Genomic DNA, 51,361 nt, shown 5'->3' with positions numbered 1-51,361 from the left:
CAGTGTCTTAATTGTCTTCACTGACTTTCGGGTCTCTCCAGCCTCTAAATGTCTGGGTCCACCCTATTATCAGTCTATAAATCACTTCCCCTGACGGAGCTTTCAACCGAAATGATCTTTTTACAATGTATAAGGTGAATCCAGGTTGATCTCTCAGCTATTTTATTGCCCTTGCAGTGGTTAATAATACCTAATATGGATCCTCCCACTTAGGTGAATAACAATGTTTCTTCTTTACACTCCTTATTAACACCCAGTCTCCTGGTTTGGCTAGTTAGTTTTCCTGCTGGGAAATAGAACATTCCTCATTAGTTTAAATTTATTTCTGTTGCTTTCTAACATACTCCTCATATAATCAACTAGGTTAGCTTCTTAATCTAACTCCCACTTATTTTTGAACTGTGGTAATCTGTATGGTCTTCCAAACAACATTTCATAGGGTGTTAACCCTGAGGTGCTTGTAATGTTTAGTTGGAAATAGTTCTATCCGTTTAGAAAATGCATCTATAATGACTAAACAAAACATTTTCCCTTCACTATGGTTTAACTCAATAAAATCCATATTGTTTGAAAAGGGTATCTTAGTTTTGCAAATTGTCCCCTTCGTTGTCTTAAATTCCCTTGTGGATAATGTTTTACACATGCTAAACATGTTTTACAAACATTTTTAATAAGAATGTTTTAGAATTTAATCAATATGTTATATAATATTAATATATCTGTCCTACTATTCCTCCCTGTTGAGACATTATGAAACACGATGGCTCAAATATTGCTTCCATTTATAGGTTCTTTGGTAGGACAGGTTTATTATCTGGTCAAATATAGTTTTCATCTTTTAATTCAGCTCCATGTTTTTTCCACATTTCTATCTCCTGTAGTGAGCTTTGTAGTTGCATCTTTTCTAACACTATATCCATTGTCACCAATACATATCCTGTTTGTGTCTTCTCCCTCTCATCTTTTTAGAGAAATCATTCACATAAACTATTTCGTGATCCTGCAAATCACTTCTAATTTTTTTCTTCTTTTTTTTTTTTTCCTAATTCTGCAGTATTAATGCTGGAACTGCATGGGAAACTCTTAAGGTTAAAAGGTGAAACAACACTATTGTATCACTGCAACTGTCATTTTAGGCTGCAATTACAGCTCTCACACAATATAGTTGCACACACGCAACACTATCTAGTTTTGAAGAGAAATAGGCTATTGTTTTCATTTTATCTCCATGTTGTTGAACCAGAACTGAAGTCATAAAATGTACCTTGCAATCTACCATCTGAACAAACGGTTTACTATAGTCTGGTAATGCTAAAGCAGTACTGGAAACTAGAACTTGTTTTATGTTGGTAAATGCTTCTTCAGCTTCTACACTCCATTTCAATTTAGACGTCATTTTCAGCTCTTCCTCATACATTAATTTGTTTAATGGAGCTGCTATTTCTGCATAATTTGGCACCCAGTTTCTACAATAATTAGTTAGTCCAAGGAAGGACATCATTTGCTTTTTTTGTTACTGGTTTTAGAACTTGTAATATTGCAGTCTTTCTTTCTTCTACAATTGTGCGTCACCCTGCGCTAAGATTATGACCTAAGTATTTAACCTCATTTTTGCACAATTGAAGTTTCTTTTTACTGACTTTGTGTCCTTCTTCTGCTAAATGTTTTAATAATGCTATTGTGTCATTTTTACAGGTCTCCTCATCAGGAGAGGCTAATAGCACATCATCAACATATAGTAAAACCTGACTACCTCCTGGAGGGTCAAACTTGGCCATACTTGCACTCATTTCCTGAAAGTATATAGTTGGACTTTCACAGTAACCTTGAGGTAGTCTGGTATAAGTATATCTTTGTCCCTCAAAGGTAAATGCAAACCAGAACTGCCTATCTTTCCTGTTGATGGAGCTTGTTTTTTAACTGGAAAAATGGGAGTGTTACATGGTGAATCCTTACATTTTATTATCACCCCTGCAGTTATTAAATCCTTTATTACTGGTTTTATTCCTTCACGAGCATCATATTTCAAAGGGTATTGTTTTACTCTGGGCCTGTATTCTGTTTTTGCTCTAATTTGAACAGGTAATGCTCCTTTACTAAACCCACATCAGTTGGGTCTGTTGACCATAATTTATCAGGGACTTCATTCAAAAACTGTTCCTCCTGTTCAGTAAGGAATATTTCTCATTGTTGTTTTGTATGCAAATGTATCCCTTCCTGCACTGTCACTGTCCAGAATAATAATTTTCTAATTAATCCTGTGGATGCACTAGGTTCTGTATTCATTATTGTTACAAACCAGTCTGTGACATCTTTTCCCCTCTGCACTATTCTCCCCATATCATGCCACTTGAGTTCTTTATCCTTGATATTTGTGGAGGTGACCACATTTTGCAGAGCTTCCTAGTGTCTTCCTCTAACACTACTTCAGCAACTGAGGTACTCTTCCTTTCTGTATAAATATACGTTATCATGACTTTTATAGGGGTTACTTTATTTAATACTTCTTCATAAATTTTATCTTGTCCAAGAGTATTTTTATACCACATGGTAATATGTAGATCATCTGGTGTCATCGGATCTTGTAGTTGAGTAATGACATTTCTTCCTTCTGTTAATAAAGCTGTCCCTACGTCTAGGGGTGGCTTATTTGGAACATCCAGTTAATAGTGGTAATAAGGTGGTCCTACTCCTTTTTTAACATCAACACCCTGATGTGTATTGTCTGTAATCTCCTCTGCTCACTCCTCTCTGACCCCTGCGGTTTTTGTCCTCTGCCTCTAAATTTTTCTCTTCCTCTGTTGTTTTGATAATAAATCTGCTCTTCTTCTTCTTCTTGCTGAAAAAAGGTGTTGCCTATGTAATTATTTATTTATTTCCTTTTTTTTTTATCCTTCATTACTTTTTCTGCATGGAGGGCATGATTTATAGTCTTCTAGATTTGCTGTTGGGAACCCTATAAAATGTCTCCTTACCCAAGTATTAATTGCATCCCTGGAACCAGCATGTAGTGCATTTTTTTAACTGCTGTTAATAAACTCCTTGCTTATTGTAGACCACTATGTATTTTAAATACTTTTGTCAGTCTAATCCTATATTCTTCAAAAGGTTATTCCTCTTTTTGTTTCACTCTGGCTATTAAAAAGAGTAAAATATTTTCTAAGGTTACTCAGAGAAAAAAAAAAAAACCATGTCATGCCATGAACCTCCGTATCAACAGCCTTCAGCATCTTAAAACAATAATAATAAAAAATAAACACAAATAAAACATACATGAGGTACAGCCATGGTGGGGATGGATTTATTCACCAAAGGGACTCATTTTAGCCCATCCAATCCTGTCAAACCTCATCAGATCTTTGGTACAAAACAAAAACTTTCCACCTACTCTTTTACTCCCCTTCTTCTGTCCTGCTATTCCACTTTGCAAGTCTATCAAAAATTACTTCTTAGCCCTCTGACCTTTTCTGCTTTCCACAAAAACGTCCATTCTTGTCTCCTGCATCACATTTCTCTCTTTTTAGTTATTTTTAAGCAATTATCTACATCCTCATAACCTTCTTTGTCCATTTTTCTTAAATCACGTTTACTTTTAATGTACTTTTAATTATTGCATCCTATAGATCACCTAATTTTTTTTAGAGTTTAAACGACCATCATAATGATATGTGGTTATCCATTTATCTAAATATTTTAATTTAAATATTTTAATTTTAATATTTTAATTTGATCCTGTGCTTCCATAAATTTCCAATCTTTACATTATTATTCATTTTAGTGTATTTAAATCACCCTTTTCCCATTTCTTTTATTTAAATTTGGTCCAGCATATAAATACCTAGGGTATTCTAAATACTGGATTATTCTGCTCAGTAGGGTGACAGAAAAATCTCCTTTTGTGGTAATTCTCACTTCAACTCTTTCGAGTGGAGAATTCTTGCCTTTGCATCCACAAAAGTTAGTCACTTACAATCCTACTGTTTTTGGTATGAGGTAAAACCTAGTGGTTTAAATCCTCCATTTATTTCTCACATACACACATTTAAACGCGGATTTTACTTAGTATTTTTTGTTGTTTGAAATACTTAAACGCAGATTTTACTTAGTTTTTTTGTTTTTGTTTAAAATACTTAAACGCAGATTCCGCCGTTCTGGAAACACGGAATTTTAGTATTACTTTCTTAATACTTAAGAGGACTCTGTCGTCCCCTATAACCTCGGAATTTTCAGTATTTTTCACTAATACTTTAAGCAGGACTCCGGCGCACTGCTGTTACCTGTTAGTGCCTAGGTTTACAGGGTTTGTTTCTTATTTCACGCAATGACCCCCAGTCATTCGTCACACTTTTGTTTTAAATCCAGATTCACTCACCACTTTGTCCTCTCCTCTCTCTCAGAGTTCCGTCAGCCGTCAGACTCCAGCGGGCGGGCCGAAATCCAGTCCCGGAAATGGTCTGTGTGTCTTCCTGTTGAAAACAGCCGTGCGCACGGTCTTTTCCTTGAGTCTACCGATCCGGCTCTCGAAGGACCAAATTAATGTCAGGTTTAACCAACCTAACAATATTATAACAACACAAAAAGAAAAAAGAGACAAAGTATTAGTTCCTTTTACTCGCTTTGCGAGGAGAAACGGTCAAGATATGCTCAGTTACAGATCTCGCACCGCTCTGAACAGCATCTGTCCGCCTCCTCTTTTTATTGTCTTTCGGGGGTCCCTAGTTTACAAAAACATTGTTCTCTAAAGGATGGGGGGAAAACAACAACTGCATCGTAAACAGGTCATAAACAGCTTTATCCATTAACAACACATTTCCCATAGTCTCCTCCAACTTGTAGGGTCAGTTGTGCCTTTTGTGGAGTGTAATCGGCCTTCATCTTTATGACCTCCTCAACTGGACTGCTTCCTTGTCTGCTAGTTCAGCTCCTATTTATGATCTTTGCCTGCAGACAAACTCACACATCCTTTACTCACACAAACATCATGAAAGGTTATGAGATCAAATAGTCAAGTTAAAGAATAGGAGAAACAATAAGACAAGTCTTTATTCAATTATTCCAACAGTGTTGATATACCCTTTGAAGATTGTGTCAATGCTGTTTTCAAAATGCCACACCTCTGTGATTTTAGCAAGGCAATAACCACACTGCAACGCTTTACAAAACTCTACACCCACACACCCGTCAGAGCTCTGTCCTCATCACCATGCATGCAGGGACCTGACTGGTTATTTATTTCAGCGCATGTGCCGCAGAGAGTGAACACAAGTTTACCTCGGGAAGTTCTGTAAGGTAAAACGGGGAAAAAGAGGCCTCGTGGTGGGTGGACCACGGCTTTGATTATACCGAAGTAGCTGCTGGGGTTATCAAAATCTTTGCATATGATGGTGGGGTGACCAAGGGGAAAAATGCAGTTGGCGTTTACATAAGTGTACAGAGATGTGTAATCCACATAGTGTACAGTTTCACCCGGCCCCGCTGTGTACCTCAATCTCATAGCGCAGGTGCGTCCACCATACAGAGCATCCCGGGGTGATAACGGTTCGGGTGCGTTAACTTTCTCAAGAAAGCTGATCACCCCAGGGTGGTTTTTTTTCATTTCAGTCCACTCATGCTCCCAGATGACCTCGAGACGAAGGCAGTACACAGTTTGGAGCACCTTGCTTCTCTCAACAGCGGCGTAAAACTGTTCAAATGCGACCCCTCTCAACGGACACTTGTCATGAGGCATGTAACACTTTTTACAGCTGTGGCAAAAACTGCCGTAAAATTCAAACGCAACTTTGACACCGTTAATCTCTGCATACCCATCCACAGAATATGGACCAATTTTCTTTTCACCCCTATTTAATGCATGCTCGATAAATATGGCTCTGCTGTCTGCAATCCAGCCGAGCCATTGAATGGACACGCTGGAGAACGTTTTACTGCTACGTCTGTAGTCCAGAGGTGAGGGAATGGCTAAGGTTTTAGGAGGAAGGAAATTGGTTACAAAAACCTTCATGCAGGCTGATGCTATCGTGATGCATTTAAACGGATCCACACTTGTCTCCTTAAAGAACTCGTCTCTGAATTTTAAGCAGCCTTCAGAAAGAATTTCAACGTCATTTTTACAATAACAAATAGCTTCTTTCTTGATGTCAAAGACCTCTTTGCTCGCTTCTCTGTACCAGCTGTTAAACACCTGTTGTTCTTGAAGACTCATGCATTCTACAGCGTAGCAAGATAATGCAGGATATGACCCCACGTACCGGAGGCGCTTTTCGGATGAGAATAGGTGGGGGAAAAAACCCTTGCTTTGATCGGTAAAGCCTAACGCTTTCGGCATGGCGCTCAGCTTCATACACATGAAGGACAGGCTATCAATGTATTTTAACCTGTAATCTGTGTCGGTTAAACAAAGAACTTTACTTCCTAGCATGATGAGATGAGGTTTCATACCTAACTGCAGCATAGCTGTGAGACTCAGGTAGCTGTCATACCCACGCGTGTTGTGCGCTATTAAGGTGAAACCTCTGTACAAAGGTCTCCTGAAATGGAGAAGAAATTTTTGGGTGCAGTCTAACCCATAAGCATGCCATTTATCACCTTTCAACGTTTTAGCACAGACCAGAAAGGGGGTGTGCACACCGCTCTCATTGATGAAGCATTCAAAATCATAAAAAATCAGTTTATCATCAAGCTGATTAATTGCACTGCAAGGTTGAATGTAACACTTATGATCATCGCATGTAATGTCTAGGCTGGGGGGTACATTTTCACTGCAAATACAGCATTTTACATGACACACGTGTGGTTTATTCGGTTTACTGATTGGAATAACATATATCCTTTTATATATTTTACAAAGTTTTACCAACTCACAGTCACTCATAGGTCTGTCAGCATTATTTCTGTTGCGCGGTTCCCTGTGTCTGCTGAAACATGAGGAATTACGACAGATTCTTTGACAGCCTGCACGGGTTACAGGATTGCTAATTTCTTGCATATATTTATATGTTTGATACACTGGACAATAACCTTCACAATGGTGTGTGTTTGTATTCTACACACACACCAGTACCCACAGACATATCTGGAACCTGTAAAACCTTTGAGATTTTTTTATCCCATAGTAATGATCTTGAAATAACAGCATAAACAGAGGGTTTGAACGATCAGGGAAACTGGTCTCAAATTTACACACAGCCGTAGAGCCCGTGGTTCTGTGAAACACTATAATTTTTCTCTTCCGAATGTTTTCAAATTTACCAATATCACTAAAAGTAACTGCTGTCTGCTCATCGAGGCCAGCCTGGTCCTGCCATCTCCTCCCTAGTTCTACAGCACGGTCATCAGTAAGCTCAGGGTCAGAGACGTGTGCGAGGCAGATTGCAAAGCATAACTGATTACCGGTATTATCTACAACATACAGGTGACGCATTTTTTATTAATCAGTTCACAGTCTAACGTTCCTGTAGCCTTACGTTTAGACCCTCCTGCAGTATCATATTTCCATCATCGGTAACAGTAAATGTGACGTGACGATTGAGATTTTCACCCACTAACTCCAGCTGCACAACGTCGTTACGTCTGGTTAAAGATCTTGCGGCATTGGCTAATTCAATGAGAATACGCATGATGTTTGTATAGAATGCAGCTAGATCCGGAACGTTCCCCGGACAGGGCGGCGGGATGGTAAAAGGTCTCCTTATTTCATGGTTATTAAAACGTTCACGTTCAACAACCGCTGAAGGATCTCGCCCTATTTGATCAGAACTGACTGCTACCTCCTGATTGAAATTACCCCCATGCTGATCAGCATTGTGTGATGTTGAAGGATTTTGATGACTGTCAGGTGGAGACGGTGTATTTAAATTTTCATGAATCTGGTCTAATAAGTTAAATTTTGGTCAGGTGGAGACGGTGTATTAAAATTTTCAATAGCCTGATCGATTAAGTTTAAAAAGTCACCGTGCTGATCTTCATTGAGGTTGTTAACAAGAGATGATTCATCCTCTAAAACATGTGCAGCTATAGGGATTTCGTTAAGTTCAGCTACAAAAGTTTTTATTTCATCCAGGGCAAGTCTGATTCAGTTATCCATTTATATGAGCATAAGAAAAATCAGACAAACCAACAACAAAAAAATCAAACAAACCAACAAAAAAAAAAAAAAAACAGTGATCAGTTCAGTTTAAAATCACCTTGATGTCACCAAATTGCTTCTGTAACAGAATCTGACATGCTGCCAGAAGCGTTAATGATGAAGCCTTATTCTGACGGTCCCGTGCAGCTTGAGAGGCCTTCTTGCTGCGACGTTCCTGTCCGGGTCTGGATCGCATCTGTCCTACCATTAACGTTACTTCTGTAAAAGAGAATGAACAACAAAACAAATATATATTGAAATAAACAAATTAAAGCTGGAAAAAAAAAGGGGGAATTGAAATTAATTCAACAGGTATGAATTAAACGTACCGCTCATTAAGGCTCTCACAAGCGTTGCTCTGGTATGCAGTGCAGAGAGTCGCTGTCTTTTGGATGGGGTTAAATATTCTGTAAAAACAAAATAAAAAACAAAGTTACCTTACGCATCGCAGCACAGCGCTCATAAATAAACGATAATAATAGTTTTAAAATAAACGAGTTTTTTAAGGGGGGAAGTGAACTCCTATAACTTTATTACTTGTAGGTTTATAAACGAATTTTGAAATACTATAACTTACTCCGGGTCTGTGCGATAAAACCTCCAGATTTCACTTGTTGTTGTAATGGACTGATGCGCTTGTGTGAAACGCTGCCTTGATCTTTGAAAAGCGACCTTCTGGTGGGCGGCTTCAGTGTCGCATCTTTGGGTGCATCTGTAAACAGATTTAAATGATATTTTATTGAACTATGCTTATAATACATATATATATATAATGTTGTTTTTATTTATTTTCACCCACCTTGCTGCTCGACAGCTGATGGCAGTATTACAAGTTCGGCTTTAGTCTGCCTGATCAAATCAGCTGGTGCTGCTGCTTCTTTCAGAGATACGTTCTCTGTCAAATCTGTAAACAGTTTTATCTGAGGATTAAAACAAGTCTCTAATAATACACATTCACTCTCAAAGAAAACAAAGTTTTTTAGGGTTTACTTTCTGGCCCGGGAGCAGCTGGTAACTTATCTGGTGTGTTTTCAGGAGAAATGATGATAATTTGCGGAGGCATATTTAACGATTCAGATTTTAATTCTTTGTTAGAAGAAAGTTCAGATGTTGTCGGGTTTTCTTTTTTGGAGATAATCCGCCTTCTCAACTTTGATTGTCGGGGGGGGAAGATCGATTCTAGCCGCTGATCCCTCCGACTTGATCATTTGGGTTTACCTCTCTCATCAAATCTATAAATTTGTTCAATGTTAGCTGATTTATTCGTTAACTATAAAATATTGTTGCATTTAGCATTACTTACCATATTCAGTTTGTGTCAAGATGAAATCCTCAAGGTCATCAGTGGTGGGTTCTAAGACAAAGAAACGATATATATATATATATATATATATATATATATATATATATATATATATATATATATATATATATATATATATATATATATATATATATATATATATATATATATATATATATATATATATATATATATATATATATATATATAAACAATATTAGAGAACATTCACATGCATTTAATGATTTCTTAAAGATGAATACTTACTTCTAAAGATGGCATTGTACTTCTGAGAATCATTACATTAGAAGCAGATGCTGCAATTTCTTCGTTTCCTGAAATATGTACCGACATATTTTTCTTGTCAGTACTGGTATTTTCAATGTAAAAAGTTTAAACTAGAGTTCTACTAGTATTTTTCAGTGTAACAAGTTTAAACCTTTTTTAGCAGTACCAGACTTGATGCTGATGACGATGTAGACAACTCTGAGGTCTCTGCTCTGGCACTACTGTGAAACTAAACCTGTTTTTATTGCAAGCAACCTGAAATGCAAAAAAAGAGGTCCAATTACCATATTAGCTATTCATTGCACTGTTTCTTGTGGACATAAGTCAGTGAACTCTGACATGGGAAAGCTGTCTCTATAAACTTTACCAAAATCAAAAAACAAGAATTTCCTTTTAGAAGCACGTATTAGCAATGAGAAACCAGCGAACTTTGATATACATCAGGCCCTGGGGGTCTCACCTGTTCATGAACCTATGTATTGACTCTTTTGGAGCGGGGGGTTGAGAGAGTTCTAATTACTTTATTGCCCTGTGTCACACACTTGGTCAGGAAATTGAATCAGAAGGCCGGTGGTGATGTTGACTGGGATTTCAGTTACAGAATAACTGTTTCAGTAAGTCCCTCAATAACATTTGCTCTAAGATGAAAAAAAAAATGTTTTAGAAAAGCTACAGGTAACTAAAATTATTCCTTTTCCTAAAATGAAGTCTCTCATGATTCAAAACAAACACATCATCGCTAGAGTCAAATTATAACTTGGAAACAGTATACTGAGGGTTTGTAAAGTTTTTCTGTTAATTTCATTTTTTTGTCTTACCTCTTTTCTCCTGGTTTCCAGTCTGTTGACGCAGAAGTGGAAGGTTTGCTCGTTCTACCAATGTAGGGAAGCACAATCTTTATTTACCTTTAGGTCTTTTCTATTTTGAACTGATTTAGACTGGCTCATATATTCAGCAAATAGGTCTTGCTGTAAAGCAAAATGAACTTACAATTCTGTCAGGTTACACAGTTCATTTATTAGGATTTCATGTGAGAGGTCAACATTAAGTTGAGTATACCTTTAAAATATAAACGGATGCATGTCTTTTTTAGATGTATTAACGCCTGAGAAACATACAGATTATTAATAACACCCTTAAACACACCCCTGTATTATAATTGGTTCATTTAAGGTATTGCCCCTAATGACGACAACCAATCAGCATCCACGGTTACCCCCCTTGGTCACACCCCTCACACCACTTGTTCTCAGTCCCCCATGAACCCCCTTAAGGTCAAAGGTCACCTGTCAAAAAAGTTTGATTAAAGGGTGTATTTTAGTCTCTACAAACCAACAAAAGGAGCTTTCTGAACTTTTGTCCCTCACAAACCTACAGCTCAAACCAACTTCATGGTCCACATCATCTAACGTGTGTATGATTCAACCAAATCCCAGCTGACCGCCTCCTGACATTTGGACTCCCAGTAATAGCCTCCCACCTGTAGGATGTCGATAAGGGACTAACTGATGCACAATTTAACAAGTCAATTCTGTACATCAACAGTAAAAATACTCAAACACTTATGGGCAGTTTTTATTAGGTCCAAAACTTACTTTAGGACAAATGTATGAAGTAGTTTTAAAAAGACAGTTTTGAAATTCTTGGGGATGTTAATAAAAGTTCATTATTCATGACTTGGTATTTTGATGACCAACTGCAACCTGTAACATTAAAGGTACATTTCATCCTGTTTTACACCCAGAAAACCTAAAAATCTTCAAAGAATGGCATGAATCCCAGTTGCCTTTTCTTTCTTTTATAAAGCGTATAGATATATCTAAGCTATACTTATCAGATGCAAAAAGACCCTTTTGAGCATGACAAAATATGAACAAAGTAACAGCCCTGCAGAATTTCCAACTGTTTTACTGGACATATAAATATTCTCCGTTTCAACTCACATTGGCGCTGTCAACTTTGCTATCACAGCTTTCTTCCTAGTGAGTGCACCCATGCCCAAGTTTGGACTAATGTCATCACTCTTTTGGGAGTTCAGTTTTCCTGTAATTGGTTTCTTTCTTTGGTGCTTTTTTTGCATATTCCTCAATTTTAAACATGAAAATGAAAAGAACTGAGCACAGTTAAAACAGAAAAGTTATTAAAGTGATATATGCCCTTTAAACATATTCAATCAATGCGCAAACATTCTGACCTTACTCCTTAATGTAATCTTTCTATCTGATAATCAGTTTTCCATATTAGAACATTACTTTCCAACATGCCCTATTTTACTTTTGCAGTTGGAATATTAGGCACCACAAAGAAAATACTACTTTTGAACGTCATACAGGAAGCTTACAGCACAAGCCTGAAAACTATCATGACTGCAGGTTTGAAATATATCACAATTTAGCACTGTATGGTCTAGAGCAAAAATGCAGATCAGCAAGTAACATTTACAAAATAATTGTTTTAGCATATAGTGTTTGGACAGCTTATTTATCAGATGGCATTTATAGAGTTTGCTGGGTAAGGCTTTTCTTATTCACATTATTCTCAAAAAGAACCGCCAGTCTGTTTCTGCTCCATTTTTGTCTTTTTAACATGGGACACAAGACTTCTCACATGCAAGCATCTATACTGGATATAACGTACAAACTGCTAGAATGTGCATGTAACCACTCTAAGAGAACATTTTTACATTCACCTCCGACTTGCCTAAACATTATAAATATTAACGCACACTATCAGCCAGAGGATGTTCCCCAGCTGCCTGTAGCTTGACCTTTATGTGCACCGTCGGTATGCAAGTAGGTCAGAGAGAGTGCGCTGCTGATGTGTGCAGCTAATGTATCATACTCTGCAGCAGCTCAGAGGCAGGGAATAGAAGGCAGAGTTAATAGCTGAATGAGACATGAGGATAAACATTATCAGATTCTTCTCTACTTTGGTTCTGACTCAAGTTCTGCTGGCGTTAAACCTGACATGTCTTGCTGGGGCATCCTGAATGTATTAAAGAAAGTGGTAGTCTGTAGCTTGTAGTGTCATCCAGGTGGCTGTTTTTGAGTGTATTGTGTTGTTATTTGGCTGTCAGAATTAAAATTCAAAGGTAAAAAAAAAACAATATTTTCTATCCACCTTATTCCTAGAGGTGCTGCTGTAGGACCGATTGTGTTTGCAATTTCTTGTATGATCGTGGCAGCTAAAGCAAACGGTTTGTTTTGGTATGTTGTGAGTTGTATTTTTGAAGTCGCCGGTTTCCAGTTTAGCTAAATTTCTTCATTATTGTCTGTTACAATAATCTCAGAACATTTGAAGTTCTGAGGTGTCCAGACATGTCTCCTTCTCTGCTGTTTGCAGCTGCAGACAATGCTTTTCTTATGGCTTCAGCAGCTAAAACAGTGTTATCTGGATTATTCCTGCAACCATTGGGAATATTTTTCATTAGTTAACAACACATGTGGAATCAAGGTAAATGCATCTGAAAAATATACATTTAAAGGGACCACTGAAAGCTTTGCAAGGGTTCTCTATTCACCTTGTAAAATAAGGCTTACACAGCCTGGTTTGTAACCAATGACCACTTCTCCTAGCCTTGAGAAATGAAGCGACTGGTATGTATGTTACTCATTTTAAGACGTAAAAGTTTCCCAAGGGTTTTTTAACCATATTTGCTTTGCTACAGATAATTAGTTTACATGTAAAAATGCTGGACTGGAAGTTACCAACAGAATTCATGCAAAGCATTGTTAGGATTATGAATCTGAGAATATTATTTAATATTTAATAATAATATTTTAATATTTTATCAGATAATATTTCGGTCTGTTAAGGGTTATCCTGTGAATACCAGCCCAGTAAGGCGATGGTATTAGGACAAAATAGAAAGGTGTGAGACGAGCTCTGACATTATTGAACAGCAAAAACTCTGCACATATATGGAATGAATTCACACAATTTCTTAAAATGCAAGAATTTATTAACAAAAATAAGTCCACTCAAAGTCAAACATATTTCAACCAACAAACTCTTTACTATGTTAAAACAATCCAACTAAACTACCAAGCAGAATTAAAGAATAAGGAAGACTAATGGGCTATGTACAATATAAATAAGTTGATTTAAGATGATTGAAAATTGTGACCTAAAGAGTGATGCAACATTACCATGCAATGTTTATATTTGAGAACCAAGGATTATCTTGAAGAATCTGGAAATGAAGTTAAGTTAGTCTTGGAACTAACTTAGACAATAATTGGTATACCTTTAAACAACCATTCACAATGCAAGATCAGATAAAATATTATTTTAATAAAATAATGTTTTAAATAATGATCTGCTGAATAAAACCAACCTTCTGGATGACAAATTCTCAACAGTGTCTAATTAGCTGCCTTTATTTATTAAAATAATATTCAAAGAAATATTATTAAGGGAGTATTTTGGAAAAGAGCCAAATCTTTCTGGAGAAATAGGGCTTAATGGTGTTTACTTAGTTTTCAAATTTAGTAAAATGATGTTTAAGGACTATTATTCACTAACTTGAAAACTAACAACCTTTTCTGTTAAATACTCTTTAGTAGCAAGCACGTGTTCTTACCGGTTAGCAGTTGAGCTAACAAAATAAGCTGATAGCTTTGCACCAGAATCAAACACATACCTTTAAAATACCAGGGTTATCATACTGCACGCTAACGTGGAGGTTGTGAAGAAACAAAGTATTAAAAGTGTGGTGTTCTTCAAGACCTGGAGCATAACATCCCTGAAAATAAGCTGTCTTTAAACGGTGGAAATATTCTCTGGGAGGTTCTTCCTGTTTTTGCAAAACTGTCAAAGCATTAATAGTGGCAGCGGCTTCATCTCTGTAAAAATAGTACTCTTCTCTAAGAGCCTGGCAGAGAGCTGGATAACTGTCACTAATTTTGGGTATAATAGTTTTTATGAACACATGAACACTCTTAGCTGTTGTTTTCCAAATGAGCCTCAGCTTCTCACAATCAGAAGGAAAACGCAAGTCAAGAAGACAATGTTCAACCTTAAACAAGTAAGCATCAATATGGCTACATGGATCAAAAACTTCTATGTCCTTAGCAAGGGATTCAGGCTGCTTAAAATGGACCCCATGCTCCCAAGGTGGACCACGTCCATCTGAGAAGTCATGCTGGTTAGGTTCATGAAATGATGGAAGAAAACAAGTTTTCTTATGATTTAAATGAGAGCTTTCTAATGAATGGACTCGTGCAAGTGGTGCTGGGTCAGGTTGGATTGAGTCACCTGAGAACCATGTGCGTCTCTCCTTGCCCCTAGGAGTCGACACAGAGTCAGAAGGGAGAGGGGTGAGAATCAGGCTGGAAGGGTGCTCTTCCCACCGAATTGGACCACTTGTGCACGTTGAGTCTGGCACTCGGTCATCTTGGTGGTTGTTCACTGCAATGGGATTCGGCAGGACACCACTGGAGACCATCTGACTTCCAACATTTCTGTTAAGATGTACACCAACAGCTGCACCTCCAGTCACCAGTCTGTCAAGCTTCTGAAGTTTGCGGACGACACCACCCTGATCGGACTCATCTCTGATGGTGATGAGTCTGCGTACAGATGGGAGGTGGACCATCTGTTGGACTGGTGCAGCCAGAACAACCTTGAGCTCAACGCTCTAAAGACAGTAGAGATGGTTGTGGACTTCAGGCAGAACCCAGCCCCACCTGCCCCCATCACCCTCTGTGACTCCACAATTGACACTGTGGAATCTTTCCGCTTCCTGGGAACCATCATCTCCCAGGATCTCAAGTGGGAGCCAAACATCAGCTCCCTCATCAAGAAAGCCCAGCAGAGGATGTTCTTCCTGCGGCAGCTGAAGAAATTCAACCTGCCAAAGACTATGATGGTGCACTTCTACACAGCCATCATTGAGTCCATCCTCACCTCCTCCATCACCATCTGGTACGCCGCTGCTACAGCCAAGGATAAGGGCAGGCTGCAGCGTGTCATTCGGTCTGCTGAGAAGGTGATTGGCTGCAGTCTACTGTCGCTCCAGGAACTGTACACCTCCAGGACCCTGAAGCGGGCAGGGAAGATTCTGGCTGATCCCTCCCACCCCGGTCACAGACTTTTTGAGACTCTCCCCTCTGGCAGGAGGCTGCGGTCCATCCGGACCAAAACCTCACGCCACAAGAACAGTTTTTTCCCATCTGCCACCAGCCTGGTTAACAAAGCCCGGAAACCACCCTGACACTGTCCCTTTCCCCCACACCCCCCCTTTTTTTGCTGACAGGACACTTGTAACTTGTAACTCTATGCGTTACATTAACGCTCAGCTTGGACTCCTGCTTTACTTGCACAATGATCACCTGCACTGTTGTATTGCTCTTGCATCTTATACTGCTCTATATTTACTCTCACTCACTTAAAACTGTGCACATATATTTATATTATATTGTAGATATGTTTATACTGTTTAATTTGTATTGTATTGCACCAACTACGCCAAAACAAATTCCTTGTATGTCCAAAAACGTACTTGGCAATAAAGCTTTTCTGATTCTGATTCTGATTCTGATTCTGAAGATCTGTGGAAGTAAGTTGAACACTTGGACTAAATTTAGGAAGGGGAGACTGTGACCTAGGTGCTGAATGCCTCTTGTCTGGGTCTGCCCCCTGCTGTGGCTGTGAGTGAAAATGCAAATTCGGTACCTGAGAGGTGGGGGTCTGTTCCCACCTTTGGGATTAAGCTTTCTTGAGCTCATCTGCCTTCAGGTCCACTAACTTTGCTTCAGCTTTCTCCATCCTCTCCTCAGCTTTTGAGAGCTCAAGCTTTGCAGCATTCTCCCTTTGAAGAGCCATCTGGTGGTCAGTATTTAACTGAAAATATCTTTTAGCTTCCAGTTGTGATTTCTGCTGATACTACAAGGTAGGCTGACAAAGAACATCTGAAATCAGAGCCTCTCTAGTCGGATACTTAATGAAGTTTACCAACTCCTGAATCCTCTCATCACATGTGGCAAGGTCAAACTGATTTAATACATCCCGCTCATCTGGAGACAAACGGATGAGATCAGCAATAACATCTTTCTGCATCTCCATGTCTGCTGAAGTCATAATGGAGTTTGATTCCATTGGTTCAATTTTAGTGTGTAGCAAGTTTCAGGCTTTTTCACTTTCACACCTTTGTTCCCCATAGACATAATCATATTAAATGTGCTAAAAAATGCAATTAGTTTATGTAATTGTATCCCAGCAGCAAAATCTGCAGTTTGTTCCCTTAACATCCACCCTTTCATTGATTTTTCGAATTGAATATGCTTTGAGATGCTGTGCAGAGAAAATATGTTCTGGTGCAGCACTTCAAATCCAACTTCTTCGTGTGTCAGATAATAAAGCTGTTATTACACTGTAGGTAAAATGAGAATCTGCATATAAAGACAAGCGGAAAGAGAAAATTCGCCACTGGTAGCCTCTCATGCCTTGCTTTTTCACAGATCATTACTACTTTGCAAACTGGTTCTACATTTTCACACTGGACCAGCAAAAACACAAAGAAACAACGGCTAAAAATCTAGAGGCAATGGTTTAATTTATCTCTCTAACCATTTCCTCACCTTTTCCATTAGTGTATCCCTGATATTTCTGGTCTCCTTCCCTGTCACACTTAAATAATTAAGTAATTACAGGTATTTTAGTTAAATGTGATGAATAAATAACACTGTTTTGACCTATTATATGAAATAGCTAGAAATAAATGAAATATGACATTTGTATGTTACTAATAGATCACAGTCCATTCAATAAATTTTTAAAGCACTAGTTCAGAAATGTCATCTTAAGGCAACCTGGTCCAATTCAGTCTCCAATTTCAGTTGTATAAACTTAGAACACAATGCAGATAAATTAATCTCAGTTATTTCCAAATGGTAACAACTTATCAACGAAGGTCCAGAAGTTTTCATCAAGTTTTTGACTGTGGAGCAATTCCTCCTTCTCGGCAAACATATTGTGGTCAAGTTAAACTACATTTAACTATCTTGGTGTTCACAAATGAATCATTAGAAATCTGAAGAACTCATTCATTTTGTTCTATGGAGCAAAGAAAAAAGGTTTGTGTACAATTCTCGGAATTCATATTTTTTTCAAAGTCAGTGTAAACATTAAGACTTTAAATAAAATATACGGACTGACAAAAGCTGATTACTGTAAATCAAGACTGTAATTTATTGTTAATAAAACAAGAAAATGACAAAAATATCAAAATTCAAAATGCCATTATCCAAACATATTAGGACGCAAAAAATATTAGGGATAATCTAGGCCTGAAGGAAATGTTTTCAGGCCTAATTCAGATTTTAAAATACTTTAGTGTAGGAGGGGAAATTTAAAAAATAGTGTGTGTTCAGTCCACTAAAATGTATCAACTTCACAAACACCAGAACAGTTTCAGCTGGATTTACTGATTCTCAATTGTTCTATTATCAAGGATCCTGACTGGTCTCTATGAACGTCCAATCCCTCTTTCTCCGACCCCATCTGTCTCTGTTTTCTGCAAAAAGTTGCAGAAGTTGAATTTCAACTGCTCAGACTTCAAATTAAATATGTCGTGTTGGAAAGAATGTTCATCACATTGAAACTGAATTTAATGGTTTGAAACTGAATTCATTTGCTTCGGAACTGTAATTCATTGTATTGAACAAACAGTTTGACTACTTTCACTTTCAATTATATACACAGATTGATATTCTGGTGAAAAACTGAATTTTCAATGCAACAAAATACAGCTTCAAAGCAAATTAATTTAGTTTCAATATAGTGAAATTCATTTTCAAACCAGTACATTTAATTTTTAAATTACACGGATACAGATTCAGTCTGAGCAATTCAAATTCAGTTTCAGATGGCAGAACTTTCTGCCCATACTTGTTACAATTTACAGTGCATTAATATATCATAATGTAACTACATTTTTTGTGTAATTACGCAGCCACATCCAGGCTGTATTACTGAACCTATAATAACAAGGAACAGAATAAAACATCTCTATAAGCCAAACACCTAGCCAAATCTAAAGATATCCAACAGATGAGAAACAAAACCATTGCCATCTATGAGTCTGAAAAGAGTTACAAGCCATTTCTAAGGCTTTAGAACTCCATCAAACTATGGGAGAGCCGTTATTTACAAATTGAGAAAACATGGGATAGTGGGAAGCCTTTCAAAGCGTATGCAGTCATGTTTTACACAGTCCTGCTAATGACTTAATTATTTGAATCAAGTCTGTTGAAGCAGAGACACTTTTAAATGTTGCACAGCAAAGTTTGACAGGTGAGACCTAGAACATCTAAAGCTCTGCAGACAGCACTTGCTTCACTTAAGGTCAGTGTTAATGATTAAACACTAAGAAAGACACAAAACTAACACAGAATTTCAGGAACAGATCATCATACTGACAGTCAAACGTGGTGGTGGTAGTGTGATGATTTGGGACTGCTTTGCATCTTCAGGTCCTGGATGACTTGCCTTGTGAATATTTTTTACATAACTGTACACAGTTATTTCACTTAATTATTTATGTTTGTGCAACTTGCGGATGTGATCAATTTGTTTCACATCTGTGGTCAATAGAAAAGCTAACAGTCAAAAACAAGACTGGGAAGAAATATGTTTTATTCGGTGTCTAAAGGAAGTGAATGTGTTTAGTTTTTTCGTGTCTATAGTTTTGCACATTTGAGACTGTGTTTTGGCTTTTCTCATCTACTTTAGTGCGTAAGCAATCCTAAATAACATTATAATCTACTGGATCTGACTTCTTAGTTTAAATATTTAGTTTTTTTCTGTGTTTAATTGGATTTTGGAACTTGACTGCATATTATTGGAACTTATTGTAATGAAATGGACTGTGTTGTACAATGTCCATTTCTGATTTGAATTGGGCCTGCTTGTTTTTACTATTATCTAGAATTCAAATTTATTTTGAAACGGTGCCTAATAACTAATGTTAGTTAAAATTAATTGGGTAGACAGGCATATTCTAGACCTTTGACATAATGGCATGAATTTTATAAACATAAAACAACATAAACATTGTGGCAGAACCACGGCCTCAATATAAACTCCTCCATCACAACTTCACCACTGTTTTACTGCTTTTCCCAGTATTTCATGCGTTTTGCCAAATTAGATACAATGTCAAGGAATGGCAGATGAATGCAGGAAAGTTCAATTTCTGCACCAAACAACAAAACCATTTCCATCTACAAAATAAACTGTGGAAACCAACCTGTAGGGTTATAAGACAAAATGTTTCAGTCATTCTCAGATGTCCTGTATTTTCAGCTTTATGGATCAGCACCATGTATAAGGAAGCCACCTAATATTTGACTTTACTAATTGATCTGATTAGAGTAAAGATGTCAGCTTTATAACCAAGCTTGAAGTTATAAAACTATAAAGTTATTCTGTTCTGACATTTTTCGAGATTATTTTCAACCTTGAAGCAGAGCTGAACATAAAACTGCAAGAAAAGCAGGAAAACGTCATCCATTCACTCATTAAAATCTTAAATACTCCATTTGCAAGGTTTCCAGGTAACTTAGCAGTGCATTGTGAATAATTTCAGGGGCTAAACAAGACAGATGAAATACTGTTTTTCTATTTTGATACTGGGTATGAACACACTTTGTTGTTTGCACCACCTTGAGCTCTAATGCTGCAGTTCCATAAACACAGTGCACACATTAAACATTATGTAAAAAGCCTACTTAAAGGGGTTCTTGCAAAACTATTTATGTAACCATTATCAGCAGTTTCTGTTTCATCTCTTTTGAAGGAATGAGGACTTATCAAACATAACCATTAACCAGCTGTTCACAGAATGGAAACATAGGTTTCATTCAAACCAACAATATCCACATGCTTATCACAGCACTGAAGAGCTGAAACGTTTGATGATTCACAGATAATTTTCAACTTTATCATGTAAATCATCAACAGAATGTTGTGTAAAATTCATGTCATGCATGACTTAAAAGAAATGCACATTGCTTTTTAAAGCGAAGGCATCAGTGTCAGGAATGCATGTGTTACAAGGGACTGACACATTTACTGTTCCTTTTTGTGCAGATTAGTTAGTTCACTTTCACTTCTGAAATGCACAGTTAATTGAACTGACAACAAATAATGTCAGCAGTTTGTACTTTTTGCAGGACATATTGTAAGTGGCTAATGTGTATCCCACAGTTAGATTAGGCAGCATTCTTCAACATCTGATCAGTGGTCTGCATATAATGGACTTTTTTTCCGGTGCATTTAATAAATACAATTCTGATCGAGAACTCTGCAGCTAACGAGAATCTTCCAGCATGTCATTAGTAAAGGAAAATAGCTCCTTAGGGGAGTAGAAGATTTTCATTTACTGGAAGTTAAGTTAGGTTTTTGCACTCAATGTGATGATTGCTTTCTCATTCTGTTAACTGTTCCCCATTGGCTGCTGTGGTCCCTTGTGTTTGCGTCTCCCTTATATCTATTTGATCACTTGATTGCTGGGGTCTGCCAGTGAATCTTAATGGGTTCCTGCTAATGTTAAATTTTCCCTTTTCTATTTTTCAAAGTTAGAGATGGAAAAGTGGAAATCTAAGCCAGTACACATAAAACAGAACTAAGACATCAGCTGAAACTCTTGCAGTGCAGTGTAAAAATGTTTGCCTCCCTACAGATTTCTTCTGTTTTTGCTTTTCTTGTGCCATGTAAATATTTCAAATCATCAACCAAAGTTTAATATTGGATGAAGATAACCTTAGTAAATACAGAAAGCTAATTTCAAATGCTATCTACACCGACACGGCACTCTGGAGAGAGCTATTTGTCCCCCTTGTTAAAATATGAATTAACTGTGATCAAACTACAATTTTTTTTTGAAAGTGTGTTTTCAGTGTATGCAGATATCTGGTTTCAACTGTATAAATTAAACGCAACTAACCAGGAGGTAAGTTTTCTCCACTCCTTAGAAAAAACTATCAGGGAACATCATCCACAATACAGTTGACTGTATGGGTAGTTATTGCAGAGACAGGAGGATCTCATACTGTAGCGTCATGTTGAAGACCAGGCCCCTTGGCGGTCCTGAATGATGGGTCGGGCCAATCCTCACTGATTATCCAACCTCATGCCAGTCACCATAGTAGAGGAACAACAAATAATCATGGTTGACACATGGAGGACTGGCCCCACGGGGAATAAGATGTACTTGTGGAAACCCTCTGGGACTTAAAACTCCAGGTGCTTCCATGTATGCCAGTTACTTCCATTCTACCCTCAATAACTTATTCCTCATCATCTGCCATCTAGCTATCTTTGTGCTTCCACCTCTGCAAGAGACTCATAGTTTTGGGAAAACTGGGTTGAGAGCAGTGACAAAGCAGCGGTAAAACAGGGTGTCTGCTGGGCAGTTGCAGAACATAAAGATTAATGGCTTTGTGTCACTAATGAAGGGAAGTTAAGAATAAAAGTAAGGACAAAACTAAAGTTCCTTGAACCTTTAAATGCAAGTCAGTTTAAAAGTTAGACTATTAGAAACATTATTTGGCAGAAAAACCACCGTCTGTCACCGACCACAGACCAATTTTTTTTTTTCTAACAGGTTTTAACAAGTTTACTGTTGCATAGCCAAGCATGTACAGTACCGGTCACAATTATTGGCACACCTGCTATAAGATATCTGGTTCCCACATTTCAAGGAGAAAATTACAGCTACAAGGACTAACTCCATTCTTATTGGGGCTATAACATGCCAAGAGACACACCAGCAGGCCTGTAGCATAACTAAAATACATCCATCCATTGTCTATACCCACTTCTTCCATACAGGGTCGCAGGGGAACTGGTGGTCTCCAGCGGTCTATGGGTAAGAGACTGGGGTTCACCCTGGACAGGCCGCAAGTCCATCAGAGAGACACAGAAAAAACAGTCATGCAGGTACTCATATCTAAAGGCAACTTACATTGACCAATAAACCTAACAGTCATGTTTTTGGTCTGTGGGAGGAAGTTGGAATACCCGGAGAGAACTCCCACATGCATGGGGAGAACATGCAAACTCCATGCAGAAAGACCCCCGGCCAGGAATCGAACCCAGGACCTTCCTGCTGCAAGGCAACAATGTTACCAACTGCGCCACCCTGCAGCATAAAACTAAAGTTATTGTTGCAAATTATTAGGATTCATACCTATTATTTGAGTTAATTTATCACCAATAACCAATAATGATTTGTAAACACATTACAAATCATTAATAAGTGTTTATTATGCATTAATTAGGGGGAGAGAAAGTGTTTACTGATGAATTAAAATATCTGTAAACTATTTATTAGCAATCTATAAGTGGATCCTATTGTAAAGGGGTACCTAAACATTGTTTCTATCATCAGACTGGTGTCGCTCAGGTTTTCCCGTATTGTAATTTAGTAAATGTTAAGAAGAAGTATGGTCGAGTGGCGACGTGTAGAATCCATTCTAGGCTCACTGCGTTGGGAGACTTCTTCAGTCAAGGAATGTCTTCAAAAGACAGGCACACCTGAGCAAGCTTGCTGCTGAGTTTATTTGTTAATGTTCAGAAAAGACAAAATAATCAGAATATGCAAGATCATGATTCTGACAAGCTGTCCATATTATGAGACACCGGCCTTTCCATTTACACTGTATCTTAAAAAATGTGTATATTTACAACAGCAAACTGTAATGTATTTTACTTTAAATTATTTATGTGAAAAAAACACAAAGTAGTGCAGAATTCTGAAGTGGAAGGAACGTGTTCATTCGCCCGAACGCAGGTCGCCGGGGCCCCACTCTGGAGCCAGGCCTGGAGGTGAGGCACACTGGCGAGCGCCTGGTGACCGGGCTTTCAACCATGGAGCCCGGCCGAGCACAGTCTGAAGAGAAAACATGGGTCCCCCTTCCGATGGGCTCACCACCCGCGGGAGGGGCCAAAGGGGTCGGGTGCATTGTGGTATGGGTGGCACCCGAAGGCGGAGACCTTGATGGTCTGATCCTCGGCTGCAGAAGCTGGCTCTTGGGATGTGCAATGTCACCTCTCTGGTGCGGAAGGAGCCTAAGTTGGTGTGCGAGGTAGAGAGATTCCGGCTAGAAATGGTTGGGCTCACCTCGACGCACGTCTCTGCTTCTGGAACCAGCCTCCTTGAGAGGGGTTGGACACTCTTCTACTCTGGAGTTGCCCTAGGTGAGAGGCGCCGAGCTGGGGTGGGCATACTTGTTGCCCCACCATCTCGGCACCTGTACATTGGGGTTCACCCTGGTGAATGAGAGGGTAGCCTCCCTCTGCGTACGGGTGAAGGGACGGGTTCTGTTGTTTCTGTTTATGCACCAAGCAGCAGTTCAGACTACCCGGCCTTTTTGGAGTCCTTGGAGGGGTTGTTGGAGAGCGCCCCTCAGGGGGACTCCCTTGTTCTGCTGGGGGAATTCAATGCTCACGTTGGTAATGACAGTGAGACCTGGAGGGTTGTGGTTGGGAATAATGGCCCTCCTGTTCTGAACGAGTGGTGTTGTGTTATTGGACTTCTGTGCTCGTCATGGATTGTCCATAACTAACAGCATGTTCAAGCATAACGGTGTCCATATGTGTTCTTGGCACCAGGACACCCTAGGCCGCAGTTTGATAATCGACTTTGTTGTTGTGTCATCTGAGCTGGCTCCGATGGTGGGGGAGGATGCCGGTCAGACGTGGCAGACCCAAACGATTCTTGAGCGTCTGCTGGGAACGCCTGGCGGAGTCTCCCATGAGGCGGATCTTCAACTCCTACTTCTGACAGAGCTTCAAACACGTTCCGGGGGAGGTGGGGGACATTGAGTCCGAGTGGGCCATGTTCCGCGCCTCGATTGCCGAGACAGCTTACCGGAGCTGTGGTCGCAAGGTTGTTGGTGCCTGTTGCGGCGGCAATCCTCAAACCCACTGGTTGACACCGTCAGTGAGGGATGCTGTCAGGCTGAAGAAGGAGTCCTACTGGGTCTTTTTGGCCTGTGGGACTCCGGAAGCAACTGATGGGTATCGGCAGTCCAAGCAGCATGCGGCTTGGGTGGTTGCTGAGGCAAAAACTCGGGCATGGGAGGAGTTCGGAGAAGCCATGTAAAACGAGTTCTGTACGGCTTCGAGGTGATTCTGGTCCACCATTTGGTGTCTCAGTGGGGAAAGAGGTACACCACCAGCACTGTTTACAGTAGGGAGGGTGTGCTGCTGACCTCAACTCGGGACGTTGTGGGTCGGTGGGCAGAGTACTACGAAGACCTTCTCAATCCCACCAGCATGTCTTTCACTGAGGAAGCATGGAGCCTGGGGACCTTGGGGGGGGGCCCTCCAATTTCTGGCACTGAGGTCACCAAGGTGATTAAAAAGCTTCTCGGTGGTAATGCCCCGGGGTTGGATGAGATTCGCCCGGAGTTCCTTAAGGCTCTGGATGTTGTAGGGTTGTGTTGGTTAATGCGACTCTGCATTAACCTGATGTCCCCAGCGTGTGGACATCAGGGGCAGTTCCACTGGATTGGCAGACCAGGGTGCTGGTCCCCCTAATCAAAAAGGGGGACTGCAGAGTGTGTTCCAACTATAGGGGAGTCACACTCTTAAGCCTCCCTGGTAAGGTCTATTAGGGGGTTCTGGAGAGGAGGGTCTGTCGGATAATCAAACCTCTGATTCAGGAAGAGCAGTGTGGTTTTCGTCCTGGCCGTGGAACACTGAACCAGCTCTACACCCTCAGCAGGGTCCTGGAGGGTGCATGGGAGTTCGCCCAACCAGTCTACATGTGCTTTGTGGACTTGGAGAAGGCGTTCGACCGTGTCCCTTTGGGAATTCTGTGGGGGGTACTCCGGGAGTATGGGGTACAAGGTCCTTTGATACGGGCTGTTAAATCCCTGTATGACCGGTGTCAGAGCTTGGTCCACATTGCCTGCAGTAAGTCAGACTCGTTTCCGGTGAGGGTTGGACTCCGCCAAGGTTGCCCTTTGTCACCGATTCTGTTCATAACTTTTATGGACAGAATTTCTAGTCGCAGCCAAGATGTTTAGGGGATCCGTTTTGGTGGCCTTTGCTTCTCTGCTTTTTGCGGGTGATGTGGTCCTATTGGCTTCATCAGCTCGTGATCTACAGCTATCACTGGAGCAGTTCATAGCCGAGTGTAAAGCAGATGGGATGAGAATCAGTGCCTCAAAGTCCGAGGTCATGGTCTTGAGCCAGAAAAGGGTAGGGGGGGAGGTCCTGCCTCAAGTATGCACCTCTGAATTTGTTGCGTACTGCCAGCAGAAGAAGAAGAAGCAGCAGCACTAGTGCCAAGATGATGGACCAAGAAACTACGGTACAAAGCCAGGTAATGTTAAAAAGTTTATATATGTCTTAATGTCGTTAGTATATGCTCTTGGTCCATCTTGGCGCTAATGCTGGTGCTTCTTCTTCTTCTTCTGCTGGCGGTACGCAACAAATTTAGAGGTGCATACCGCCCCCTACTGTACATCATTGTATAACTCCACCCACTATATTCTGTGTTTTAGTTTTGTATTTCATAAAAAATAAGAACAATGCTTAATTTATAATACTCTTGATTTCCCCCCATCTCCCCTCTGTTCCTAATATTCCTTTTAGACTGAATTATCTCCCATTACCTTTTTCCGTCATCCAATCCCAGCACTATGTTTACTGGCGGTGAGGAGTGTGACAGCGCATGCTCAACGCGAATCGACTAACTCTGTGCTCCACTAACCAGCCTGAGATCACGTGACGCCAAGTCGCTGATGTAAATTCGTATTCTCATAGAAAAGAAATCGTACTCACAAACTCTTATAGTATATTGTATTCATAAAGAATAAACCACAACTGTAAACTTGAACTTTGTGTTTGTAATTTCTTGAAGATGTAACATTTTATTTTGTATTCTTATAGAGAAAATATACAATACCTCTTTTGGATTTTACTTATGGACAACTATTGACTAATATGCACACATTTCTGTCTTTACGTACACATTGTTTTTGACAACGTTCTTACCCCATAGTCTCAGAGGTTTGTCAGAGAACATTAGTTAAACAGCAGCATAGAACACAGCAAACAGGTCAGAGAGACAGGTCTCACAGAGCTCTGTTCAGTCTGTCATCTGAAAATGATGGCCATAAGAAGCCAAGAGACCCAAGTGGAGCTGCAGACTCAGGGGGCACTGCAGAGATACACAGCTCAGGTAGGAGCTTTTCAGATTTTTTTTGGAAAGCTTCACAATAGTGCAAATTGATGTTGGTCCAATAAAAAATATTTTATTTTGTGGCTGTGATGTGACAAAAAGTGAAATATTTCAAACGTTATACTTATGCAAGTCACTGCATGATTACATTTTGTAAAAGTGAACTCAGTACTCTGGGATAATGCAAATCTTTATCCCGTGTAGCTTTTAATTTAAAAATGCCCATCAGAAGGATCCCAATTCATGTGAGAACAAGCAGGAGGATTTAATGCTTGCATTTCCATTTCTACACTTATTTGTTGTATACTAAAAAGAAGTTTTCACAAGTTTACATAATTTCCTTTCATAATTTATCTCTGGTACAGAGGAGAGATAAGTTATGCTTCTACTTGTTTATTTTTCCAAGTCACTTTTTAGAAAGGGGTGAATTATAGAATGAACAGGGAGCCACAAAAAGTATGGACCATCTTTCTCCCGTTTATGTTTTTAAGTTTAAATTAGTCACCCAATGACCCTTTGACTGCAGTCCCAAACAAATAAATGTGGTCACATGACAGAGGGGGAATTAAACTAGTTGCATTCAAATATACAGAATTTAGGGTGACCAGATCTCAAAGAAATGATTGAGGGACAACAAGGATGCTTATGAGGGACAATGTGGGACACATAACCAACACTATGATGATGTTATAGATTTTAATTAAATGGAGATCTCACAGTACATGAATGAATCTCTGCTTTGCTTCTTAGTGCACAATAAATTATCTCAAGTTCATAAAAAACTGTTTAACAAAAAGGTTAAAAGTATTTTAAGTTTGTCAGAAAAAAGTCTTACAAACTTTTAAAGTTTAACATGTTATTAAAAGTTTTTAGAAAAGCATTATTAACAAACATTGTTTAAAGTTGAACATTTTTTAGAAAATAAAAAAACACAAAACCACATCCAGGTCTATACTTGCAGCCTTGGAGATGAAACATAAAGAAATGCTTAGACTAACATTTTTGCATCACAAAAACCATCTGCTTTACTTTGTACTTTCTGCTGGATCTTGCAGCTTTCAAAAGGTTCTTCTCCTTCAGTGCATGTAGAATTCCTTACAACTGTATCCAAAGTTAGTGTTGACTTGAATTTCACACTTAATAAGCTCAACAGAGCACAGGTTCCATTGGTCAGTTCCGTTGGGAAGAGTTTCGTCATGCCAGGATTGGAGGCATCTGATGCCACTGAAAAAAATGGGGCGTGTGTGCATGTTTGTCCGTGTCACACTGAACCATTGGTGTTCTTAAGTACTTTAAACAACTTTCCAAAGAGGCAGGTGCAAGCACATCAGTAAAAATAGCTGCTGCTTTAGTGCGTCTATATGATATCTTCTTTGCTATTTCAGAGTCTGGAAACATGGTCGAAGTTAGCTTACTACCGCAGTCTGCCGACCTATAGGACTGACAGTGTTGCGCTGTGTGGTAAACACTGGTAAGCTCGGCAGCTGTTACCTTGGCTGTCTGGCAGTCAAGGTAAACTTCACAAAAAGCTCTCTGAGAATCACACTTGACTGGCTTCACCCAGTTAGAAACCTTTTCCCAGTCCTTGTAGCTGCATTTTCTTTTATTTGATGTATTTTCCATTATGTTCTGTATACATCAAAATTATTTTCTTGTTCTGTTTTTGTTTTACTAGCATTGTGGCGTGCAGGTTGGTCATGATGTAAGATGCAGCTGCATATTTTGACTGACACCCAACGCCACTCTGTGATGATGACTGCAGTTGTGCTTTCTTTAAATTTCAGAAAAAACGTATGTCAAATAATTTTTTGCCTTTTCAGAATTTGACCCTCTCAAATGTGGGACTTTTTTTTCAATTTGTGGGACAGCGGGCGGTACAGGACTAAAAAATGTGGTACAGTGACGCACAAATCAAAACATCTGGTCACCTTAACTTTACATTGTTCTGTGAATTTTTATTTAATTCAAGAAAAGGTTGTATAAGAACACTTACATTTACTGTAATCTGATTCCACGTGGCACCAACCATAATAACATCTGTCATAAGCTTTTTGTATGAGATCATGTTCTTTAAAATATAATTGTACTAAAAAACAAAAGTCCAAGTTTATCATACTGTAGGTTGTTACATCCCACACCACATACGTACATCTTTCTCCATTGATACTAGTAGGTTTTGGGAGCAATAGGAGATATTTTATTGCTGCCTTGACAAAACTCCCTCAGAAATAGCTTTATTCTGCATGACATTTCTGTCATACTTTACCAAATGTTCTCCTTGTTATGGAATTAACTTTCATCTAACCAATGATTTTTCCAGAGGAATGCAAGAATTGGGGCACATCTGCTTCTCTCATGCCATGTGAGGGGAGTAAGTGTGACTGTGTGTGTATGCTGCAATTGAGACATAGTGAATTTGTTGTATGTGACAACAACAATAAAGACATTCAATCAATCTTCCCCACGTTTTATCCATGCAGGGCTGCATTCTAGCTTTCACCAGTGATTATTTTTCAGAGATCACCTTCATTTATTAGTTCTAGTTCAGTATTTATTAACTCACAAGTCACCTCAAAAATACTTCCTCTAAATGGTGTTCCTTTACAGCTGTATCTTAATAAATATGAATATTGTTGATATTATTTCAAGCATTATTTCAGTATTTTCTCCAATTCAAAAAGTGAAGCCCACATTATATAGATTCTTTACACTTAAAGTGATATACTTTAGACCTTTAATTGTTCTTATGTAATATTCAAATTTTCTGGGAAACTGAAAGGGTTTTCACCAGCTGTAAGCCATGGTCATCAAAACTAGAAGGAAAAAATGCTTAAAATATATCACTGTATCTATATCAGTTTTACTTTTTATAAATACATTACTGTACTTAATTAACTTTCTCAATCATTCAGATGCATCTGTGTATTGCTTCAAGGTTATAAATGAACATGTAGGGTGAAGCTAGCTTCATTGAAATTATTTGCCAGACAGTGTTAAAGTAGATATATATTCCACTAGCTAGACCTCCTAATTGGATGAGACGTATTGTTCAGGTGGCGCCTGTGGAAAGTGATGCGTAGATTTACAAAGACACCCTGAAAACATTGTAATTATTCCTGCAGAATATTGCTGTGCTATGATTTCCATTTCCTTGCAGGGGAGAGAGTGTAGTTCTAAAATTTGAATAACTAATTATATCTGAGCCCAATTTAGTAGAGACTTCAAGTCATTATTTTTTCCCTACCAATATCTATCACTGACATTTGGATTTATTTTTAGTCTCTTTCATCTGAATTACCCAACAGCCAACAACACAGGACCTTTTTATTCAGGCCTGTTTAATCAAGGCTCTGAATGTCCTGCCTTTGCCTTTTTTGCAGGGATAAAATATTAACACTGAAGCCTTGACTAAATGATGACATCTTATCAATATATGATGGGTTTAACAGCACAGGGGGAAATAGAAATCCCTAATCTCCTTTTTAATCATGTAGAAAAAAAGTGTGAGATACTGTGAGTAACATTAAACAGATTCATGATAAGCACAGTAGGTATTGTCTACTAGTCAATGGGTTTTGACTTCATCTTCATTCAATAAATAATGATATTTTGACATTTGTTGTGTGTCTTATGCATTTAAGATTAGTTCAGGAACTGGTCAGGAACTGATGATTTTTAATATGTCCTGCTATGTAAAAAGTGTTCATGGAAACGTAATTTTCTATTAGTGACTGTAATTGTTATTTATACAATGTGTTATGCTTATATACTCAAAGACGTCTTGCCAGCATTTAACAAGCATGATAATACATGCTATACATCGTCCATATACAGTAGTGACTACCTGTTTTAAAACTGAATTCACTTATCCACCTTAAAAAACAATGAAAAGGCGGATTGTGATTTATTTTTCTCTAATACTTTAGAATTTTTCAAGTTTTCTTTCTCTAATATATCATATTTGGCATTTAATTGATTGTGATTTCCCCAATCCTTCTCTAAAGTCATTGCTGATGTCTTTCCTTCCTGGTGCATTTAATGATGATCAGTTAAGTGCATTTGATCTGTAGCATCTGGCGTCTAATTTTCATCTTAAGTCCAATGGAAGTAACAAGAATATACTTATCTTTTGTTCTGTATTTGAAAGGTTTTACAAAATTCTATTTCCAAAGCTATAGTCATCATAATGGAGAGCTGACTGTCACGTTGTGGGGTTTGTTATGTGTTTCTAGGATTTCCTTCTTTCATCTCCATAACATTGCCAAAATGAGAAATATCCTATCCAGGAGTGACGCTGAAAAACTAGTCCATGCATTTGTTACTTCCAGGCTGGACTATTGTAATTCTTTACTATCACACAAAATGCAGTTAAAAGCCTTCAGCTGATTCAAAATGCTGCAGCAAGAGTTCTGATGAAAATTAAAAAGAGAGATCATATTTCTCCTATTTTAGCTTCCCTTCATTGGTTCCCTGTTAAATCCAGAATAGAATAAAAAATTCTCCTCCTCACATATAAAGCCCTTAATGATTTAGCTCCATCATACATCAGGGATCTGATTGTTCCATACGTTCCTAACAGAGCACTTTGTTCTCAGACTGCAGGTTTACTGGTGGTTCCTAGAGTCTGTAGAAGTAGAATGGGAGGCAGATCCTTTAGTTATCAGGCTCCTCTCCTGTGGAACCAGCTCCCAGTTTTAGTCTGGAGGACATAACGACCACTTTCACCCTCTTCGCTACATTCTCACACTACTCTCCAATTTTGCATTATTTGCTGTTATTTCAGCTTTTAACTTTGTTCTCTCTTTTCTCTTCCTAGAAGCTACACCTGGCCTGACTCTGTGTCTACCTGTGACACCTTTCTGGAGAGGGGCATCGTCTGAGCTTCTGCTGGCAACAACTTAATGCTCAACCTCTACCGATGATTCACATGGCCCTGTCTTTTAGTGTTTAACCCTTTCTCTCTCCTAGACATGGCGATTGACTGAGCTTTTACTGTAACTAATTATATATGCTCTCTTTCAGACTCTAACATTGAAAACGGGCTCAGAGTTTATCTGTTCTTTCTTTCTAGGTGAAACAACTAAAGGAGCTACATCCATTAACATTTACTTTTCCTTCCCATAGAAAGTACTCCTGGATCAGTGCTTCTTTGTTCTTTTGTGTCTCTGCTCTGTTCTCTCTAACCCCCAGTCGGTTGTGGCAGATGGCCGCTCATACTGAGCCTGGTTCTGCTGGAGGTTTCTTCCTTTTAAAAGGGAGTTTTTCCTCTCCACTGTCGCTACATGCATGCTCAGTATGAGGGATTGCTGCAAAGTCAACGCCAGTGACTGTCCACTGTCTCTACATGCTCATCCAGGAGGAGTGAATGCTGCAAGTCACTGACTGGATGCAATCTGCTGGGTTTCCTTAGACAGAAAAACTTTTATCCAGTTTGAATAAATAACTGAATCTGACTGCACTGTTCAATGGTTAGGATTAACTGGAATGTCTGAACCTGACTGTTGTGAAGTGCCTTGAGACGACATGTGTTGTGAATTGGCGCTATATAAATAAACTGAATTGAACTGAATTGAATTGAAACTGTTTTGGCTGTCTGCTCGTGGTTCTGCATGTGGGTCAGAAAGTTACCTCCCAATATGTCACTGACACTGCCCATTTATTGAATACAATATGCAACAGCATGCAGTAGCTTAGCGATTCCTTCACACTGCAACACCTTATTAATGAGTTCTATCAAGCTGCGAGCTATAACAGAGAATCTGACTGAGCTCCTTCATCTGTCATTATTTGTTGCTCCTAGAGGTAACAGAGCCATCAGTTACTTTAATATCTAATCCAGATATGCCACATTATTGCTCTTTGTGTTTGTTTTGTAGCATTTAAACTGTGGGAATCAGTTCTGGACAGTTCTCGAAAATGGGATCACTACAGAGAATTTTAATCTACATTTCCTGTACCTTTTGTTTTATTTGTTTTCCTGGTGGGGCTGAAGTCCAACTAAGCAGTGGACTGAGGCCGTGACTCCAAGTCCATCGCAGAGCCAACAGAGACATACAACCATGCATCCAAACACTCATCATACAGGTAAATGTAGAGTTGTTTAGCAGTGGAACTGTGGTAGGAAGCCAGAGTAACCAGACATGTTTACATTTAGAGAGAGAACATATGGACCTTATCACAGAAAGGCACCAGGTGAGATTAAAACAATGACTCTCTAGCACCCTTCAGGTTTTTAACCAAGAGACATAACATCAGCTATGATTAATACTGAGGGAGACCATGGCCAACAGAGAGCAAGAGACAAAACTATAACTGCAAGGAGAGAAGAAAGCAAGACAAAAAGGGCAAAATATTATCAAAGATAAAATTAAAACAAAAAAACCTGTCAGCAATGAAGACATTTCTTTAACAGAATTTATTATACCAAAATAGTTTTTATTACTATTTTATTATTATACACATAAACATACATATTTACATGATTCTAACCTGTCTTTTATTATTACTATTATTTTTGTTAAACAAAAAAATGCAGAATTTTTTGGGTTCTTTAATTCAAACATTCCTACATTGCAGCACATTAAAGCCTATCATAATGTTTTTAATTTCCCTGCAGTGTCATCTATCAATACTTTTCCGCCCTTTAATAAAGCAGAAATGAATAAAGGCGCTACATTGTAGACAACTGATTCATCTACACACCACTGATGCCTCTTTTGGCCTCCACTTGTCCAGTTCCATTTTTTTAAGACAACCTGAAGCAAATTCAGCTCTATTAAACTTTTAAATTTCACAGTGTTTTGCATCAAAGGAACTAAAGAAATTAGGAAAATATCTGCATCTCTGTGATCAGATTTTGAGAAGATACTTTAAATATGGCATCAGTCCCATGGTTCTGCCTGGGAGCCCGAGTCTCCAACATCCAGACATTAAGATTTTTTTTATTTCCCTAGTAGTGATCGATCTCCTAACAGAAAATCAAACATAAATGTAAAAAAAACTGAACAAAGAGAAATAATTTAACTATGTCTTATCATTAGAAATGGCCAAGGAACATTTAGATTAGCTTATGAACAAAAACAATCACGAATCAGTCAATAATTATGCGCAACGAATAATGAAAATTTTATTATTATGTTTTTTTCCTTCAAATAGCTAATAACTTAAAAGTGCAACAAACAACTCGTCTGTGAAGGGCATCAGAGGATTCTTTGTAACAGACGTCTTTTTGCTTTTCAATCTCATTGTTTTTTATTGTTCTACTATTTATGTTTGTTGTATTTATACAAGAACATCCAAAGGCTTCATGAGGGACCTGAGTGCAATTAGCATTGTTATAAAACATCCATCAGCTAAAACATGTTGTTTTAGTTAGCATCTGATACAGAGGAGGTTTTAGCTCCGGCAGAACCAATTTCACATCCCCTGAAATGGAAAAGGAGACACACAAAAAATATTTATGATTTATTCATTTAAACAGATGAGCTTGAAATATGTGTTTTTATTGGTTTCTAGGGAAATTTATTTTGGTTCTACTTATTTCAATATCTTTATTTTTATATACTAAAAATATATAAGATTTATTTATTCAGAGTTGTTTCATGAAACCTAATATATTTTTAAACTGTTTCAGTGTTGGGATGGTTTGCCCAGCAGTGTTAGTTTTCTGCCATGCATAGTGTTGCATTTTGGCCAAACGCAATCAATCATCGTGTCCTCTTCCCAGAGCATCTTACTTGCACATATTTGCTGTGTGTCTCAACCCTAATCAGAAATCCCAATGATATATATACTGAAGGTTAGAGTTATAACATGAAAAAAACATAAGAGTTTAAGCATTATGAATACTTTTGTAACTCACTGTATCTTCTCTTTTGGGCACTTCTTAACATCTCTTTTTGAAATAATAAAACTGTAACTAGCAAACCACATGCTAAAGAAATCTGTCAGGAGACGTTTGAATTTATTGTTGGACCCATCAGAAAGCAGCAATTAGGTTAACAAGAGCTCAATAAATACCATTATGAACATGTGCAGACATGTGTAACGAGCGTCAAAACAAATTTATCTTTTAGATGAATATGTTAGAAAAGCCAGCCTTTATTTTTAGTTGTTTTTTTCCCACATGACATATACTTCATGTGGAAAAACCCAATGTGACAAAATCACCAGTGCTTCATTTATTGATAGCCAGTAGGACAGTACTAAGTCTTCTCCTATAACATTTTACAAGGTTGGACTTTACAGATAGAGAGATCTTTGACCATTGCTCTATATACTCTCTCTAGATTGTCCCGAAGCCTGGTTCTCCACATCTTTACATTTGTGATGGTAGTACAGATCCATGTTTTAAACATCGTTTTTTAGAGCTCTGACTGAAAATATGGTCACGTTTGGAGATTTCCTTATTCTCTTTCAGACATGTGATCATAACACATACAATAATGAAAATTTTAGTGCCATGCTCAAAATCCTTGATCTATGACTGAAACTCTGCAGGACCTGATTAAAGTGTTCGAACACCTTCTGTGTTGTTCTGTTACAGGCATGATCTATGGCAAGGGTTAGGACAGATGGTTGTGTTTAGTCTCCGAGAGATGGCTTCTCAGCCTTCTCCAGAGCACTTATACGAGATAATATGTATGCCACACTGTGTAAGTTTCAATTTCCACTGTCAACATGTCTAGGAGGGAATTACAATATTCTTTTATTGTGAGAAATGTATTTATTTTTTTATTTTATTGTCTGAAATTTGTCTGTCATCACAGCACTACAGCTTAGAAACACACAGACACAGGCATCTACATAACTTAAATTGCATGTTCTCTTGTCTTTGCTATTTTGAAGAGAGCACAAGACAAAACAGCCTCTGGGTTACCCTACCCTAGTTATGGATAACAAATTTAAATGTTCCAGTTAAACATCCAGCAGCATTCAGTGACACATTTAATATTAGGATTAAAAAAGGATTTTCCTGAAATGCTTCCCGAACAGCTTCTCACGATATGTTGGACTTTGTGTTTATTCTGTTATCTAGTTGAGTTTCATGCATTAAAACTGGCAGTTTTTACCTTCACAGTTTAGTAGTCTCCTGTTAGTATTAGCTTTATTGGCGAGGTTTGTTTGTACAAACATGGAATTTGTTCCTGGTTTCACAGGCTCACAGCGTGCAGACATTCAATGTAAAGATATAAACTTTAAAGAATAAAAAAAATAAAACACAACTTTGTTTGTACACACAATAATTCTTATTAATCCTTTTAAAAAGACAGGTTAGAATCATGTAAATATGTGTGTTTATGTGTATCAGAGTAGCTAACTACTCTGGCTGTAATGTGTTCATTGTGTTCAAGAGAGAGACAGCCTGGGGGAAGAAACTGTCTCTGTGGCGGCTGGTTTTTGCAAATCGCACTCTATAGCACCGAGCTGAAGGTAAATGTTTGTGTCCAGGTTGATATGTAGGCTAGTCTGGTCCTTTATCATTTGTGTTCTCTTTCCTTCCTGTTTTCTGTTTCTCCTGCATCTGAGTTTCTCTGTTTTATTTTGTCTTTGTAATTTAGTGATCCTCATGCTGAGTTGTGTTCTGTTTTGGATTTTTCTAGTTTCTGGTTACTGTGTGATTAAGTCCTGTTCAGACATACATTAAATCAGCTGCTCCCACATAATTAGTCTTATGTATTGTTTCACAGATCATCTCCCTTCAATGTATTTCCCTTTCTGGTTCAACAAGTGTCTGCTGGTTCATTGTGCTATCATGCCCTCAAGTCGCAGCTGCTTTAGGATTTTTCTCCATTTCCTGTTCTTTATTTCATGTTTTTGAATGTTGGATTTTTGGACTTTGTTTTGTACTTTTCAGTTTCTTTGATAAACATCTTTATTTCTGCTTCCACTCTGCTTTCTCCCTGCCTGCTTTTCGGTTCTTGCAAACATTACCCTAATAAACCACCTGGAATTTAGTGTGTAATGTTTATTATGGAGCCTTGGTGAACCCCAAAGTGCCACTCTTTGCATTAGTTGTTTAGTTGGAGATCCTTTTACCTCCCTTACCATCTTGCTCACCATGCATGGTGCTAAGATATTCATATTTTTTTGCACAGCCTAATTTGTCCCAGTTCCAGCTGTTAAAACGTTTTAATCATTGCACTGACCTTAGATCAATGGTACTACTTGTGGGATACTTAATGCATTTTCTGAATTTAAATGTTGCAATTTTTTCTCAAATTTACAGGGTGTAATGTTAGGAGAAATTATTCCTGGAAAAAAAATTAGTTTTAAAGAACATTTGCAAGTATTTGATGGAAAATAAACCTGTCGTAAAATCAAAACATTGAACAGAATAGAAAAAGAATGAAATGTTGATAACTGAGCCAAAAAGGGAACTTACAGTGAATGTTTGCAAGGAACAAGGAAGTTAGCACTTAACAAATAGTATTTGAGAAAGCAGATATTTATGTAAGGTAAGCGCCATTTATACACAGGGTAATTTGAAGGGGTTTACATGAAAACAGTGATTAAATAAAGACCAAAAAATACTAACTACATCAAAACAGAAAATACAAATTCAAAACTAAGGCATTACAAAAAAGCATGTAACAGGAGACATTAAATACATAAAATTGACAATTTAAACAAATAAAATGACATGATGGAAATAAAATAACAAAGCAAGGTCTTTGACTATTATAGGTAAGCTACAGTAAACAGTAATATTTTCAGTCCTGATTAAAAGGAACCAAATTTCAGGTATTTGTGGAGCTGGATCCAGAGAGAAACATAGAAACCAAATGCTGCTTCCCCGTTCTCTTTACAGAGAATGAGTTTTTGCGCTATTTTAGCTTAATAGGAGTTGTAGTGAATGATTTAAGTAGCACTCATCTATAGCTGTCCCTCTTCGGCTTGAACTCTACAAATGAAACACTTCAAGAGCTAGTGTGCACTCACAATTTTAGCTTAAGTGGATTTTGAAGATAAGAAAACCATTGAGGTAAAAAAAGGAACAATGGGAAATGAAATTCCTGTATATTTAAATCACTCATCTGACTGACATGTAAGAAACTGCTTCCAGTGTGACTAGCTTCAATAGTACCAAAGGATGAATGATTTCCCTCATGTAGATAGAATGAGATTTTCAGAAGCGGATCTTCATTGTGAATTCAACAGGCTGAAGAAAGCTGAAAACCTGCAAAGATTTGCCAGCCTGATCAGTCAGAGATGAAAAAAGCATGATCAACGTTCCTGTAAGAATTCAGAACCGTAATTCCAGAAGGTTTACTTGCACATTCAGAGGTTAGAGATGAGGAAGGAGTACCGTATGATCCCAGGGTGGATAAGTAGAAGGGGGTTGTTTGACTTGCGCTCTGTAATAGTTAATTGATAGAGGACACAATGGCAAGTGAATAGGCTACATGGACTACAATGGTGGTTATCACGTAAACTACTGATTATTTGTGGATGGCCTTATGTTGTGAAAGATTATCAGAGGATTGCTCTGAGAGGATGACTATTCAAGTAAATTCAAAGAAAATTAGAAGTCACAAGATCTAGGTGGGTTCCTGTGGCAAGGAAACATAGACGTAAGTAATGTTTTTTTCTCCAGAATAAATAGAGATGTTTGCTTGATTACTGCATCTAGTTGGCCTTACCTTCCCTACCTTCTTCACCACAATCTTGCAAAGAGGTGAGTTTCACTGATCTTATACACAACCTGGGATTGAATGATGAGAAACAGGTGAGTAGTTGTGAGTAGTTGTGCCAATACTTTTCAAAACATCTTAATACTGTTTCAGGTTTTATCATGATGATTCATTCCGTGTGACTCATTTTGAAAAAATATTATGTCATATGTCCCTTTGTGTAGCCAAACTCTGAACCTTACCATTAGTCCTAATTCTAGCCACCACCAAGTCAAGGCTGAGGTAAATGGCACATCTTGGTTCATGTTTAATTTTAATACCTGCTGCACACTGCTTGCCTTTCTACGGGGTGTAAAAATGTATGACTTTAAATACTCAACAATTGGCATCTGATACTGTAGCAAATTTCAGTTTTATATGCTACAGTGTGTATTGTAGCATGTGGCATTTGATCTCCAGCTAAGCCAGGCTGCCATAGATTGTTCAGACATTTCAATAGATATACTCACATTTGCATGCCAAATGCTTGAAATGACTGATAATGCAGAGGAGTTTTCTGGATAATTGTTCTAGTTATTAGTTGACCATTTTGAGGCACTCATACACTGTGGTCAAGTGATCGTTGAATTTGGAAAAACAACAGTGTGAAACTACAGTATAAGTTCATAGTTTTCTCCCTTACACCCTTTATCCCAATACACATGTGCTATCACAGATGTGACATAATTTAATGTTATACAAAATGTACTTCAAGCATATTTAGACCCACAAAAAAACTATTTTAAATACACCAACCATGTTAAAGCAACTTAAAATATTTATAGGCCAAGGACATGCATTAACATTGTGAAACCGTAGCTAAACAAGTAAATAAAAAACGACTTTTTATTAAATGTAAAAAGTCTTACATGGGCTAGTACAGGCTAAAGTAGTAACTCTGGAATTTCCTCATGAATTCATTCTGTCAAGGTAGTGGTTGGCCTATTAGCTTCTAATTTCTTTTTTTTTTTCATCCTGCCACTGAAATCCACCACAAAATGTAAACATTTAAAATGGAAAATTGAAAACAGGAGTTCACACACTAATAGATTTCCTGCATGAATAAATAAACTCCTGAATAACTTGTATGTGTATGTATTTGGAAATGAAGCATAAGTCTTTATGAAGAATTAAAACTGAAAGCTCACATGTGATTCAGGGGTTTACCTTTTTGTAAGTTAACGCAATAATAAACATGTCCTTTTTTGACACACAGTTCAAAGATGAGGTAAATGATGGGATGTATTTTTCAGCACTTGGCATCTTTAATTCCTCTCTCTCAAACTTCAGGTGCTAAACCATGCTTGAGCATCCTTACACACAGTTGTGTGCAGTACACACAGAGGATGCCTATTATACAATTATTGCACCTACACCAGACATTGACACTGAATCTGTCATTTAAGAAGGCTATCTCAGTCTTTTACATTTCTGACACTTCTTATCATGGTTCATCTGCTTCCTGAATGATGTCCTCCTTGACACATGAGGTGCACTGCCGTTTACAAGATGCTGCCCGTTGTGCTGCCTAAAAGGAATCTGTGGAGCGGAGCTAAATGCAGAGGCACAAACCTGCCATGAGACCACTAACTTGCAGTATCATCAGACGTATACATGCCAAAGTCCTGTCAATCAACTAACTATCTCCTTTAGGAAGTAGAATACAATAGGAGCAAAGTGATGTAGCTACAGAATAAGAGCCTGTCCAATTTCTGTTCTGTCACTCTGCTCAGAAGGTGAATTTGAAGCAATAAGGAGAACAGTGATTTGAAATTAGCTGTAATCTGCTGCCATACAAAAAAGGCAAAGCCTTTAGTTCAGAGTGTTGGAGTGCAATTGTTCAGTGAGATCTTTGGGATTCCTGTTGAGAGCATAATGATGGTCTTCTCAGGAAGTAGTCCTTAAACTCCTTAAACATAACTATCAATCTATTGTTAAAGAGCCCTGTATTGAGTCAGACAGGGACAAATTGCCTGTGATATTTGCCTTTTCCCCAGGTTCTTAGTGATCCACAAGTTAAAACTGTCCATTTCCCTTCAAATGACCATCTTATCGAATTGAACTGATTGATTTTATTGAGTAGCTTCCAGGTTTAGCACCATCATGTCTAAACGAAAGTCTCCCTTCTGTCATGATTCTTGAGTGTTAGCTTTTTTCATTATGTTCTATATTCTTGCCATGTTAGTTACTCCTTTGTGCTTAGTTTCTTTCTGCATTCCTATATTCCTATATTCATATTATTATATGAATGTGTAGATCAGCTTATATAAAGCATTGGATTGTTTATACAAAAGTTCATATTAGGTATTAACCTACAAGAAGTAGACTACTACAAAGCAATAAGCAAATATTATAATTATTATTATTAATAAAATGTTATCACATGGTCAGATTTTTTATTTGTTTAATTCTAGTTTCCGGTCTCTGGCAGCATTTGATTTTAGGAAGTCCAGTTAAAGTTCAGTTTTTATCATTCATTATTTTCCTTTTTATCCTGAAAACATGCTACATGCCTTTATTTCTGTCTGTCACTCATACCTTATTAGGGTTTTATCACAAATTGCCTCTCACCTGGTCCTCATTATCTATGTTGCTGTTAGCACTTAATCAGCTCCTTTTCATCCTTTTTACCTTTACAAAATTATTCAGTTTGTCTCAGTCCAGCCTGCTGTTTTGTATTCAAATTATCTCCCGGTTCTATTTCTTTTTGGACCATTTCTTTCATAGATAAATCTAATTAACAGCACCTTCATTTTGTATCTTTTGAGTTTGCAATGAACACTTTTAGTTTTGAGTTCCCTAGAGAGTTCAACATGTCCTGCAGACCCAGCTCCACCTTTCCTTAACACATTTACATTTTGTACTTTGAAAATCTGAAATTGTGCATCGAACTTGAAATTCAGTCCACCATTCTAATTTGTATTATCTGTTGGAAGTTATTTTGTATATAGTGGTAAAACAACAACAACAGATATCTGGATGAATGGTGAATGTCTTTTTTCTGTACCATTTATCTTTCGGTGCTGTTGTCAATGTTTATCATGTTGCAAAGACAGAGAATTATAATATTCCATTATCCATATGAAACATCATGTTCAGATCCATTTCAAGTACGTTTAAGAAATGAAGTGACAGATAACAGTCCTATCAATACTTTTTACAGTGATTCCAATATAGTATGAAATAAGTCAAGTCAAAGCTGACTACAGTGCTGTGATAAAGTATTTCCTCCCTCACAAATTTCATATGTTTTTGCTTTTTTGTCTCACTTTCACTCATCAAACAAATTTTCAATATTGAAGATAATGCGAGTCAATGGAAAAAGCAGTTTTTAATTGATTATTTCATTGATTAAGGATCAAAATATGTCTGAACAAACCTGGTTCTATGTAGAAAAGTAATTGCCCCCTAAACCTAATAACTGGTTGTTGCTGCCAAGGGAGGAACAATCAGTTATTAGGTTTAGGGGGCAATTACTTTTCTACATATCATCGAGTGTTTGTGATAACTGAGAATGAGTCTTTTCCATTTTTGTGGAGGAAGTTTGGCCCACTGTTCTTTGCAGAATTGTTTTAACTCTAAGCCATTCACATGTGGACTTGCTGGTGTGCTTTGCATCATTGCTCTGCTGCATAACTCAAGTGAGCCTGATCTTAAGATCACAAACTAATGGTTCAACATTCTCCATTATTCTCCTTTCTGCGTGAGAGCAGAATTCATGGTTCCATCAATTACAGCAAGCCGTCCTGGTCCTGAAGCAGCAAAGCAGCCCCAGACCATCACACTGCCACCACCATGTTTGATGTTTTTGTGTCTGAAATGCTGTTAGTTTTACACCAGATGTAACAGAACGCACTCATCATCATATAGTTTGGTAAATGTGAGGTGGTTCTTTTTGTCCAATCTCTTTCGAACCGCTGAATCATGAGTTGTGGCTTTGGCTGAGACGTCTAAGATCCGCTGAGCTTTAGAAGTTGCTCTGGGTACTTTGTGACCTCCTTGATGAGTACCTGATGTGCTCTTGGAGTAATTTTGGTAGGTCATTCACTTCTGGGAATGACCTACCCCCCCACCCCCCACTCTTTCTCATCTCATCTTAATACATGAAATCATCTGAAAACTGTTTTTGGGTTTTAGTCTCAATTTGTTTGATGAAAGTGTCCCGCTGAGCTATTGCCAGATGTTATTTAAGAGATGTTTTTATGAGCCTCTTTCTACAATTGCTTCTTTGTTGATGGTTTTACCACATCAAAGGTCGACCACCGATACCGGCATGTGCATGACACCTCAAAGGGTCGGAAACTGCTAACACCACCATGACTCTCCGCTCAGAAATCAACAATATGAAGTTCACAACTCCCTGGTTTAAAGTGAATGGGTGATGTTTTCAACTCTTTTCTTGACACTTTTGGAACTGAAGGTTTAATTGGTTTACATAAACATTCTAACTTTTATACATTAACATTTAGGTCAAAATATGGCTTTGTTTGCAGGCGTAGAAACTTTTGCTATAGAATTTTACGGGATACATTAAAATAAACCCATCCTCATCTCTGCTGTTATTATATCGGAATGCAACAGTACCACGATTACTTTTTCCCCATGTGCATGATCCCAGTTACAAAACTAACACTGTTATAACTCTTACCCTGCGGCAGATAGGAAAATGTCCCAGCCACTTTATCAGACAAGACAGATGAGCTGAGGTTGCTGTCCATAGCCCTCACCTTCATTCCACCCGCTTCTTCTCACTGCATTCACACCGATGATGAACGATCCCTGTCTCTGTTTTTATTAGATGATAGTTTAAGCACTTTTAGTGATTTATAAGGTTCAAAGTTCCCTATAGGTGAATTATCATATATTTCAAAGAGATTTTTAGCAGAAAGAGAGAGGATAGTTTTTTGACCCAAACATATTTTATTTTTCATGCATGTCCCTCTTGGAAAGCCTTAAACAGTTGTTACCTCAACTGATTGAAACGAGAAACAAGTGTGAAACAAACTGTTCTGGTAAATAATCGCAGTAAGCTATTTTTGTAAAGATAGAAAAGCCTTTAATTAAATTTTTACGCAGAAAACAAAGAGACATTTAATGAGTCTGGAAATTAAGGAAAACATTCATTTTATCACTGGAAAGTTTTATATTAATATTTTGCTATGAATATACAGCGCATTGAAAGAGTATTCACATCGCTTAAACTTTTTTCACATTTTGTCTCATTACAAAGATTAAAAACCTTTATATATTTTGTTAGGATTTTACTACAGTAAGTAGTGCATATTTGTGAACCTCAAGGAAAAGGATCCATGGTTGTCATTTTTTACTATGAAAAATCTGAGAAGTGTTCAGTTCCCCTTTGTCCAACCACATTTTACTGCAATTACAGTTGGAAGTGTTTCAGATTCTGTCTCTCCCAGCTTTGCACATTTCCAGATCGAATTGTTGGCATGTTCTTTTTAAAATGCAAAATAGGTTAAGCTCAGTCAGATTGGGTAGAGTGTTTGTGAACATCAAATTAAAATTATTTTCGTAATTGGGTGTAGGTCTGAATTTTGACTAGGCCATTCTAACACTTGAATATACTTTGATCTAAACCATTTCATTGTGGCTCTGGGTGCATGTTTAGGGTTTTCTGCCCTCCTGGAAGGAGAACCACTGTCTTTTGCAGACGTTTATGGGCTTTGTTTCTGGGATTGCACTGTATTTATCTCCATCCATCTTCTCATCAATTCAGACCATCTTCCCTTTCCCTGCTGAACAAATAATAATATAAATAATAATAATTTAGTATATTTATAATGCACTTTACATTTTAAATCGCAAAGTGCTACAGGATAAAAAACACTAAAAATAACAGCAATAAAAGTACATTAAATACTGTAGAATTATTTTTTTATAAAGGGACATTTTCAGTTCTTAAAGTGTTCAACGGTTTGTGGCATCTTCAGATAGTTAGGAGGAGAGTTCCACAGACGAGGTGCCGCAGAGCAAAAGGCCTTGGGGTTGAAGACAGTATGAGTTAGTACAGAGGAGAGACCGAGGTGATGACTGAGAAGTAAGGAGTTCTTTGAGATAAGATGGCACATTACCATGTATGCATCGATGAGTAAGCTGAGAGCCCTTGTATTCAATCTGGAGCAATACAGGGAGCCAATGGAGTGACTGACAGATTGTTCCCTTTGTTTCATTAGGATCCGGGCTGCACTGTTCTGTATTTAGGAAGTTTCCCACAGCATGATGCTGCCACCCCTATGTTGCACCTTGGTGTGTACAGTGTGTTATTTTTTCTGCCACAGAAAGAGTTTTGCACTAGAGCTAAACTGCTCAATTTTGATTTCCTCTCACTAGAGCACCTTCTATCATATCTCTGTTGCCTACATGGCAAACTGCAACCAGGGCTTCTTTTGTTTTCTGTCAACAATGGCTTTCTTCTTGCCATTCATACATAAAGGGCAGACTTGTAAAGGGCACAACTAGTAGATAAATAAATAATTGATGCTCAGTTTTCAGTTCAGGTGGACTTCTATGTCTACGTAGGTTTGGAGTCTTTCTTTGAAGTTCTCCACAACTTTCTCCCTTAACCTGTCAGCTGTCGGACTTTATGCTGTTTGTTCATTTACGTTTTCTATCAAACCTCTGAGGCCTTCACAGAATAGTTGCATTTATACTGAGAATAAATTATATACACATGGTTTGTATTTACTAATTAGGTGACATCTGAAGCAATCTATTGCACAATATGTTTTCATGTGTTTTTGGGTAAAGGGGGCTTAATACAAATACACGGCACACTTTTCAGATTGTCCTGGTTCAGTTTTCCTTCCACCAAACAATTAGGGTTAAATTTGTTCAACACTATTACGTAAAACATAAAGTACTTTGAAGTTTGTGGTAGTAATGTTGCAAAATGTGAAAAAATTCAGTCAGAATGAATATTTATGCAAGGCAGTGTACACAATACATTTCTGTGGTTTCAGTTTATGCACTTCGCATCAAGTAAAGGTACCTAATTGTGATTATATTTGATTTATGGTGAAGATCGGGGATCTTAATTTGATGTTGCAACTCCTAATGTGGGTTTGAGCATTCCAGCCACGAACAGAGCAGAATGCAGTTTACACAAGCTTCAATGGTTAAAGTTTTAGTATGTTCCCTGAAGTCATCCAAAATATTTGGTGTAATTTATCCTTAAATCATCAGCTCAGAACAGCTCTCGTGTTATCTCTACTGGACTTCTCGCTCATCACATCAACTTCTTCCTTTTGGGACAAAAAGCTTGGCTGTTGTGTTTGGTGCATCGTCTTCTTTTTTCTAGTTTGTCTTTGTCTGTAGCTGACACTTTAATCTCAGCTGTCAATGTGGTTTGACAGTCTTTTAAATATTTATTATATCTTTCATGATGGATACAGAGCCACTGGTGTCATTGTTGCTTCAAAGGATGGATGGGCATTTTCTGGTGGACAGAGAAGAAAGGAAGGACCACTTGAGAACGACAGACATGCTGCTCAACAAAGAAAAGACCGAATTTCAAACAACCTCCCCCTTCAACTTTTTACCCAAACTGGCCTGTATTTCCTTCTCTTTGTTTTTTTGTTTTTGCTTAGTCATTTATTTTGCAAGATGCATTTTTAACTTTTGGGTTTGCTGGTACTAAAACTGGTTGTGATTTTTGGTGCACTGGCAGAGTTTAGGACCATGATGTAAATGCCACTACTCTGATGGTTCCTGTGGGAGACCCTATGCAATTTGTCAATGTAAACATGCATCAGTAAACATAAATGATCAAGGAAAATGACAATTAAATTTGTCAAAAAGCATAAACTCACCGAACTCCTCCCAGGACCGAGTTTTTGTCTCTGCCACAGCCCGGGCCGCGGCACGCTTGGCCTCACGGTACCCGTCAGCCGCCTCAGGAGTCCCACAAGCCGACCACAGCCGATAGGACTCCTTCTTCAGCTTGACAGCGTCCCTTACTGCCGGTGTCCACCACCGGGTTCGGGGATTGCCGCCACGACAGGGACCGCAGACCTTACGGCTGCAGCTACGGGCTGCAGCTACGGGCAGCAGCATCGACAATAGATGCGGAGAACATGGTCCACTCGGACAATATATCTCCAACATCCCCCGGAATCTGGTCAAAGCTCTCCCAGAGGTGGGAGTTGAATACATCCCGGGCTCTGCCAGACATTCCCAGCAGACCCTCACTATGCGCTTGGGCCTGCCAAGTCTGTCCGGCTTCCTTCTCCTCCAGCGGATCCAACTTAACACCAGGTGTTGATCAGTGGACAACTCAGCCCCTCTCTTCAACCCGAGTGTTCAAAACATACGACAACAAAGTCATTGACCTCCTGCCTAAGGTGTCCTGGTGCCAACTGCACTGATGGACACCCTTATGTTTGAACATGGTCTTCATTATGGACAATCCGTGACTAGCACAGAAGTCCAATAACAAAACATCACTCGGATTCAGATCGGGGAGGCCATTCCTCCTGATCGCGCCTCTCCAGGTGTCACTGTCGTTTCCCACATGGGCGTTGAAGTCCCCCAGCAGAATAATGGAGTCCCCGGGAGGGGCACTATCCAGTACCCCCGAGAGGGACGCCAAGAGGTCCAGGGACTCCGCACTACCTTTCAGACAATAGGCCGAAACGACAGTCAGAGACCTGTCCCAAACCCGAAGGCGCAGGGATGCGACCCACTCATCCACTGGGGTAAACCCCAACACGAGACGGCTGAGCTGGGGGGCAACAAGCAAAGCCACACCAGCCCGCCGCCTCTCCCATGGGCCACTCCAGAGTAGAAGAGAGTCCAGCCCCTCTCGAGGAGACGGGTTCCAGAGCCTACGCAGGGCGTGGAGGCGAGCCCGACTATTTCTAGTCTGTATCTCTCGACCTCCCGCACAAGTTCAGGCTCCTTCCCCCCCAGCGAATTGACATTCCACGTCCCTAGAACCAGCCTAAGCATCCGGGTATCGGGCCGCCGAGGTCTCCACCTTTGTCAGTCACCCAATCCTCTTTGCACCGGTCCCTCACGGTTCCCCCTGCAGGTGGTGGGCCCACTGGGGGATGGCCTCTCGTCTCTCGTTCGGGCTTGGCCCGGCCGGGTACCGCGAGGAGCAACCCGGCCACCAGGCGCTCTCCAACGAGTCCCGAACCCAGGCCTGGCTCCGGGGTGGGAACCCGGCTCCGCCGTACCGGGCAACGTCGCGTGCCTCGATTTAGTAGTCTTCATGAAGGTGTCTTGAACCGCTCTATGAACTGTGAACCACTTTAAATTCAATGTAAGACAATGATACTCTTGGCACAAAGAACATACATCAGAACAGAATCATGCCTGTTAGCACAACACAACAAACAGATGGAGAAACTTTATTCAGGATGAGTTCAATATGAGTTCAAGTCCCTCTAAAGATGTTGGAGGTGCTCCCTTCCCCTTATCCAACGGAGACTCTAAAATGTGACAGGCAGGTTTGTTTGATTTATATCCAGCCCCGTCTTCAAGGCAATATGAAAGAAAGCTTCTGTACATCTATTGTATTTCACCCTGGTGATGGGTGTGTGGGGTGAGTTCCAGTAGTGGGGAGTAGAAGAAAACAAATCAAAGTCAATTACAATGATGATTTTTCTTTCTTTTAAATGACTGCATTGTAGATTCTGCAAGTCATAGTAAGTCGGGGATAATGAACATGTTTTAGCTACAAGTCACAAATATTTTCCTGTCAAACTTTTCGTTTCTACCTAAAACTGTGGATTTTATTCAAATAAATAAGTTTTATAGAATAGGATCTTATAGGATCGTGATTTCATTATGTATCTTCTAAATATTCCCATTTATGTCCCATTTATTAACTCTAACCTTCACTGGGATATTTCCTGCTGCTTGGTTTATGCCAAAGTTCAATTCAATTCAATTCAGTTTTATTTATATAGCGCCAATTCACAACACATGTTGTCTCAAGGCACTTCACAACAGTCAGGTTCATACATTCCAATTAATCCTAACAATTGAACAGTGCAGTCGGAGTTAGCATTTTATTCAAATTGGATAAAAGGTTTTTATATCTAAGGAAACCCAGCAGATTGCATCCATTCAGTGACTTGCAGCATTCCCTCCTCCCGGATGAGCATGTAGAGACAGTGGACAGTCACTGGCATTGACTTTGCAGCAATCCCTCATACTGAGCATGCATGTAGCGACAGCGGAGAGGAAAAACTCCCTTTTAACAGGAAGAAACCTCCAGCAGAACCAGACTCAGTGTGAGCGGCCATCTGCCACTGACTGGGGGTTTGAGAGAACAGAGCAGAGACACAAAGAGAACAAAGAAGCACTGATCCAGAAGTACTTTCTGTCAGAAATCTTTGGTTACGAATCTCAAACTTTTGGTCTTTAAGCCCCTTTTTTTTGGGTCAAGTTTTGGGTGCTGAGAACATGAACACCCGGGGCGGGGCCTAAGGAGGAACAATGTAAGACGTCTTCCAATTGGCTGGTGCCAACTGACAGACTACAGGTAGGGGCTTCATTGAGCGGACATTACCAGGAAAGAGCAGACTATAAAGACAATGAGTAGTAAGAAATGTTCACAAAATCACACCATTCAACAGCCAAAGTGTCTGTTTTTAAAGAAGAATATCTTTACACAACTCATGAGGACAGACTATTTGCTTCTCTGAAGCTGCCAATATAATTATATATATTATAACATATTATGTTGTATACCGCAGTCCCGCCAGTAAGGATAGCATGCTGGCTAAAGTTAGCAGCAGGTATAGTATGTAAACTAGACTTGTGTGTAATGTTCGTCTGACTTTGTATTTAAAAATTTGCGCACTTTAATCGAGCTGCATTGAGCATGATAGAATGCTGAATTTAGCTGGAGGCAACAAGTAATAAGTTGTTCTGTGATGCATCCATGTCTGCTAACTAGCTAGCAGCGATCCTAAAGCTGGAAAACACTAATGCTGTGGCACAGTGTGTCGTTGGGACCACACTAATTTACACCTCTGATGCTGAAGTGACTGTAATAACTGCTATTTTTTCTTTCACAACCACATAATCAATGCAGTGAAATATGCGAGTTTTCAATATACATTTTTTTTTCTCAATGCAGAATGGGAAACCTAAGTGGCAGATCACAGACTGAGGTAGGATTTCTACACAATTTTCCTCATTTTTATCAGTATGTATGTGTAGTTAGTTTCGTCATTTGAATGCCTTTTGCTGTGTGATCATATAACAATGGTGTATAACTAAACATACTGTGAACAAATCATTGTATTGAATGCATTAAAATCATGTACTCAAAGTATGCTTAGAATTATGTGTATTTGAAAGTGCTATAACTTTGACCTTATATGTCAACGCATTTTTCTTTTCTTGCAGGAATCCATGGAACAACAGTGTTACGGCCCTAGTTCGTTTTTGGCTGTTCTTGGGATTGAAGAGAGGCCTTCTGTGGGTCCTGGTATCTGGCTTGATTGCTGCCTGCTTATTAAGAACTGCCACACATGCTGCTGCAGCCCTTTCTCTCTTCCTCCTGAGATCTTCATTTGTTTAGTTTGTCTCCTATGTTTAGGTTGTGCAAGATTTGCTTAGTTTGGTTATTAATTTGAATTTTGGGTTAACATGCAATTTGGCTTTTCCTTTTCAGGTTAATTTTACTTTGATAAACATTTTTTTTGTTTAAGTAAATATCCTTCCGGGTCTCCTTTTATGTTAACCCACCATACAAGCCTGGTAGACATAATGGCTATTGCAGAGTCAGAAATAAACTTGTTTCTGTCATTAACACACAGCTATTGAATTTGAATAATTGACTCCTATTTCACAAGAGCTGCAGTGCTGGAGCAGCTTATGTTCAGCTTCCACAGGGTGTGGTAGAGTGTGTACAACAAATGTCTGAGGTTATCAGTTCTTATCTTTTGCAGTTGGAAGGATCTGTAATTTATATAAACAAGAATGAAGAAGGGGTCCAATATGCAATTACAGTGTGTTCAAATAGAAAAGATCATTGTAGATCGACACAGCTGTCTAATCTAAATTAGTTACAAACGACAATATATATATACCCTGGACCCCAAAGGGTTAATCGGATTAATCAATTATTGAAATAATCATTAACTAATCAAGTAATCATTAGGTGGAGTATGCAGACTCTAAAACATGCCATTTACTGAAAGAACAACCCACTCAGAGCAGTGATGCAGCCCTGGATAAAAATGAGGAAAATTGTGTAAAACATTACATCATTCTAGTTCATGTACTTTACCTGATGCTAACTTTATTGTGGGTTATGTTGTATGCATACAACAGCATACAACATATATCGGCAGCTTCAGAGAAGCAAATAGTCTGTCCTCATGAGTTGTGGAAGGATATTTTTAAAAAACAGACGGAAACTTTAGCTGTTGACCGCCGTGGTTTTGTGAACATTTCTTAGCACTTACTGTCTTTGTACCCTGCTCTTTCTTGGTAATGTCCACTCAATGAAGCCTTGACCTGCAGTGCAATGATAGCCTGTCGCTTCAGTCAGTACCAGCCAATAGGAAGACATTTTACATCTTTCCCCCTTAGGCCCGCCCCAGATTTTTATGTTCTCAGCACCTTGAGTTCAACCACAAAAAAGGAGCTTCAAAACTAAAAGTATGAGATTCGTAACCAAAGATTTCTGACATGCGCAAATAAAAGTTTCTGTTTTGCAAATTCTCACTTCATGAGATCAAATAAATGATTTGAATAAAAAAAAGAAACATGTTTTGTAGAAAACATTTACTTTT

At 38.7% G+C, this 51,361-nt stretch overlaps 1 long non-coding RNA gene across 1 annotated transcript; it reads left to right on the top strand.

Moving 5' to 3' along the window:
- Positions 1-32,875: 32,875 nt before the first annotated feature.
- Positions 32,876-50,316, top strand: LOC124859550. The gene is made up of 3 exons (XR_007036137.1): positions 32,876-32,997; positions 49,696-49,729; positions 49,968-50,316. It is a non-coding gene; the product is annotated as an uncharacterized LOC124859550 (long non-coding RNA).
- The last annotated feature ends 1,045 nt before the right edge of the window (positions 50,317-51,361 follow it).

This window comes from Girardinichthys multiradiatus, chromosome 22 (genome assembly GCF_021462225.1).
Source record: "Girardinichthys multiradiatus isolate DD_20200921_A chromosome 22, DD_fGirMul_XY1, whole genome shotgun sequence".
Classification (NCBI taxonomy): domain Eukaryota; kingdom Metazoa; phylum Chordata; class Actinopteri; order Cyprinodontiformes; family Goodeidae; genus Girardinichthys; species Girardinichthys multiradiatus.
This window is presented reverse-complemented; position numbering and strand designations above follow the sequence as displayed.